Source organism: Amblyomma maculatum, chromosome 5 (genome assembly GCF_055883805.1).
Source record: "Amblyomma maculatum isolate TAMU_Amacu chromosome 5, ASM5588380v1, whole genome shotgun sequence".
NCBI lineage: Eukaryota > Metazoa > Arthropoda > Arachnida > Ixodida > Ixodidae > Amblyomma > Amblyomma maculatum.
The window spans coordinates 114378213-114441283 of NC_139348.1; the positions used below are offsets into that span (position 1 = coordinate 114378213).

The window sequence follows — 63071 nt, forward strand, 5'->3', positions numbered from 1 at the left end:
CACCACGGTGCAGTACATATACGCGGAACCCTTTATACAGTCATAACATTATAAAGAGCACATACATTTGCAGACTGACGTCTCTGTTGACTTCTACGGCAAGGAAACTCCTAATCCGATTTTACAATATTACAATGAATGCAATTTATAAGTCAAAAAAGTATTTTTGAATCGAGTTTTACTTGTTTGCTGATTGGCTTCCATGCCGCTGCTTTTGGTGCGCAATACTGATGATCACGATGTAGCAGCCTGTGACACTACTTCAAGAAGACGAAAGAGATCATAAATATGACGTGTTAGCAAATATATTTAAATTCCCGATAAATCGACTCTCCAAATGCGAGTGCGTTAAATACACATACACAATACAACATTTCCATCATGTAATTTCAATTCACGTAATACATTGTTTTGCTTCTCTACAGGCTGATCGACAACGAACGGAAGGACATGCGCTTCACGACTTATTCCACAGAGAAGTCACTCTTCGACAGATACCTGAAGTATGAGGAGGTGTGTACGAGGCCCGCGTGCGTCGATTTTTTTCTCGACTTTATTCGGCATTTGTTAGGCTTCTCAAAATAGTGAACAAATTTTATTATTAGGAAAGACTTTCATTCTTACAGCATAGGTGGGACCAATGAACAATCTTCAATATTTACGTTACTACCTTGAAGGCGATCTTCTTTATCTTGCTTATTAACAATAACTGCGGTTCATACAAACAAACAAGAAATTAAAATTTCGCATCAAGTTAAACCTTTTACGCTTATTCATTTATTCATGCACCTGGCTTTTTGTATTAATACAATGTATAAAGCCAAGTGCCATGACAACTCTGAAAGCTTCTACCAATGCTCCCAGCACAGAAGAGATCTATGACTACAAAGCTCACCAATATATCAAGCTATGCTCTCCATCCACTTACAGCTGATGGGTGCCCTCAAGGACTATGCAAAAATTTACGACCACGTGAACTACACGTCCATTGGAAGATCGTTCGAAGGACGGGATCTCTTCGGTGTTCACGTGAGTGATTATACTACAGACACATGAAAGCATTGCTGGAGATGTATTCTAGAATTGAGGGTATTACAAAGAATACTAGGTTCGTCAACTAGTCAGTTATAGACGGCCGAAGTTTTATCATTTGTACTTTCTGGAATGGTGTATATTATCTTGTTGACAAAAGCACGCAGGAATTTGTGGGATTCCACACATCGTCGATACTGCAAGATTTGTTGAAAACACTGGAAATTTTCTAGTGTTGGCTTAGAATTGGCTTGCAGCCTCTGAAATATAAAACGAAATAACGGAAGTTTAGCTTTGGTTAGAACCAGTAAGAAGTGGTAGTTTAAGAATGGTTTAGCCGGGAACAGTCCTGTTATGCTGTTCGTTAAGTGTTCCTTTCATATTTGCCAGGCGAAAAGCTCGTAAAGTTCTCATTTTGATTACCAAAGCTAAATTACTTATATCATAGGTAAATATTGAAAGAACGGCTGTGAAACCCACTACTTTGTCAATGACTTTCATCTAATCATTTGATGTTTCAACCTGACAACGAGGGTTAATTGTTTAGAGAATATACATGCCATCCTCACAATTACTAGTGCCTCGGCATGAATTTTCTTATCTGAATCATATATTACCGCCGAATACCCTCACAGTTCAGCCCGCTTCTCACTACAATGCATTCGTTTTAAACTTTGTATCAAAAAGTAACTTGAAAATCATTGCCTCGTCCTTCCCCGCTGCATTAAAAATCGGAAGTTCTCTTCACCATTTCTCATTCTCGGCGATTGTCCAGCGGGGAAGTCGGCTGGCGCTAATAAAAAAAAACACGCATATTCTCAGATGCCAAAGCAGCAAGAAGAAGAATTTTTTTCTTGGTCTGAATTGCTCGTGCTCTTTATCGTGGTAGTAGTATATGAATATTTACTGTAATTAATTCAAATACAAAGAATTTTCTACCGTGAAGCATTTAACAGGAGCATCTTTACGACATCATGTAGCGAAGAAAGCCATAAGCATGTTTATCCGCCGCTCCGCAGATGTAGACAACAATTCGGAGGACGAAGCGATATCACGAAAAGACCTGTAAGCGCTCAATAAGCCGTGGCGTTTATCTCACTAGAAATAAATGTTTCAGGCGAAAGCCCTAAAAACGGGAGGGCAGTGGAGAAGTCATTGATGGCCACAGGTCTCAGAGTGCCGAAGGGTCCCGGTGAGATGCGTGGGGAGGTATACTGGTTACATAGAGTCGATTCACTCTCTATGGTAGGCACATGAAGATGGAAGAGAGCGCAGCTTAAGCGTGATTTATAATGCACGTCTCAAATGCGATGACAGGGGAAGAGGAGAAAGAAGGGGGGGGGGGGGCAAGCACAGCTTTTTGGAAGGATATGCACCTCATGGCGTTGCTGGTGTAGGTAAGTAGATTGTTCGGGTGTCACGAAGTCAGCCTGCAGGCAGTTAAGTTTGCATGATCGAGATCGAGCCCTCTACGAGCAAGAGCTCAAAGGATATGCCTCGCAAATGCTTCTAATCCGAAAAGGTACAGCGACGGCATAAATAAGTACAATACTGCAAAAATGCTGTCAGATGTGCGAGAGAGAGGGCTCCCTGCTAACAAAGCATTTGGAGAAAGAATGCACGGTTATCACTGGTCTAATAAGTAGGAGATATGCAAACACATTTCATTGCCGTCAAAAAATGAATGCATTTAAAATGCACTTGCAGATATATGGCGACAAAAAACGGTAATAGTTTTCCGTTCTCACACGTGGGCCGTCCTAAGAGTCTCTACCGATGTTGTTTTTAAATCTCTCTTTGTATTGACTTACACAACTACACGTAAGAAGGGCCCACTGAAGAAAATGAAATCCGTAGAAATTAAAACGCATTGGCATCGAGAAGAACGGAGTAAATGTGTGCCTCCAAAAGCTAGCCACACTCCCCCATTGGTTCACACTAAAGTCTCAACGCTTCATTGTATTTGCATGATTGCTCGTATAAACATGAACACTACTCAATATGTCTCTTACATGTTGCTTTCCAGATCAAGGCGAAGGAAAACTTACCCATTGTGTTCATGGAGTGTGGCATACACGCAAGGGAATGGATCGCTCCCTCTGCTTGCCTCTATTTCATAGATCAGGCAAGTACAGTGGTGCTGTTACATATGACTTGCATGAACTAGGGTGATGCCAGTGAACTGTAGAGAAAGAGAATTATATGGTAATCAAATGAACTTGGTGCGAATAGGCCTTTAACGCTTTGCGGTACTGAACCTACACTAGTTTATTTATTTTAGAAAACCTTTCCCACATTTTCTAATGCAGTTCTCAGCAAGCGGCTGCTTTAAATATTCGTGTTGCACGAGAAGAAGCAGATTATTTGTGCTTTACAGAAATATTCGCTTTGCAGAAGCAAAGACGTTAGTCGAACATTGTTAAATTTTACTTATGCAGCGATGTGGGCGGCTGTAAGATTTTTTTGTAATACTTTTTACTTCCTAAAATACAATACTGTAGTGAGCATTTACGTCGAAATAGCGTTCAGTGACCAAAAATATTTACATGGGTTTGTTTGTGCCTTTTTTGTATTACGGCTGAATATCCGCGAGTGTCAAAGTCCACGACCAGCGTGCCGCTCTGAAAGTAGTAGGCCAAGTTGGTTAGATTTTTAAAGACACAGTCGGAGCATCATATGCACTCCCACCTTTTCGAATTGCTTCCTGTAGAGCAAAATGAGGTGTTTATCAAGCAGCTGGACACAAAACGATTGATCTAATCACGAAAACAATCTCCTGTGTCTTGATATCTCAATTAAATGCAGTGTTTTATCTGCCTCCCAGTTGCAAGAACAGAGAATAAGTTTTAATCACTACCATGATGCTCATTTGCATGTGAAAGGTCTCACATTGTCAAGGAACTATGATCACATTACATATCACACATCATAACTAAAGAGGATTCTACAAAAAGGTGTTGATTTAATCGTTCACAGGTGTAGGATGTTGAAAATGGACATTAGCTTGAACAAAACCATGCATATGACTTTTTCAAGACGTGCTCCACTGCCTGCCTTTTCTTTAAACCATTAGCAGTGTTGTAATCAACATGTTGATTAAACCTTTGCTTGAATTTAAATACCTGGGTGTAATGCCTAGATCAGAATTATCTTGGGAACAAACATGTTTACTAGATGGTATCCAGAAGTGCAAAAATGCCTAGGTTTCTGTATCGCAATTTAAAAACCGTTCTCCATTCTCTGAAACAAAGACTTTGTTTCTAGAATTTTCGCTCTATTTTGGAGTACACATGCACTGCGTGAGATCCTGGAACCGCATCATTAAAAGCGAAAGTTTAAATTTTCCGGCACCGAGCTGCTCATTTTGTTTTAGGGGAATATAATAGGAATCTGAGAATTACAAGTGCGAAGAAAATTTTAGAATGGCAAGCGTGGAGTAATAGAAGAAAATGTCTCCGCCTTAAGTTATTACATAATAAACGTCACGATTTCACTGGTATCCGAAAATTAAGTTACTTTCAGCCCCCAAGCTCTGTATAGTACAGAAGAGACCACCCAAAAAAAGATCAAACCATTTCAATGCAAGACGCATTCTTTTAAACATTCTTTCTGTAAACGGTGGTTGATTGGAATACTTTGCTTCCTTTAGTGGCTTCTATATAATGACGTATTCGTTATAGCGCTGAACGCTTAAGGTTTTATTTCACTTGGAATCCCCTTTCATGTTACCTATTTTAAAGCAGTGTTTTAAGCATAGCTGTCCTTTGCGCAGCAATTTTTGAGGTGAAAACTTCGCACTATTGTAATGTATTGCAATGAAGAATTATCAGATTTCTTTGATGCACGATTGTATTTTGCTTAGTTATATATCCCCCCTTACGGCAATGCCTAACGGTATATGTGTAAATAAATAAAATGTAAATAGAACTAATAGAGTACCGCGGCAATAAGAAACCAAACTCGCAGGGCTGGTGCCAAATGTAGCATGGAAGGATTTGCATTTCTCTTCATGCATGCAAAGACGAATTAAGCAGTCCGACTCTCTCCTATTGAACTTCGCCAAGATATTGACTACTCAATCATTTAATTGACATTAGAAAATATAGTCATATTCACTGTCCCGAGCCACTGATGTTATGTTCTGGATCCTTTTTCAAGAATGCAGCAGGTAGCGCAAGAAAACATGCCATATCTACGCAATATCATTTATGTAAAGCTAAATCTCTGTCATCAAGGTAGCCTTCCGGTTGCGATGAAAGCTATGGTTTAGTGACAAGGAATATGGTCATATTTGCAAGTCCGTGAACCAATTACTCGCCTAATTTGCTACGCGCATCTGTTTTAATTACGGTGAAGAACTCCGTCATTACAATATTTGGAAAGGCAGAGGGTCTAATCATGTTTGTACTTTCACATTGTATTCAAGCTCTCTTCGTATATACAGAGGGTATGAATTTTCTAATGCATTTTGCTTTTTCCCTGGAACAGTTGGCAACAAAGTACGAGAATGGCACGATGGTCCGTCGCCTGGTGGAGAAGTACGAATGGCGTATTCTTCCTCTTGTCAACCCCGACGGCTACGTCTATTCTCATACTACGGTTAGTCAGCAGCAGAGCGATTTTTGTGGATAAAGGCTCACAGCTCGGTGCACTCGCGAGTGACCTTGAAATGAAAGAGGAGAGAGTTTTTGGCGCTCAGTTTCTTCCCGTGTACAAGATATCGAGTTCGCTGTCTTTTATCTTTAGCGCTATTATGTGCTAAAACAGTTACAGACTGAAAGTGCGCTTACTGCAACATTATGCGTATTATCTACTGAAAAAGGTAGTGATTCAGTATGCGTTGGTTCCGGAGTACAGTTGTACCTTTTATGCACCACTTTTCCTGCTTCAGAAGTGCATTTCGACTCAAGCTCGACTTGAAGGGAAAGAAAAGCAAAATCTTCGCATAGTATAGCCTAACAATTGGGCAATTCAAGTGACAGTTTTTTGGATGTACTCTTGCCTCGATGTCTTTTGCCTCGGCGTCGCAGTGGCTGTGACATCTTACGCTGTAGTGGCTCCAGCGAGAGCTCCGTTGATCTTTCTTCATCTCTGCGGCCGGGCACCGGTAACATGTGGGCAGGCATAAAGAAAAGGTTACAAAAAAAAACCTGTTTTCACCTCGTGGTGACGACACCCAGCTCTTTTCCTCCTTTATGAGACCATTCAAGCCTCTCTTATGTGTTTTGTGTTCCTCAAATGTAATTAGGTCTCTCAGAACAAGGATACCTTTTTGCAATTTGGAGTGGTGCGTTCTATGCCACATAGGCTTGCCAATGCTGCGTTACAGTGGGAACCCGCATCAGGGTGACAATTGAGGGCGCAGTATCGCGCGCTACACTTCCTTAAGGACATTTTTATCGGCTACGACATTGAAGGACGAGCTCCAATTCTTCATATACAGCATACAAAACGATAAAGACATATAAAGGTCATTAGCATATTTGTTTAGTGAACAAATAAATTCAGTCAGGCTCTCACATGGTGTTCACTATAGACCTAATATAGCCCAAGAGGTAAAACAAATGATAATAAATAAAATAAATGATAAGAGTGGTATCTTTTCTTCTGGAAATTTACAACTTTTAAAAAGACACCCGGTATAGTGGCTTATAGAAAGAGGAAACATTAGTTATTCTGCAAAAGAAGTGTGTCTCAGGAAAGAAGTTCCCTGACCTCAGGGGGCCGATATGTATGCCACTATACGTTGGTAACCAACCTTTTCATGTCTCTTCACCACAATGGTGTGTAAACGAGCTGAAAGGAAAATTTTCGTAGGTGCCTGAGAACTGCACAAAACAATATTTTTGAAAACTGTAGTGAAAAGATAGCAGACCCAGTTCACAGTTGGCCTAGGTATAAATCATCTGCTTTCTGTCATCTCAACCATCTCGTTTTGTTCGCGTGTGAGAAAATATTGCATATATAACCTTAGTCCCTCTATTTAATGCACAGTTAATCTATTATACCACAATAGTACAACAATGTAGTGCCGATCTCATGAAAAACATCAATAGAGTAATTATGAGGCCGCTTTATAGAAAACCTTTGTGAATACTGTTTCAAAAATATGTTTTGTGAGTAAAAAAAAACCTAGAAGAAAGTTTAACAATACTGCATTTCCTATCCATCTCAAAATGTAGAAGAAGAGTGCAAGCTAGGAGAGCAAAACATAACATTTTAAATTTTCAGGATCGCCTTTGGAGGAAGACACGTTCAAAGAACCAGTTCAGTACCGAATGCGTAGGGGCCGACGGCAACCGCAACTTCTACACTAAGGGCTTCTGCAGTAAGTACTTATTTATTTTATTTTATTTGTCGTTTGCATGATGCGCTTGTCGCAAATTACCACGCCGTCAGCTCCTAACTATTCAATATCTGTATGATTTGTTAAAAAAGGTGTACGAAAATAATCTCTACTTCTTACAGAAGCGTTCTGTATAATAAATTGTTTCATTGCATCGTCCTATTTTTGCTCAGGTCAGGTTCTCACGCAGCCCTCGAAAAGCTCCATAAAATGCCTTTTATTGACGTCAGAGCTTTTATAAGTAAACATCACAATATCTGCATTAGTCGAATAAATTCAAGGAAGTACGGTAGCGAAGAGTTCATTCACCATTAGTGTCTGCAAGCTGTACTAAACAAACGTGACTCCAACGCAAAATGCTATGTTACTGTATTCCATTTTTTTTTTATCGTCGTTTCAGTCCCTTACTGATTACTCGCTCCATGCTGTAGTGCTTCTTGTAGAAACAACCCATTGGAAGGCTAAACAATACTTCTATACATCCGCCGTAAGTAGCAGACCAGATGAAAGACTGCGCCTAAGGCGAGGCTGTCTGGGCTTGTTCAAGAGCGCCCATATGCGTTCACAAGCGGCGCTCCTTGCTTGTTGCTCCTCCCCTCGGAATTGATCTCTTCTAGCTTCAACGGGCCGCTGCACGGGCGGACGTCTGATGCTGGCAGGCACCACTATTCATAGTCCAGAACTATACTACTTTAACGTGAAGAAATCTTTGATCTATTGAACGATTAACTGTCTTAGAGGAATATTCATTAACTGATCGAAATTTCACGATTGCTGATGAATATTTTGGTTCACCGATTAAACTACCCCTCATTAACATAGAGGGTAACAAGGAAAACGTGATGCAATCAGTTAACCGTGCAGCTAGATTCCAGAATGAGACCTTAAGCAGAGTGTCATTTGGCACCCTCCGTTTAGCGCTACGCGACCGTGTTGCTATAGCCTACTGTGGACTGAGAATGCAGCAAGAAACAAGCCTGTAATTGCTAAAGGAAGGAATGACAACCTTGGTCGTTGGTATCAGTCAGCCATCTTATAGCTCCATTATTTCGGTCTCCTGCCGCCGTTGATGTATGCGTTCCGACACTTGCTCTAGCAAACCGCGGTATTTGATCGACTTCAAGCCAGCTGGTTCTTAACTCGTGTACCCAGACATGGTGGCTTTATACTTGTAGATAGTATAAGCCGGAACTTTTACTGAACAGCTCACTCCAAGAACTTGTAAAAAACAAAACAAAAACGCGTGTTCTGTTTCTGTTTGGTATATCTTTGAAGTGAAATTAAGCCAAAAAACGTCAAAATGGAATGGTTTATTATGCCTTGATTCGAGGTTTTGGACGAGTGGTGGCCTGTGCATTCTGTGGCACATAGCTTTTTTATTTCGTAATGTGAAAGCATGCTGCTTGTTACACGCAAATTAATAGTGTAGAAATAAAACTGACATATCATTGAGCACTTGGCAGTTGGCAGTTAGAGAAGGCAATTGATATATTGAACATTATGGGGGAATATACGCAGCGTACAACGTACGTTTACATTAGGTAGCGAAATACTGGAAGTAGTAGGCGAATATGTCTACTTAGGACAGGTAGTAACCATGAAAAGGAAATAACAAGAAGAATAAAATTGGGATGGAGCGAATTTGGCAAGCACTCGCAGATTTAGACTAGCAGCTTACCGGTATCGCTGAAGAGGAAAGTATACAACAGTTGCATCTTGTCTGTACTCATTTATGGGGCTGAAACGTGGAGGCCAACCAAAAGAGTTCTACTGAAGCTGAGGACATCCCAGAGGGCTATGGAACGAAACATGGTAGGGGTAACATTAAGAGATAGAAAGCGTGCAGAGTGAGTCAGAGAAATAACTCAAGTTGCCGACATTCTAGTTGACATTAAGAAGAATAAATCGACATGGGCAGGACATGTAATGCGAAGAGAGGATAACGGACGGTCGCTGAGTGTAACAAACTGGATTCCAAGGGAAGGAAAGCGTAGCAGGGGCCGGCAGAAAGTTATGTGGGCGGAGAACCGGGCTAAGTGAAGAAATATTTGAGAGGCCTTCGCCCTGCAGTGGGTATAATCAGGCTGATGATGATGATGATGACAACGCTACCACACTGCCGCATGTTAAGCACAGCAAGTATTCAGTAGTTTGTTGCGAAAACAAATGATGATTGCGTGAAGTGGTGTTATAGCTTTTGAGTCCCATATAATATCCATGGCTGCTCGTTTGTATGATTGCTGATTGCTTTTTGAAAATTTTTTGTTGACTTGGCCCACTTATGTAATTCTAAATAAACCTGTCTATTCGCATTGGTATTTTTCTGAGGTACACTGAAGACAAAAAACGTGAAAATGGAAGTTGCTTATTCTGCACTTGATTCGAAGTTTTGGCCCAGTGGTGGCCAGTGCAGTCGGCAGCACAAGGCGAAGCGTAGGCTATTGTACTTCGTAATGCGAAAGCATGCTGCTTGTTACTCGCAAATGAAAACTGAAGAAATAAAACTAACATATCCCATAATAAATACTACTTGTAATAAAGCAAAGTGTCAGATTCCTGCGCTCTCGTGTTTGTAGTGGAAGCAAAGTATACCTTTCCCCGGTATTTGGCATTGCCGTTTCACTGCATGCGCACGTGTCTTGCAGGTAAAACAAGCAGCACCGACCCGTGCAAGGATACGTTCTGCGGGGCCAGACCTTTCTCGGAGCCTGAAGTCCGTGCTATTAGAGATGCTGTTCTGAACGTTAGGGATCGCATTGAGTTCTTCTTTTCGGTGCACAGCTTCGGCCAGCTCTGGATGTTCCCTCATGGCTACGACTTAATTCGCGTTCCCAATTACGACGAGCTGGTGAGTTCACATTAACAGTAACGACGGGAAATTACAAAATCAACCTCACAATCGCCAAATCCGGCGCGAGAAAGAAAGGAATGCCAATTTAATTTACGCTCAAATAAAATATTTGATATTCTACCTAAAGGGAATGCTCTCATTCGCAGTAAAAATGTTTTTACAGGGTACAACAGAGGATAGTTGTGTCAATGATGACGTGAGGTAATCAGGTAACTTACGTGTTCCCCTCCTGCGTGGGCCTCTAATGGGTGGAATGGTTGTGGAGAGCTGAGTTCGTCATTTTGGCGTAGGTGGCATTCGTCAAGGTGTAGTGGGTGGTGTGTGGTATTCATCGACAATGAAGGCGTCCAGGGAGGGTGCGGATGTGGATTTAGGTTTGCTAATTGCGGATGCGCGTCCTCCCAGCAAATGATGTGTTATGGGCAGGGTACTGGTGCTTCATCGGCGTTGCGGCTTCGTCAACAGGGGCGAATTTAAGGGCGACGCCTTCAGTTTTGTGAATCGTCAATTTGGTCAGAGTGAAGAAAAAATCTCGAGCTAGTTGGTTCATCACAGAGCAAAACAGCGCAAACTTCACAACGGACAGAGAAGGGCAGACGAGACACAGCGCCTGTGTCTCGTCTGCCCTTCTCTGTCCGTTGTGAAGTTTGCGCTGTTTTGCTCTGTTGGTCAGAGTCACACTATCGCAGAAAAACTACAATATGGTTCGGTGCACTTTATATCGGCGCTTAAAAAACTGTATGAATCTCTGCGCAAGGTGATACCTTCAAGACGTTTTAGAGAAGGGTATATATTAACAACGTCTTAACTAACAGCAGATAGGTGAACCATGCCTGCGTTGAATATTTCTGACAGCTCTGCCCTGAGACGTGAAGTAATAAGCTATTTGACTATTTCTATTTTCTACTTACGGGCATCTCTGCCGTGCTTTTTTTTTCTCCGCTCGCAAAAGGCTGCTAAGTGACACTCAATACCGAAATACTTTTCTCGCGTAAAGTGGAAAATAAAACTCCTCCGGTCTTTTACAAGGGACAGAAAATTCTTACATTATCTAGTAATCATCGTTTCTCTCACATTCCCTTCGAGAACAACTACTACGCTTCGCTTCAGTCGTAATTTCTTGAAACGGATATTAATATTGCTGAGCTTCTGAGTGCAAAATAAGAAAAAAATAAAATGTAGGATAGTTGTTGTGTTATGGAGAACAATTTTGTGGTGTATTTTTTTTTAGTTCTGAGCGTACGATTGTTTTATTTGTTTCAGATGAACATATCCCTGAAGGCTACTGAAGCTATTAGAAAGGTTCGAAACACCCAGTTTGATTTTGGACCAACTGGATATACATTATGTAAGTGCGGTACAGTGTGACGTATGAAAACATTTATGTTCCGGCGATACACAAAATTCTTTCTATGATTTTCATTTTTTGTCACTAATATAGTAGTCGCATGCTTCATGCTAATCTGTAAAATAACATTTGTGCACGCAGGAATAATTGAAAGCACTTCTGAAATATACAGGCCCGCAGCTGACGCTGTAGACGAGCAAGAAATATTTTTTTCTGAATCGTCCTGACAGTTAGCAAGGTGTTGTTGTAGAAAACTCTTAAAAATTCGGAGACTAAAATTTGAAAACATCAGTAGTGGTACTTATTTTAAGTAGCCACCATTTACTACAAATATGGTAGCATCCAGATTTGCCTGCCTGCCCTATAATATTGCTATAATTGCCAGAACGTTCTTTAAGAAACAAAAATGAATCTTGACAGGCGCTCTCTCTTCATTGATTTGGACTCTCGGCCTATATCACCCATGACAATTACTTGTGCCTGCTTAAGTCATGAAATGCGCATTTACGGGCCCTGATGTACTTTAGAATTAGAATCAGCAGTTTAGAATTTGTAGCGAAGCGTTGTAAGTGGTTGGCAAATATGTCTACTTAGCACAGGTAGGAACCGAATATCAGGACCATAAAGGACATATCTAGGAAAATGAGACTTGGATGGAGCTCATTTGGCAAGTACTCAGAGAATATGACTAGATTACCGATGTCGCTAAAAGAAAGGTAAATAACAGTTTCATATTACCGGTACTCATGTGTGCGGCTGAAACACAGAGGCTAACAAAAATGTTGAAGAAAATTCAAAATGCTATTGGACGAGAAATGGTGAGTGTAACATTCAGGGATAGGAAGCCTGTAGTGTGGGTCAGAGAAAAAAATAGAGTTATTGACAGTTTATTGCAAATAGAAAATACATGTGCATGAAAAGGACGTGCAGTGCGAAGAAAGGACAACCGATGGTCGCTAATAGTAATGAACTGTCTTCAAGGGAAGACAGCGTCGAAGAAGGTGGCCACAAAATGAGATAAATGAAGGAAGATGGGAGTGGCTTTCGCCTTGCACTGGAAATAGTCCGACTGATAATGATGAGAAAGATATGTGTTTGTTTACTTGATTCCGTCGAAAGGTGTACAACGATCCATCTGGGAAGCAGGCTCGTTAGCGGCGCTAAGCATTCTTTTGGATAGGATGCAATACTTTTGTTGGCCTCTTTGCTGGAAACTTGGGCGAACTCAGAAAACCGTCGCTATCTACTGTGAGGACGTCATTCCTTTAACAAATAACATGATCTCAAAACGTTCACCGCTGTCTAGCATCATATTGAGTTCATTATTCGCAGTTCTTTCTGAACAATGTTTGCCTTAATGCAAGGAGGTGTAATTATTTCATGCATAAATGAAATATTCAGAGAAGAGATGTACGCTGACAAATCTTGGTGCAAATTTATGAACTAATGATGATATGTTACACAAGGTACAGCCAAACTGCAGATGCCCAATCAAATATAAACAATAACTCCTCCCTGAAAATAAAGGAAATATTTGTCATATTCGTGTGGCGCGTGACATGCATGCATAAAAAATGAGATATCACTCTTGGATTCACAACCTTTCAGATGAAGTAACCGGAAGGAGCACGGATTGGGCCTATGACCATGCGGGCATCAGGAAGGTGTTTACCGTTGAGCTTGAACCATCATGGCGGGTGCCTGATTGGAGGAAGGGTTTCATGCTACCAGCAAGAGAGATACCCATGGCTGTCAAGGAAGCATGGGAAGGTCTCAAGGCCGCCATCGAATAAAACAGACCTGTATTCATTTCTCTTTTGACAGTTTTCCAAATGATTAACGTTATTTCTGCAGCCTGCAGAAAACATATGCAATCCGAACATCATGTTCCAGCGGTTTTGAAATTCTAGATAATCTGAAATCCATTATGATTACTACCATAAATGCAATGAGAACATTAAAACAGCCACATTATAAAGGAGGTCGAGATTGGAGTCAAGATATTTAACAAAGTAAAATTATTGGCTCTCTATCCCTGTCTTAGAATACTGAATAAAAACAATTTCAAACTAGTTTCCTTGTTGCTGGCTATTTTTGCTACAAAGCTGCGACAAAAAAAGAGCAGATGCATCGTCCACATAGGTAATATCTTTGGAGTGGGCAACTTGTAAGTAGACTGTCTTGGCGTCATTTGAGCACTGGCGTGGCCACGGCTCGTGGAGATCGCTGCTGGATCATAGAATAGTTAATATTTTCGCCGCCTGTCAGTACGCAGTTATATGCCAGTTCAGAGGAACGGTTGATCGAAGATGCATGTTTCCATCGCCGCGCTGGTCGCTTTGCTGCAGCTGCGCGTTCACTAGTACCTTTAATTGTTTTGCGGCACCAGAAACAGTCCACTCTCAACGCGAGAGACATGGCTTACATTTGAACGAAGCTCTTTAAACTACCACTTTGGCTTATTGAACATCAATCTTCCCAAAAACTAGAGTGAGAGAAATCTCTAATTCATTCGAAGACAGCTTTTTCCTCTGCTTGGACATTTCTCAAAAACAAAAAGAAAACATCTATCCTTCGAAGGTATGCATGCACCAAATACTGGAGTCGTCTAGTTGTCATCTCCAGCTCATATTTGTCACTGGTACTCGATGAAATGCGAGGGTTGCACTGAATTCTTAGTCAAAAGGATGTGGGTCGAAATATTTAACGGTAAATATCCACAACACCTATTACACCCCGGGGACCAACCCGCAAATGCACTCGCCAGGTTGCCTGCTCCGCAAATGTATGGAGCGAGATGTTTCAAGATATTTGTTGAAGAACACCTTCTCTACTTAAGGGAAACCCTCCGACAGGAACTACACAAAGTACAACCAGGCTGACACCACCAGGCTGACAATTTTCATGCAGGGCAAATGTCATTCCGGTCCTTTTCATCCGGTCCTGTTCCACCGCCATACATTTAATCCTCGCAAACGTCTTTATATCATCGACCCTCCCAACCTATCTCTTAATTGTCTGGTATTTTTTCGTTGTCCTTAGTTTCCATACGCGCGCATCCGTTAACTTGCCTTCTTATTATATCATGTGCCAGTTTCTTCTACCCGATTCTGACTACGATGTAACTAACTAGCATTTGTTCCCTGCCCCTGCTGCTTTCTATTACGTGTAGCATACTGTTCTCGCTGAGCCTGAAAGTCGTCGGCTAATTAGGTTGGAGAGGAAGCGCAAAAGGAGGAGTCAAATTCCTATTGACATAAAATTTTTAGTAGTGCTTTATGAGTGCGGCAGCCAATGGAACTAAAGACCTTATGGTTGATTGAAAAGGTAGATGTCGCCTACGCATTCTAGTGCATCATCATCAAATTGCGTGTCATCAAAGGGCGTGTCGAAACTTACGCCGAGAAAATAAAACATGCCTTGTACAGAGCACACTGATAGAGTATTTGTTGATCAATTGGGGAGGGGGGGGGGATTAATAGTTTGAATGTCGTTTTGTTGTTTAGTGAGTAGTGAGTGGTGATTAGTGAAGGAAGCCACCATGGTAGGGAAAATAATCTCGAGTGTGTGTTGCTGAATTTGAATACCAGACATGGCCTGTGGTTGGTTGTAGTGCTATGTTTTCTGACATTTTACTGGATCCGTATAACATTGTGGGGGCTTTGTTTAGTGTAAGGTTATCGATTGGAGAGGGCAAGTGATGCGATCTGTTAACTGATTAGAAAGTAGTAATTGGTGATTTGGGAATGAAACCATCGTTATCTAGAAAAATAATATCGTACGTGTGCCACTGAATTTTAACAATAAGTGTGGTGACCTGTGGGTGGTACTAGTGCGACAAGTGTCTGACATCGTACTACATGCGTGTAATAGCGCGAAGGCTTCGTTTGGGGATGCGTCCTATTGTGATAGGTCTGCTTGAAGACTAGGAAGAAATTGTAAGATGGATGCTGAGAAATGTAATTAGCCAGAATAGCAGCTTGGGCGAGTTTGTTATGCATCTTGAGGTAACATCTTCTAATCTTGTCCTCCCGTCCACGTGCTGCGCCGTTACTGCAAGGATGCTGAGAGGGCGAATAAGAACGCTCGGTATGAGGCAACGAGACTGTTGAAGTGAATCCAAAGTAAGAACTTCACAAACAGAAGCGAAGCACCGTAAGTATGTGGAGAGACCAAAGCTGGAACGTCAGCAAGCAGCCGATGATGGTAGATGGTCTTTAAAAAGCGAAATATACCAAACTTACATATAATAATCGTTTAATATTAATAGGCAAAGAAGGCGGTACCAGCTAAGTTGCATCGGATTAGGAACAAATGATACACTGAGTGCTTATACTATCGGGTCTCTTCTTATGGCAAAGCTTACGCATCCTCCGAATTTTTAACGTGAAGCTTATTTTTTTTTTTTTATAGCTTGCCGCAATGTCTTGAAACCTTTTGAACCTCATTCTTTAGTCTCCATATTTATGCCCGTTTATGAGTACGGCTGATTCACCTTTAATGAATTTGTCTAGAGGAGCCATGGTTAACTTTCACGCTAAGAGGGAGCTTGGTTAATATGTCCCATCTGATTCCTGTTGTTTTAGTTACCTCAGTCTAGAGGCTGAAATCGGCTGCACAACGTGTACTAAATGGAAGCATTTAATTACAACTTCCGGCACCATGCTACCCATTTCTAACAGCTCTATGCTTCCAGAAAAGCACCACATTATTTATCTTCATGCTAATAAGTTTACATTCAATTTTTTGTCACCAAGCTACCCATTTCTAACAGCTCTGGGCTTCCAGAAAAGCAGCACATTATTTATCTTCATGCTAATAAATTTACATTCAATTTTTTGCCACCATGCTACCCATTTCTAACAGCTCTGTGCTTCCAGAAAAGCAGCACATTATATATATTCGTGCTAATAAATTTATATTCAATTTTCTGCCACGTAAGGTGAAATAATGGAGCTTGCAGCCTGTAAAAGGTGCTTTGACCTGGCATTTTCTGCTTGCTTATAAGTCTTTAAAACAGTCGGAAGAACTGCAGGCGTTCCTAGTTTATATATATATATATATATATATATATATATATATATATATATATATATATATATATATATATACGACGAACTACTGAATATTGTTTCGGTGAGGAAGCGTTAAAGCCGCTGAAAGAAAAAAAAAAAGGTCTGCACAAATTCAATTGCGCACCCTAACGGTGATGTGAAATATGAACGAGATGGTTTAGGTGGCAGGCACTGAATTTCGTTTCATTGCCTAAAAGTTTGAAGCCGAAGATACTGAATGAGTTGCACTTTGCAATGTATCGCGCTGAAGGGCTGTCAATAGAAATCTTCGCGGGACACATAAGACGTAGAGAATTTTTGTCGAGGAATGGAAAGGAATGTGCCCTACAATCAGGAATTTGGAAGGCTTTGATTAAATTTTCTCACACTTGCATTCTTTGCGAAAAAATGTTTAATCTTGCCTGCCTTTTTTTTTTTCTCTGATTTAAGGAAAACATCCATGCATTGAAAACATCTGCGTGGTAAACGTTTTCCAAGCTATTGGCATATGAAAGTTTAGTGAGCAAAGATGAAGGCTGCAATTGCCACTCAAGGACGAAAATCATAATCTTAAGATACTGTGCCCAGTGACTAAAATGAGGAGAAAAGGCTGTGCACGACTTATTCTAGAAGTGCCCTTAATATTAAAAGGAAACGAAGTTATGTTATTCGTTGTTTTTGAATTACTTTCAAATTACACCTCTGCATTGACAGCTGAAGAGGGCTGTAAATACCTAGAATTTAAATGTTGAAAAATTGTAATAGGTTGTTGCTTTTTGTTGTTTTTCAAAGGAATCCTGAATTCTGGAAACTCAATGATAATAATATGTTTATGTGGTTACTACCGCGATGACGTTGAAGGATACGCCGAGGTGGCCGCACCACTCACGTCTTTGACGAGGCGAGGTGTACCTAACACGATTCCGTGGAGCCAGGAAGCGCAAAACGCGCTCGACAGGCTCAAGTCAGCTCTGTGCGAAGCTGCATTGCTGAACACCCCCGACATTAAAAGGCCATATTGGCTGTTCACCGACGTGTCCGACGTTGCAGCGGGGGCTTGTTTGGCACAGATGGGAGACGAGGGACGGGAAAGGCCGATAGCGTTTGCCAGCCACCGATTCACGACAACGCAGACCGCTGGTCTACGATCGAGCGGGAAGCATTCGCCATTATCTGGGCACTAAAGAAATTTGATCATTGGGTGTACGGGGCAGAAATTAACGTGGTGTCTGACCACAACCACCTCTCCTATCTCACTACTAGTATGCCTCATGGGGCAAAACTCGCGCGATGGGCGCTGGCCCTACAGCGCTACAATGTGACGGTGACCCACAGGAAAGGGTCAAGCAATGGTAACGCCGACGCGTTAACCCGTGTCCCCAATGTGACTTGGGGCGTAGAGCAAGCACACGCTTGAGCCATGGCCTTTCGGTGACACGTGAATGTTCCCGCGTACCCGGTGCAATGTGTGATGTGAACGGTGGAGTGCGCGTGAACTTGGCGTGAGGACATCCAATTGCTCGCGCGCGGGACTTAAACGAACACTGTCCGGTCCGCCGATGCGAATGTGTGATTTGCTTTGTGTTATACCCATCTTGTGTCGCGAGATTCATTTGGTGTTCCATTCACGTGCGAAGTGTCTTACATGTTATGTTTTCTTCGCGGGTTGTTGCGGCCTTTGTTGTATTAGGCTGAAATGATCGGATTCCAAACTCATTTACCCTCTTAGGAGGGACGTGTAAGGCCGCAGTGAAAAGCGACTCGCACGTGGAGTCGAGCTGGCGGTCGAACCCCCCACGCGCCGAGCGCCTAGGAGCGAGCGCTGTTGTTTTTTTGTTTTTTTTTTCCCGTTTTCTTGGGCGCGGGCGCGCGGGAGGCTTGGTTTGTTTCGCCCCTTCGCCCCGAGGAGTCGCCAAGAAGCGAACGGCAGACGCATCCTTATCAGCCGGGAACAACAGCAGCACGCTTCTGCGAACCACTTTACGGCCAGCTCGTCCAGCGATGTCCCGCCGTGGCGCCAAGCATGAGTGCAGGGAGACGCCGTTAATGAAGCTTTTTGCACTGCCACAAGCGCTCACTAAATGACCTGCAGAAGGCGACAATAGGCGCTACCCTTGGCCCTCCCAAGTAGGCAATCAGCCCAGCGGCCTCCCGCTGTGTCGCGAGGCATTGGGTCCGAGCAACGGCGACTGTACACTGCTCTGGGACAGTGCCCCCCCCCCCCCCCTTTTCCTCGAACGGGACGGCTGGGTGGCCTAGTCTCCAGATCCCCGCGGCGTTTCTTTCACAAAGGCGCCAGCTGCAAGGTCGCGTCGCAAACACGCTGAGGAGGGGATGGCAAAGACAGGCGCCATGTGAGAGGGTTTGGGGACCAGCGAGTGGAGAGAGTGTGTGTTTTGAATGTTGTATTTTTATTTGGCGTAATTAAAGAACTGGTACCAAGGTTATTCCCAACCCACGGGGGTTGTGGCATGTTTTTAAATAATTTGATTGGCTGCTTGATTTTCGGGGCGGATCACCTAAGGTGACCGCCCTTGGGTCTTTGTTGATGTCTGGTATCAAAAAGCGGTCCTCGGACCATGTTCGACAGTCAAGATTGAGCCTCCGTTCTTAACACGTATTTGCACCCCCCAGGCTTTAACCGAATTGCTCGGTAGGAAAGTAAGGGCCTGTAAAGTGACTTCTCTGCGTGAAAGTCTTCCTTTTCTTTTAAGTTACAGTTGTCTGTGTGACTTGTTGCTGTAATTTTGCCTATGTATACTTTTTTGCTTCTGTAAATATATATCTCCTCCTGACCATCATCAGATCATCGTCTTCTGCTTCTTCACTGCCGAATGACCCCGTTTGGAGAGGCTTCAGCCCCTCCGAAGATTGGCGACGAACACTCTAAACATCACTGGTAGCATGGTGCCGAAAGCTGCAATTAAATGCTTGCATTTAGTACACGTTTTTTAGCCGATTTGAGCCACTAGGCTGAGGTAACTAAGCAACAAGAATCAGGTGGGACATATTAGCCAAGCTCTCTCTTAGCGTGACAGTTAACCATGGTTCCTCTAGATCAATTCATTAAAGGTGAATCCTAACCTTACTCATGTATGTGCAAAAATATGGAGATTAAAGGATGAGGTTCAAATGTTTCAAAAGGCATTGTGGCAAGCTATAAAAAAACATAAGCTTCATGTTAAAAATTCGGAGGACGCATAAGCTTTGCCATAACAAAAGACCCGATAGTATAAGCACTCAGTGTAGGAAGTGTTCCTAATATGATACAACTTTGCTGGTACCCCATTCTTTGCCTACTGATATTAAAGGATGCTTACATCTCAGTTAGGTATATTTGATTTTTAAAGACCGTCTACCATCGTCGGCAGCTTGCTGACGTTCCAGCTTGGCTTCCACCACATACTTACGGTGCTTCGCTTCTGTTTGTGAAGTTCTTCCATTGGATTCACTTCAACAGTCTCGTTGCCTCATACCGAGCGCTCTTCTTCGCCTTCTCAGCATCCTTGAAGTAACAGCGCAGCACGTGGACGGGAGCACAATATTAGAAGATGTCACCTTAAGATGCATAACCTGCAAACCCAAGCTGCTATTCTGGCTATCTACAGTTCTCAGCATCCGTCTTACAATTTCTTCCTGGTCTTCAAACAGTACTATGATGATAGGACGCATTCCCAAACGAAGCCTTCGCACTATTACACGCATCTAGTATGATGTCAGAGAATGTGTCGCCCTAGTACCAGCCACAGGTCATCGCACCTGTTAAAATTCAGTGACACACATACGATATTATTTTTCTACATAACGATGGTTTCATTCCGAAATACCAGTTACTACTTACTAATCAGTTAACAGATCGCACCATTAGCCATCTCCAATCGACAACCTTACACTAAACTTAGCCCCCCCAATGTTATACGGATCCAGTAAAATGTGATGTATGGATGCGAGAGTTGGACTGTGAAGAAAGATGACCGCCGACGAATTGACGCGTTGTGGTGCTGGCGGAGACTCTGAGAGTTCCTTGGACAGCCAGAAGATCAAATAAGTCGATATTGTCGACCATAAACCCTGTCTTGGTGAGTCAAATTCTAAAGTTAAAGCTCAGCCATTTTGGTCATCTGATGAGAAGAGAGGAGTCGCTGGAGAATCATTTGATGTTGGGAATGGTTGAGGGTCACCGGAGAAGGGGTAGGCAGCGAACGCGGTGGTTAGATGGCATCCCCGAGGTGCTGCAGATGAAGTTATGTGATCTTAGGAAGATAGTGAGAGACCGGAAAGCGTGGCGTGATATACTCCATAGGATCACGAAGAGTCGGATACGACTGAACGACTGAACTGAACTTAAAATGTCAGAAAACATCGCACTAGAACCAACCACAGGTCATGACATGTAGGTATAAAAATTCAGCAACACACACACGAGATTATTTTTCTTACCATGCTGGTTTCCTTCACCAATCACCATTCACTACTCACTAAACAACACAACGACCAATCACACTATTAATCCCCCCAATTGATCAACAAGCACTCTATCAGTGTGCTCTATACAAAGCACCTATTTATTTCTCGGCATAAGATGCGACACGCCCTTTGATGACACGCAATTTGATGATGATGGACTAGAATGCGTGGGCGACATCTACCTTTTCAATCAATCATAAGGTCTTTAGTTCCATTGGATGCCGCACTCATAAAGCACCACTAAAAATTTCATGTCACTAGGAATTTGACTCCTTCTTTTGCGCTTCCTCTCCAACCTAATTAGCCGACGGCTTTCAGGGCCAGCGAGAACAGTATGCTACACGTAATAGAAAGCAGCAGGGGCAGGAAACAAATGCTAGTTTGTTACATCGTAGTCAGAATCGAGTAGAATAAACTGGCACATGATATAATAAGAAGGCAAGTTAACGGATGGGCGCGTATGGGAACTAAGGACAACGAAAACGAAACGTAGCATTTACGAGATAGGTTGGGATGGTCACTGATATAAAGAAGTTTGCTAGGATTAAATGGTGACGGTGGAACAGGATGAACAGGACCGGAATGACATTTGCCCTGGATGAGAGTTGTCAGCCTGGTGGTGTCAGCCTGGCTGTGCTCTGTGTAGTTCCAGTCGGGGGGTTTCCCTCAAGTAGAGAAGGTGTTCGTCAAAATTACTTTGAAATATCTCGCTCTATACAATTCCGTAGCAGGCAACCTGGTGAGTGTGCTTGCGGGTTGATTCCCGAGACATAATAGATGTTGTGCATATTTACCGTGAATATTTCGACCCACACCATTTTGTCTAAGACTTCAGTGCAACCCTCGCATTTCATCGAGTACCAGTAACAAAAATGAGCTGGAGATGACAACTAGACGACTCCAGTATTTGGGGCATGCATACCTTCGACCGATAGATGTTTTCTTTTTGTTTTTGAGAAATGTTCAAGCAGAGAAAAAGGCTGCCTTGGAATGAATTGCAGATTTCTCTCACACTAGTTTTTGGGATGATTGAAGTTCAATAAGCCAAAGTGGTAGTTTAAAGCGCTTGGTTCAAATGTAAGCCATGTCTTTCGCGTTGGGAGTGGACTGTTCCTGGTACCGCAAAACGATTAAAGGTACTTGTAAACGCGCAGCTGCAGCAAAGCGACCAGCGCGGCGACGGAAACATGCATCTTCGATCAACCGTTCCTCTAAACTGGCATATAACTGCGTGCTGACAGGCGGTGAAAATATTAACTATTCTATGATCCAGCAGCGATCACCACAAGCCGCGGCCACGCCAGTGCTCAAATGACGCCAAGACAGTCTACTTACAAGTTGCCCACTCCAAAGATATTACCTATGTGGGCGATGCATCTGCTCTTTTATCGTCGCACCTTTGTCGCAAAAATAGCCAGCAACAAGGAAACTAGTTTTTAAATCGTTTTTATTCACTGCTCTTAGACAGAGATAGAGAGCCAATAATTTTACTTTATTAAATATCCTGACTCCAATCTCGACCTCCTTTATAATGTGGCTATTTTAATGTTCTCATTGCATTCATGGAAGTAATCATATTGGATTTCAGATTATCTAGAATTTGAAAACCGCTGGAACAGGATCTTCGGCCTCCAGATGTTTTGTGCAGGCTGCAGAAAGAACGTCAATGCTTTGAAAGTCAAATGAGAAATGAATACAGGTCGGTTTTATTCGACGGCGGCCTTGAAACCTTCCCATGCCTCCTTGACAGCCATGAGTATCTCTCTCTCTGGTAGCATGAAACCCTTCTTCCAATCATGCACCCGCCATGATGGTTCGAGCTCAACGGTAAACACCTTTCTGATGCCTGCATGTTCATAGGCCCAATCCGTGCTCCTTCCGGCTACTTCGTCTGAAAGGTTGTGAATACAAGAATGATATTTCACTTTTCATGCATATACGTCACGCGCCACACGAGTATGACAATTATTTGCTTTATTTTCAGACAGGCATTATTGTTCATATTTGATTGGGCATCTACAGTTTGGTTGCACCGTATGTAACATATCATCATTAATTCAATAATTCGCACCAGGATTTGTCAGCGTACCTTTAATCTCTGAATATTTCATTTGTGCATCAAATAATTTCGCCTCCTTGCACGCCGAATAAGGCAAACATTGCTCAGAAAAAACTGCGAATAATATACTCAATATGATGCTAGCAGCTGGGAACGTTTTGAGATTATGTTTTTTCTTAAATGAATGACGTCATCACAGTGGATAGCGACGGTTTTTGGAGTTCGCCCAAGTTTCCGGCAAAGAGGCCAACAAAAGTATTGCATCCTATCCAATGCTTAGCGCCGCTAACGAGTCTACTTCCCAGTTGAATTATTGTACACGCTTCGACGTAATCAAGTAAACAAACACATATCTTCCTCATCACTATCAGCCGGACTATATAGACTGCAATGCGAAAGCCTCTGCCGTCCTCATTAATTTATTTCATCTTGTGCTATAGCTGCATACACTTGTCCCTAGCAAACATCTTAACCTCATCCACCCACCGACCTTTCTGCCACCTTCTTCGACGCTATCTTTCCCTTGAAGACAGTTTATTACCATTAGCGACCATCGGTTGTCCTTTATTGGCACTACATGTCCTTTTTATGCCCATTTAGTCTTCGATTTCCCATAATCTGTCATTAGTGGAATTTTTTTTTTACCCAATCTACAGGCCTCCCTTTCCTGAATGCTACACCGCCATGTTCCGTCCAATAGCATTCTGCAATTTCTTCAACATTTTTGTTAGCTTCTATGTTTCAGCCGCACAGCTCAGTACTGGTAAGATGAAACTGTTGTTTACCTTTTTCTTAGCGGCATCGGTAATCTAGTCATATTCTGTGAGTACTTGCCAAATGAGCTCCATCCCAACTCATTTTCCTAGATATGTCCTTTATGGTCCGGATCTGTGGTTTCTACCTGTGCTAAGTAGACATATTCGCTAACCACTTACAGCGCTTCGCTACACATTCTAAACTGCTGATTCTAATTCTAAATTACATCAGGACCAGTAAACTCGCATTTCATGACTTAATCAGGCACAAATAATTATCAAGTGTGATAGGCCGACAATCTAAATCATTGTAGGAGGAGCGCCTGTCAAGATTCATTTTTTACTTTGTAAAGAGTTCTGCCAAATATAACAATAATATAGGGTAGGCAGACAAACGTGAAAGTTACCATATGTGTAGTAAATGGTTGCCACTTAAAAAAAGTGCCGCTATACTGACGTTTTCAAATTTTAGTCTCAGAATATTTAGGAGTTTTCTACAACAACGCCTTGCTAACCGTAAGGACTATTCAGAAAAGATATTTCTTGCTCGTCTACAGAGTCAGCTGCAGGTCTGTATATTTCAGAAGTGCTTTCAATTTTTTCTGCGTGCGCAAATGTTATTTCACAGATTAGCATGAAGCATGCGACTGCTATATTAGTCAGACAAAAGTCAAAACCGTAAAAAGAATTTTGGATATCGCCAGATAAATGTTTTCATGAGTCGTACAGTGCCGCACTTACATAATGTATATGCAGTTGGTCCAAAATCAAACTGGGTGCGTCGCACCTTTTTAATAGCTTCAGTAGCCTTCAGGGATATGTTCATCTGAAACAAATAAAACACTCCTATGCTCAGCACTACGAAAATACACCAAGAAAATGGTCTCCATAACACGACACCTATTCTACATTTTATTTTTATTTTTATTTTGAATTCAGAAACTGAGCAATAATAATATTCGTTTCAAGTAATTACGACTGAAGCAAACGCGTAGTAGCTTTTCCCGAAGGGACTGTAAAAGAAACAATGATTAGTAGATAATGTAAGGATTTTTTGTCCCTCGCAAAAGACAGGAAGCGTTTTATTTTCCACTTTACGCGAGAAAACTATTTTGTTGTTCAGTGTCACTTAGCAGCCTCTTACGAGCGGAGAAAAAAAGCATGGCAGAAGTGCCCATCAGTAGAAAAAAAGGAATAGTCAAATAGCTCATTACTGTACGTCTCAGGGCAGAGCTGTCTGAAATATTCATCGCAGGCATGGTTCACCTATCTGCTGTGATTTAAGACGTTGTTAATATATACCATTTCCCTAAAACGTCTTGAAGGTATCTCCTTGCACAGAGCTTCATACCGTTTCTTTAAGCGCGGAATTAAAGTGCCTATTGACTGTGACCAAATCGACGGTTCACAAAACTGGCGGCGTTGCCCTTAAATTCGCCCCTGTTGACGAAGCCGCAACGCCGATTAAGAACTAGTATCATGCCCATAACACATAATTTGCTGGGAGGATGCACATCCGCAATTAGCAACCCTAAATTCATATCCGCACACTCCCTGGACGCCTTCATTGTCGATTAATACCACACACCATCTACCACACCTTGACGAACGTCACCTACCCCAAAATGATGAACTCAGCTCTCCTCACTCATTCCACCCATTAGAGGCCCACGCAGGAGGGGAACACGTAAGTTACCTGATTACCTCACGTCATCATGGACACAACTATCTTCTGTTGTAGCCTGTAGAAACATTTTGCTACGAATGAGAGAACTCTATTTAGGTAGAATAATAAATATTTCATTTGAGCGTTAATTCAACTGGCATCCTTTCTTTCTCGCGCCGGACTTGGCGATTGTGAGGTTGATTTTGTAATTTCCCGTCGTTATTGTTAAGCTGAACTCACCAGCTCGTCGTAATTGGGAACGCGAATGAAGTCGTAGCCATGAGGGAACATCCAGAGCTGGCCGAAGCTGTGCACCGAAAAGAAGAACTCAATGCGATCCCTAACGTTCAGAACAGCATCTCTAATAGCACGGACTTCAGGCTCCGAGAAAGGGCTAGCCCCGCAGAACGTATCCTTGCAGGGGTCGGGGCTGCTTGTTTTATCTGCAAGACACGTCAGCATGCAGTGAAACGTCAATGCCAAATACCGGTTAAATGTATACTTTGCTTCCACTACAAACACGAGAGCGCAGGAATCTGACACTCTGCTTTATTATAAGTAGTATTTATTATGGGATATGTCAGTTTTATTTCTTCAGTTTTCATTTGCGAGTAACAAGCAGCATGCTTTCGCATTACGAAGTACAATAGCCTACACTTCGCCTTGTGCCACAGAATGCACTGGCAACCACTCGGCTAAAACCTCGAATGAAGTGCAGTCTAAACCACTCCATTTTCACGTTTTTTGGCTTAATTTTACTTCAGAAAAATACCAATCAGAAACAGAACACTTGCATTATGTCTTGATAAGTTCTTGCAGTGAGCTGTTCTGTAAATGTTCCAGCTTATACTACCTACAAGTATAAAGTCACCGTGTCTGGGTACACGAGTTAAGAATCAGCTGGCTTGAAGTCCATCAAATTCTGCGGTTTGCTAGAGCAAGTGTCGGAACGCATACATCAACGGCGGCAGGAGACGGAAATAATGGATCTATAAGATGGCCGACTGATACCAACGACCAAGGTTGTCATTCCTTCTATTAGCAATTACTGGCTTGTCTCTTGCTGCCTTCACAGTCCACAGTAGACTATCACAACAGGGTCGCGTAGAGCTAAACGGAGGGTGCCAAAGGAGACTCTGCTTAAGGTCTCATTCTGGAATCTGGCTGCACAGTTGCCTGATTGCATCACGTTCTCCTTTTTATCCTCTATGTTATGGAGGAGTAGTCTAATCGGTGAACCACAATATTGATCAGCAATCGTGAAATTTCGATCAGTTAATGAATATTCCTCTAAGACAGTTAATCATTCAATAGATCAACGATTTCTCCACGTTAAAGTAGTCTAGTTATGGCCTATGCGTAGTGGTGGCTGCCAGCATCAGGGGTCCGCACTAATAGAGCGACCCGTTAAAGCTATAAGTGATAAAGTCCGAGTTGAACAGCAGGAGGAAGGCGCGCCACTTGTGAACGCATGTGGGCGTTCCTGATCAAGTTGAGACAGCCCCGCCGTAGGCGCAGTCTTTCATCCGGTCTCCTACTTACGGCGGATGTATAGAAGTATTGTTTAGCCTTCCAATGGGTTATTTCTACAAGAAGCACTACAGCATGGAGCGAGTAATCAGCAAGGGAGAGAAACGACGATAAAAATAATGGAATTAGTAACATACTATCTTTCGTCAGGGTCACATTTGTTTACAATAGCCTGCAGACACTAATGATGAATGTACTCTTCGCAACCATTCTTTCTTGAGTTTATTCGACTCATGCAGCAACTGTGATTCTTACTAATAAACTCTCTGACGTCGATAAAAGGCATTTTAATCACCTTTTCGCGGGCTGCGTGAGAACCTGAGTTGAGCGAAAATAGGACGACGCAAGTAAAGAATTCATTATACAGAATGCTTCAGTAAAGACGTAAAGAATGTTTTCGTACACTTTCTTCAATAAATCACACATATATTATGTGGTTAGGAGCTGCCGGCGTGGTTATTTGCGATACGCGCATCATGAAAACGACAAATAAAATAAAATAAATAAGTACTTACTGCAGAAGCCCTCAGTGTAGAAGTTGCGGTTGCCGTCGGTCCCTACGCATTCGGTACTGAACTGGTTCTTTGAACGTGTCTTCCTCCAAAGGCGATCCTGAAAATTTAAAATGCTATGTTTTGCTCTCCTAGCATGCACTCTTCTTCTGCATTTTGTGATGGATAGGAAATGCAGTATTTGTAAACTTTCTTCTAGCTTTTTTTTACTCATAAAACAGCGATATTTTTGAAACAGTATTCACAAAGGTTTTCTATAAAGCGGCCTCATAAATACTTTATTGATGTTTTTCATGAGATCGGTACTAGATTGTTGTACTATTGTGGTATAATAGACTACCTGTGCATTAAATTAGAGGGACTAAGGTTATATATGCAATATTTTCTGACGCGCGAACAAAACGAGATTGTCGAGATGACAGAAAGCAGATGATTTATACCTAGGCCAACTGTGAACTGGGTCTGCTATCATTTCACTACGCTTTTCAAGAATATGCTTTTGTGCAGTTCTCAGGCACCTACGAAAATTTTCCTTTCAGCTCATTTACGCATCATTGTTGTGAAGAGACATAAAACGTTTGGTTACCAACGTATAGTGGCATACATATCAGCCCCCTGAGGCCAGGAAACCTCTTTCCTGAGACACACTTCTTTTGCAGAAGCACTAATGTTTCCTCTTCCTATAAGCCACTATACCGGGTGTCTTTTTAAAAGTTGTAAATTTTCAGAAGAAAAGATGACACTCTTATTATTTATTTTATTTATTATTATTTGTTTTATCTCTTGGGCTATATTGGGTCTATCGTGAACACCAAGTGAGAGCATGACTGCATTTATTTGTTCACTAAACGAATATGCTAATGACCTTTATATTTATTTATCTTTTTGTATGTTGTATATGAAGAATTGGAGCTCGTCCTTCAATGTTGTAGCCGATAAAATGTCCTTAAAGAAATGTAGCGCGCGCTAATGCGCCCTCAAATGTCACCCTGATGCGGGTTCCCACCGTAACACAGCATTGGCAAGCCTATGTGGCGTAGAACGCACTACCCCAAACTGCAAAATAGTATGCTTGTTGTGAGAGACCTAACTACATTTGCGGAGTACAAAACACATAGGAGAGGCTTGAATGGTCTCATAAAGTAGGAAAAGAGCTTGGTGTCGTCACCACGAGGTGAGAACAGGTTTTTTTTTTTATAACCTTTTCTTTATGCCTGCCCACATGTTACCGGTTTCCGGCCGCAGAGATGAAGAAAGATCAACGGAGCTCTCGCTGGAGCCGCTACAGCCTAAGATGTCACAGCCATTGCGACGCCGAGACAAAAAACATAGAGGCAAGAGTACATCCAAAAAACTGTCACTTGAATTGCCCAATTGTTAGGCTATACTATGCGAAGATTTTTCTTTTCTTTCCCTTCAAGTCGAGCTTGAGTCGAAATGCACTTCTGAAGCAGGAAACGTGGTGCATAAAAGGTACAACTGTACTCCGGAACCAACACATACTGAATCACTACCTTTTTCAGTAGATAACACGCACAATGTTGCAGTCAGCGCCCTTTTAGTCAGTAACTGTTTTTAGCACGTAATAGCGCTAAAGATAGAAGACAGCAAACTCGATATCTTGTACACGGGAAGGAACTGAGCGCCAGAAACTCTCTCCTCTTTCACTTCAACGTCACTTGCGAGTGCACCGAGCTGTTAGCCATTATCCCCAATAATCGCTCTGCTGTTGACTAACCGTAGTATGAGTATAGACGTAGCCGTCGGGGTTGACAACAGGATGAATACGCCATTCGTACTTCTCCACCAGGCGACGGACCGTCGTGTCATTCTCGTACTTTGTTGCCAACTGTTCGAGGGAAAAAGAAAAATGCATTAGGAAATTCATACACTCTGTATATACGAACAGAGTTTGAATACAATATTAAAGCACAAACGTTAGTAGACCCTCTGCCTTTCCAAAAATTTTAATGACGGAGTTCTTCACCGTAATTAAAACAGATGCGCGTAGCAAATTAGGCGAGTAATTGGTTCATGGACTTGCAACTATGACCATATTCCTTGCCACTAAACCATAGCTTTCATCGCAACCGGAAGGCTACCTTGAGGACAGAGATTTAGCTTTACGTAAATGATATTGCATATATATAGCACGTTTTCTTGCGCTACCAGCTGCACTCTTCAAAAAAGATCCACAACATAGCCTCAGCGGCGTAGGACAGTGAATATGACTATATTTTCTAATGTCAATAAAACGATTGAGCAGTCAATATCTTGGCGATGTTCAATAACCTAGGAGAGAGTCGGACTACTTAATTCGTCTTTGCATGCATGAAGAGAAATGCAAAAACTTCCATGCTACATTTGGCACCAGCCTTGCGAGTTTGGTTTCTTATTACCGCGGCACTCTATTATTTCTATTTACATTTTATTTATTTATACATAATCCCGTTAGGCGTTGCAGTAAGGGGGGATATGTAACTAAGCAAAATGCAATCGTGCATGAAAGAAAGCTCATAATTCTTCACTACAATAGATGACCGCAGTGCAAACTTTTCACCTCAAAAATTGCTGCGCAAAGGACAGCTATGCTTAAAACACTGATTTAAAATAGGTAACAAGAAAGGGGACTCCAAGTGAAATAAAACCTTAAGCGTTCAGCGCTAAAACGAAGACATCATTATATAGAAGCCACAGAAGCAAACTAATTATTCCAATCCACCACCGTTTACAGAAAGAATGTTTAAAAGAATTCATCTTGCATTGAAATGGTTTGATCTTTTTTGGGTGGTCTCGTCTGTACGATATAGAGCTTGGGGGCTGAAAGTAATTTAATTTTCGGATACCAATGAAATCGTGACGTTTATTATGTAATAACTTATGGCGGAAAAATTTTCTCCTATGACTCAACTCTTGCCATTCTAAGATTTGCTTAGCACTTGTAATTCTCAGATTCCTATTGTATTCCCCTAAAAAAAATGAGAAGCTCGGTGCTGGAAAATTTAAACTTTCGTCTTTAATGATGCGGTGCCAGGATCTCACACAGTGCATGTGTACTCCAAAATAAATCGAAAATTCGAGAAACAAAGCCTTTCTTTCAAAGAACGGAGAACGGTTATTAAGTTGCGATACAGAAACCTACGCATTTTTGCACTTCTGGATACCATCTAGTAAACGTGTTTGTCCCAAGATAAATCTGATCTAGGCATTACACCCAGGTATTTAAATTTAAGCAAAGTTTTAATCAACAAGTTGATTAAAACGCTGCTAATGGTGTACGAAAGTCCAGGCAGTGGAACACGTCTTGAAAAAGGCATATGTACGGTTTTGTTCAAGCTAATGTCCATTTTCATCATCCTACACCTGTGGACGATTAAATCAACACCTTTTGGAAAATCCTCTTTAGTTATGATGTGTGATATGTAATGTGGTCATAGTTCCTTGACAATGTGCGACCTTTCACATGCAAATGAGATCATGGTAGTGATTAAAACTTATTCTCCGTTCTTGCAACTGGGAGGCAGATAAAACACTGCATTTAATTGAGATATCAAGACACAGGAGATTGTTTTTGTGATTAGATCAATCATTTTGTGTCCAGCTGCTTGATAAACGCCTCATTTTGTTCTACAGAAAGCAATACGAAAATGTGGGAATGCATATGATTATCTGGCTATGTCTTTAAAAATCTAACCAACTTGGCCTACTACTTTCAGAGCGGCACGCTGGGCATGGACTTTGACACTCGCGGATATTCATCCGTAATACAAAAAAGGCACTAACATACCCACGTAATTATTTTTGGTCACTGAACGCTATTTCGACGTAAATGCTCACTATAGTATTGTATTTTAGAAAGTAAACAGTATTACAAAAAAAAATCTTACAGCACCCCACATCGCTCCATAAGTAGAATTTGACAATGTTCGACTAATGCCCTTGCTTCTGCAAAGCGAAGATTTCTGTAAAGCACCAAAAAATCTGTTTCTTCTCGTTCAACACGAATATTTAAAGCAGCCGGTTGCTTGGAACTGCATTAGAAAATTTACGAAAGGCTTTCTAAAATAAATAAACTAGTGTAGGTTCAGTACCGCAAAGCGTTAGGGCCTATACGTACCAAGCTCAATTGATTACCATAGAATTCTCTTGCTCTAATAATGATCGAGGTTCTCTTTACGATGTCAGGAACGATAATTGTCGGAACTGTTCACTGGAATCACCCTAGTGCATGCAAGTCATATGTAACAGCACCACTGTACTTGCCTGATCTATGAAATAGAGGCAAGCAGAAGGAGCGATCCATTCCCTTGCGTGTATGCCACACTCCATGAACACAATGGGTAAGTTTTCCTTCGCCTTGATCTGGAAAGCAACATGTAAGAGACATAATGAGTAGTGTTCATGTTTATACGAGCAATCACGCAAATACAATGAAGCGTTGAGACTTTAGTGTGAACCAATGGGGGAGTGTGGCTAGCTTTTGGAGGCACACATTTATTCCGTTCTTCTCGATGCCAATGCGTTTTAATTTCTACGGATTTCATTTTCTTCAGTGGGCCCTTGTTACGTGTAGTTGTTTAAGTCAATACAAATAAAGATTTAAAAACAACATCGGTAGAGACTCTTAGGACGGCCCACGTGTGAGAACGGAAAACAATTACCGATTTTCGTCGCGATATATCTGCAAGTGCATTTTAAATCCATTTATTTTTTCACGGAAATGAAATGTGTTTGCAGATCTCCTACTTATTAGACCAGTGATAACCGTGCAATATTTCTCCAAATGCTTTGTTAGCAGGGAGCCCTCTCTCTCGCACGTCTGACCACATTTTAGCAGTATTGTACTTCTTTATGCCGTCGCTGTACCTTTTCGGATTAGAAGCATTTGCGAGGCATATCCTTTGAGCTCTTGCTCGGAGAGGATTCGATCTCGATCATGCAAACTTAACTGCCTGCAGGCTGACTTCGTGACACCCGAACAATCTACTTACCTACACCAGCAACGCCATGAGGTGCATATCCTTCCAAAAACCTGTGCTTGTCCCCCCCCCCCCCCCTCTTTCTCCTCTTCCCCTGCCATCGCATTTGAGACGTGCATTATTATTCACGCTTAAGCTGCGCTCTCTTACATCTTCATGTGCCTACCATAGAGAGTGAATCGACTCTATGTAACCAGTATACCTCCCCACGCATCTCATCGGGACCCTTCGGCACGCTGAGACCTGTGGCCATCAATGACTTCTCCACAGCCCTCCCGTTTTTAAGGCTTTCGCCTGAAACATTTATTTCTAGTGAGATAAACGCCACAGCTTATTGAGCGCTCACAGGTCTTTTAGTGATATCGCTTCGTCCTCCGAATTGTTGTCTACATCTGCGGAGCGGCGGATAAACATGCTTAGGGCTTTCTGCGGTACATGATATCGTAAAGATGCTCCTGTTAAATACTTCACGGTAGAAAATTCTTTGTATTTGAATTAATTACAGTAAATTTTCATATACTACTACCACGATAAAGAATACGAGCAATTCAGAGCAAGAAAAAAAATTATTCTTCTTGCGGCTTTGGCATCTGAGAATATGCGTTTTTTTTTTTTTTTTAGCGCCATCCGATTTTCCCGCTGGAGAATCGCCGAAAATGAGGAATGGTGAAGAGAACTTACGATTTTTAATGCAGCGGGGAAGGACGAGGCACTGATTTTTCAAGTTACTTTTTAATACAAAGGTTAAAACGAATGCATTGTAGTGAGAAGCGGGCTGAACTGTGAGGGTATTCGGCAGTAACATATGATTCAGATAAGAAAATTCATGCCGAGGCACTAGTAATTGTGAGGATGGCATGTATATTCTCTAAAATATTAACCCTCGTTGACAGCAAATGATTAGATAAAACTCACTGACAAAGCAGTGGGTTTCACAGCCTTCCTTTCAATATTTACCTATGATATAAGTAATTTAGCATTGGTAAACAAAATGAGAACTTTACGAGCTTTTCGCCTGGCAAATATGAAAGAAACACTCAACGAACACCATAACAAGACTGGTCCCGGCTAAACCATTCTTAAACTACCACTTCTTAATTGTTCTCACCAAAGCTAAACTTCTGTTATTTCGTTTTATTTTTTTAGGGGCTACAAGCCAATTCTAAGCCAACACTAAAAAATTTCTAGTGTTTTCAACAAACCTTGCAGTATCGACGATGCGTGGAATCCCACGAATGTCTTCGTGCTTTTGTCAACAAGATAATATACACATTCCAGAAAGTACAAATAATAAAACGTCGGCCGTCTATAACTGACTCGTTGACAAACCTAGTATTCTTTGTAATACCCTCAATTCTAGAATACATCTTCAGCAATGCTTTCATGTGTTTGTAGTATAATCACTCACGTGAACACCAAAGAGTTCCCGTCCTTCGAACGATCTTCCAATGGACGTGTAGGTCACGTGGTCGTAAATTTTTGCATAGTCCTTGAGGGTACCCATCAGCTGTAAGTGGATGGAGAACATAGCTTGATATATTGGTGAGCTTTGTAGTCATAGATCTCTTCTGTGATGAGAGCATTCGTAGAAGATTTCAGAGTTGTCATGGCACTTGGCTTCATACATTATGTTCATCAAAAAAGCCAGGTGCATGAATAATATAATAAATAAGCGTAAAAGGTTTAACTTGATGCGAAATTTTAATTTCTTGTTTGTCAGTATGAACAGCAGTTATTGTTATTAAGCGAGATAAAGAAGATCGCCTTCAAGGTAGTAACGTAAATATTGAAAATTGTTCATTGGCCCACTTATGCTGTAAGAATGAAAGTCTTTCCTAATAATAAAATTCGTTCACTATATTGAGAAGCCTAACAAAAGCCGAATAAAGTCAAGAAAAAAATCGACGCACGCGGGCCTCGTACACACCTCCTCATACTTCAGGTATCTGTCGAAGAGTGACTTCTCTGTGGAATAAGTCGTGAAGCGCATGTCCTTCCGTTCGTTGTCGATCAGCCTGTAGAGAAGCAAAACAATGTATTACACAAAATGAAATGACTTGATGGATATGTTGTATTGTGCATGCGTATTTAACGCACTCGCATTTGGAGAGTCGAGTTATCGGGAATTTTAATATATTTGCTAACACGCCATATTTATGATCTCTTTAGTCTTCTTGAAATAGTGTCACAGGCTGCTACATCGTGATCATCAGTATTAGAGCAGCAAAAGCAGCGGCATGGAAGCCAATCAGCAAACAAGTAAAACTCGATTCAAAAATACCTTTTTGGCTTATAAATTGCATTCACTGTAATTTCGTAAAATCAGATTAGGAGTTTCCTTGCCGTAGAAGTCAACAGAGCCGTCAATCTGCAAATGTACGTACTCTTTAAAATGTTATGACTGTATAAAGCGTTCAGCGTATATGTACTTCACCATGGGGCCACCAGTCCCTGTCGTTTTGTGCGCTATTCAAACTTTAGAGCTTATGTGACATATCTGTAATTCTGGCTCTTGCATTCTCCTGAGCCTGCTGTTGACTACCGAGCTGGTGTAGTAAAAAGTAACGTAGTCTAATGTATGGGGATAAATTCACCTGCACGAGTGTGAAGATATTATTTTCTCGTTGGCTTCTTGAAAGCGTTTTTATACATGAAAAGGCGAGAAATCTGCTTTTTCTGTCTTCGCAGAATTCGGACCACCATACTTATCTATATTAGCGTTTTCCTAAAGTTGAGGAGGCATATGCTACAACGACTGTGACAAAAACGTCCTTTTCGGAGTCCTTGACGAGACTTATAGCGCTGTGATAAACTTTCAACTAAATACGAGATGCTTGCCACAGAAGCTGAACACTTAATGTCCGTCCTAACATGCATCCAGAGTTACAGCCTCAAAATAAGGAAGATACTGCTTGCGCCTGATGAAACGCGCATCTTTCTCATATTCTAGAAAAAAAAATTAAAAGGACTCTTTTGACTCGCCTTAAGATTAAACGCGATACCGTGCGCGCTCATTGCCACATTTGTTCGTACCCAAATACCATTTTGATCATAGCCACATCTTTGCCTCTTATTTAACGACGTTCACGTTTCTGCTCAGCCTGCCGGGCTTTAAGGGCCAATTACAATAACCGGCAGCTGCCTTATGTTGCAGCTTTTCTTCGTCCGTAGAGTTACGGCGCTTCTATTCCGTTTCTCATGTTTGCACCTCACCATCCTGCTTTCGCTTCAAGCGCCTAGTTGCCTCCTACAGAGCGCTTTTTGCTGCCCTCTAGGAATCCGTCTTCAGACTTGTCCTTGGTGATCGAGTAGCACCATCACGACAAGACACATCCTCAAACAAAGCCCCCCACAATTACACAAATCTAGTACAATGTCTGACACTGTCAGCACTACATTGTCTGACAATATCAGTGCACAAATACCAGCCTCCAGTCATCGCTCGTGTTGATCGGCACACATACAAGGTTATGTGTCTACAACACACTGGTTTCATTCACTAAATCTCAATATTTACACATTAAGCAATCAATTACCCAATCACATTTTTCATCATCCCCAACCAACTGGCGCTTAATATGTCCTATATACTTTTTACAAGGCACCTACAATCTTATCGATGTCAGTTTCGACTCGCTCTTAACCTGCAGTTTAATTATGATGCATTAAAACATGGAGGCGCCATCTACCTTGTCAAATGCGCATCAGGTATGTAGTTCAGGTGGTTGCCGCATCGCATCACGGTGCCACTCAAATATTTGCGCATCACGGCTCAGGTCGCTCAGGTACATATTTTATACCTCTTGAAAAGCAAAAATGCATGGGCAACAGCTTTTTGGCGCAATAAGAACAGTGCGGTACGCAGACAAAAATTGAGGGTTTCAACGCTGCTGAACGGAATGTCAAACAAAAACTTTGGCTGTGGATGACCGGGCGTTATATCGAACGCAATGAGCGTACCGTTGTAAGCATCGAAGTGCACCGGTGTTTTATGCAGAACCCACTTTCATGCATTCCGCATGTGGTACCGTGAAACGATTTCGCGCCATCCCAAGGGATACCCGCCGACCTCATCTAACCCAGCCCAACCGTACTAAACTGCTCCCCTGTTTTTTTGGGCGAAATAAAGAGTTGACCACGAGCAAGGCTTCACTCTGTCAGCTCTCCACTCGAATGGCGTTGTTGACCGACCGTTCGTTCACTTCCTCGTCTACGGCCGTTCGTATTGTCGCAGATGTCGCCAAAGCCTACCTTTTTCTACGGTTGTGCATCCACTTCCAGCGTTTTGTGAGCCGAATGGATCGCTTTTTCTATGTCTCCAATGCTAGCTTCGCGCGCTTGGCATTCCGGACCCTCTACAGTGAAGCAGCTCTCTGAGAAAAATCCCCGCTTGTGTTCAGACGCCGCTTGCAGACGACGGCTGAAACACTCCCACTCCCGCACAACAACCAGAGGACACAGCCCGAGATTTGTCTCGTGTATGTTCAACCTCGTACTAGCCAGGCGAGCGCGGCGCTCCTCTAAAGACCCCACTCCGCGGGCCGCACGAGAGGCGCACGAGCGAGGCGCCTACACACCCACTGCCACGGCCTGAAAACGCTGAAAAATGTACGTATCTCTATGGAGTTTCTCTGGCGCGCACGCTACTGTGTGGTTGCAAGACTTCGTAGGCTGAAACCAGCCGAAAGAGTTCGACTGCTACTTGCAGGTTTTCCCGGAGCGACTTGAATCGCGTTTGCACACGCTCGATGCTGTCAGTGCAATTGCAACACGAGGATTTTTAAGCCCATTTCGCATATCCAATGCTTGCCGTAAACATAGCGGTTAGCTGTGCGCGGTGCTCCCGGCAGCACCTCAGACGCTACTTTCTCCATATAGCTTCTTTAACATATTGATTTTTAAGCTGTTGTTGTCTGCCGAGCCAAAGCGAGTGCCGCCGTGGAGCGGCGGCACTCGCCGTTGTCAATTTACTTTGCGCAAATTTCTACGTACCGCAGCACCAATGTCAACAAGCGCAAACAGAAATCGCAGATACAGTGCGAAAGGTAGTCCTGGAAATCGTGTGAATACAAGAACTGCAATGGTGCAAGCCAGCAAAAACCGGCGAACGTCTTCCGGCGCCAGCGCGAGCGCGCAGTGAGCGCCGCTGAAATATCTGACATGGACTGATATCCACTCCGCGCGTGCCTCAGTTCGCACCTGACGCCTCACGCATGCACAGACCGACTGCAGCATAAGATCTTGCGCGTAGGCGCGCCGCTCGTGTGCCCCATAGAGCGGGGCCTATTCCGAGGCGCGCGGAGAATACCCGTGGCAAGTGTCCACACAGCTGCAGAGATCGCATGCGCGAAACCGGAGGCTGCGGCGGAGCTAGGCGCTGCGAATCACGTGACGTGCTGCCAAGGCTCTAGCGCAGCTGCGGTCAAATGAAGGTCAAATTTCTAGCGACGGCGAAATTCGGCTCCACTAGGTTAGTAAAGCTTTCGGTTTGAGAACAGTTCCGAGCACGCAGATTCGAGCAACCACATAACTCATAGGACAGAAAACTATAGGGGTTTACCGTATCTAAACCGAATAGTACGCGCATGTTCGCATCAAGATGGAAATTGGTGCAAACGAAGATGTTCAGCTGACCGCCCGAGATACCACTGCATTTTAACGCACAGGGTTATCGGCTGCGGCAATAGTGGCGAAGTTCCGTACTCGCTTCCTGTGTGTCTGGGTTCACAAGCACTCCGCTTCGACACACTTTCTTTTCGTTGCGCTCGACGGAGACTTCATATACGATGCATGGTCGAGATTGAGCGCAATAAGCAGTGCTTTCGCATCAAAAATAGGACGAAAAGAACCTAAGGTTGCTTCGCCGTATTATGGTAATGCCTTTTTTATCTCATTTGTGACGTGTATGGTACCTTTTTCAAGGAGGTTTATATGGAACGTCTAACCAGAGAGTGCCCTCATGAACTCATTAATATGGGAAAAATTGTGGCTGCGCAAGACTCGGACCAGCATTTTTCCATGTTGCAGCGCAGCGACGCTCGAGGGCTTTGAGGGAAATATTACTTTTAAAAGTAATATAAAGAAAAGACATAAAAGAGATGTAACCTATAATAAAAGCAAAAATTATTGTAAGAGCCCAAGCAACGCTAAAGCTTTCGCATTACTTCAGTACAGGATTTGATGTTCTCTAAAATATCTACAATAACTTTTGGTGCTAGAGTATTTGAGCCAAAAGTGCACAGTTTTAGAAGTCATCGAAGTTTTCAGGCTTCTGTGAAATTCAAGTGGCGCCCAGTTGGCTTTTTGAAAAATTTCTTTCATGAGAGCATTTTATATTTCAAATTAAAGAAGCGCCACAGCTAAAATACTAACATTTCACTATATTTATATATTTGTCGAAGATTAGCAGTGTTTATACAGTTAACAATTTCGCTTCATGCATTCTGATATAAGCTTCTGGAAAATAGGCAAGATAGCAAAAACTAATAAAATCAGTGCATACATTACTACACATTCCTTTATCTACCATAATGACAGCAGTGATTGGCTTACTCTTGAACATTTGATGAAGTGGTAGTGACGGTCATTCCCGACCGTGATGCGATGTTCACGAATTCGTCGGCGACTTCGGGTCTGAGTCGTAGGAGCGCAGGCGCTCCGAACCCGTTCGGCTCCTGCCAGACATCGACCTGCGTTTAAGATAAGCATGCATTGAGAAGAAGCAGCACAGGGAAGTTACGGACACCTCTTATCTTTGCTAAGACAGACGTTAGTGCAGGTCTCAGCAATAATAAACGTTACAGCCTGGCCAGGCTTTGGATATTTGCTCCAAGAGCGACTCTTGTTACTGTTATATGTTATGTCTACTCTGGTTTATGAAGTTCACATACTGCATATCAGAGAGATTCATATATATATATGCAATCTCTGGTAGTGGAGTTTTTGTACTGGTTGTAGTATTTCTAGTGAACACAGTAGTATTAATGGTGATAATTGATAATATTTAAACGAAGCTCATGTTTGATATATTCTTGAGGGTCATTTTTCGACATAATTATGTTGTCCACAACATGCGAGATGACAGGTACAATAATGTTCGCGGCTACGGGGGCGGGGGGGGGGGGGGGGACGTTTTTGAAATATTCGAAGATGTAGCAAGCAGCTCGAATTTCCGCTTTCACATAACATTTAAATTAGCGTCACGGAATTCATTAACCCACACTGTTCATCACGTAAATAAGTAACGCCGATCTGGAAACAACAGGTGTCTAAGCCAGAAATGATCAGTGACTTTCGGAGCCAAAGAGAACAGAGCACCTGCGTTTCGACGTGCCTCCAACAACGACGTGCCTCTGACTCCAACATGCCAGAGGCACCCTCGCAATTGTTTGACATTGCGGACTTTTAACTTGACGCTGCAAGTACCAAGGAGTCTCTTATTTGTACCTCTTCCAAAACATAGGGCTTCCCTAGTTGGAAGCTCCTTCCTTCGTCACTATGCTACGATAGTCTCGTGACGGCACAGAACAGACCGTATAGTGCCGTCAGTTTCGCTTTTTGTGGAAATTATAATGCAGCCACAACTTGTTCCAAACATTGGTATTATTCATGAATGACTCTCTCCGCAGGCTTTGTAAAAAAAAAAAAAAAAAGTCTGTGAGAGTTGATAAAGGCATTTCGCGCATTTTGCTTGTACTTGTAACCTACTCTATTCCCGTCCATGGTAACATATTTATTCTGGTGCCATGGTGAAGGCGCACACTTAACTATTTCGGCCTTATAGACCCTATAATCGATAGGCGCTCGTAAGAAAGAAAGGTACGTTAGCACTTATAAATACATTTAAGAAAAAATGCACCATGTTTTTAAACACATGGTAACAATGTACACTGCCATGATGTCGCCTTATCTGAAGTGTGAATAACAGTTTACTGCTTAAACCGGTAATAGAATGTACATACACTGCCATGGTGTTGCCTTATTTAAAAAATGAATAACGACTTTTCTGTTATGTCCGGGTTCGATCGCGACCACGGCGGCTGCGTTTCGATGGAGGAGAAACGAAGAGGTGTCCGTCTGTTTTGCGATGTCCGCGCACGGTAAAGATCCCCAGGCGGTCGACATTACTCCTTTGCTCTCCACTACGGTTCCTCTTTCTCTCTTTCTACTTTGACTTCCACCTTCATTTCTTCCCTTACACCGCGGTTCAGGAATCCACAGAAAAAGTGTGACTGACACTGCCCCTTTCCCTTCCTGTGAACTAATTATTATTATCATGGCCGAATTGTGTTTTCCTGCGTCTGAAGAAGCGAGCAAGATATTCTTGTGAGAGAAGGGTGTATTTCAAGCACAGCGTCCATGGTGCGTGCTATACGTGCTTAATAGCTTCTCGACAGCTCTAGACATTTTACACATTTCGTTGTATAAAATCCCCGATCCTTGTTCGCTTCATTGACAATGCCACTTATAATAGTTAAGCCGGAAAGGATGCCCTCCCCCCCCCTCCCCCAGATTTAAGATTTTTTTGCGACTTCCGCGGGCGAAAAAAATTAACGGAACTATATTGTTAGGTTAAACAGCATATCGGCCTATTTTCTACCGCGAATGAAAAATCTTAGAAAAAACTTGAAAAAAGTAAAGTAGCCCGGGCGCAGTGAGCCATGAATCCTGCTCTAATGACATCATCATGCCTTTGTGAACCGTTCATGGTATTTTTATTAATAATATTACTACTAATATTATTATTATTATCTTAGATCACACACTCACCTTTAAGCGCTCCTCCAAGGCCAGTAGCAACCTAAAATGGGCCTCTGTTGTGGGAGCCACAGATACCAATCGGTGTCTGCAATAAATCAGGGCATATTTCATGTTGAGTTACCTATGAAAGAGGCACTGTTCATCTGAAAATGAGAGTGACAGAGCGGTCTAATATAATGCGACGGCCGGTTCTCCTACGCTTTCTTTCCGTTGTCCAATGAAGTGCAGAAAAGCACCTCTCAATAAACAAAAGTCCCGATCCCTTAAGTTTTGAGTACCAATATAAATTCTGATTCAATGTAGGTGTTATTTAAAAAGAACGGTATCAAGATATATAGCCGATTAAAGAAGTGTTTAATAAGCAAAATGATATTTGGAATGACTAATTAACACTAAAGCTCACGTTCAGCGTATATTATAACTATACTAATATGCTTCATACAATTTTTGCCGCCTTCACATTCCTAGCTGTTCGCAATGTCAGTATCACAAGCACTAAACAGTGCAGTATTCAAATACTTTTTTTTTTCTAAGCAACCTTCGTCTCCGTTCGCTCTCAAAGGAGTTTAAACCTTTGGAGGTCATTTTTTGAGGACGTTTCTCTCTATAGTGTTGACAACACAACTCAACGTTACCTTCAGTAGGGCGCCTTGACAAGGAAGAACAGAGGCTGATAAATACATGCTGTCATGTATGATGCAGTCTCTCAATGAAAATAACTGCGTGATTGAATTTCTATGTTTTCTGAAGAGAGCACACGCTCTTTTGCTCTTTTATTGAAGCTCGAGAACCCTTCTTAAGTTGCTTTCACGCTGATGCATACCCGTTAAGCAAGCAGGCATAACAGTTATGAACTCGCTCTACAGTGTACTGAACAGCGCCCTAATAACCACACTAACCACTGCACGAGGTCCAGGCCAGGGCAAAACATTCCTTTCATCTGCTTCGATGCCATCGAGACATTACAGAATCTCAAAGAAACACAACCAAATCGCCGTAATTATCACTTGTAGAAAATTACGGCTCAATTGCACAGCTTTCATTACCTATATGCAAATACCAATGTATTCATACCTTGAACGTATCTCCTCAAACCTTTCACATCTTGCAGCCAGTCAAGTCTAGAAAAGCAATGCCGCACTGGCGACATTTTAGAGCTACGGGTTTTGAGTGGACTGGTTATATAAAAGTGTTTCTTTTCGCAAACATTCGTCTATCTGAACTATTGGTACAAAACGATCAAATAAGAGGATGCTATAGGTAAAAGTAAAGGTCAGCTTTTTTCGAGTCCCATTGACTACATACTGTATTCACCCTGGAACAGTCTTGAGTGAAACGATCGTTTGACTCGACTTCCAGAAAACTGGACTAAACTCAATATTCCTGATTGAAAGCGTTTCTGACAATTTCAGTTTGCTATAGTGCTGAAAGCTGAAAGCGCCTAAGGGAAGCTAGTTTACGCTTCCGAAACCTATTTCTTCATACAACTATTCACATTAGGCCTCTTTTGGCGTTTGGTGTTTCCCGCGTTGCTTGTGCGATCAAATTTGCTTTCTTTTGACGAGCCCAGAACATCAATTGGGTAAGTGTCTTTTAAGGATCATTCTATCCAACGCTACCTATCCATACAACAGCATTATTTTAGCATGTTTGAGGATTGCGGGGTTCCTGTGATGCTGAATGTATTCGCAGTGCTCTGAATGAGATTTGTACGAGTAGCATAGAGACGCAGTTTGCAAACAAACATTGCATCGCAAACAAAATAAACGAATTCCACTGGAAAAACATAAATCTCATTCAATGATGTCATTCGTGGTAGAAGCTGCCCGCCTTATATAATTTAAAATATATCGCATAAAATTCGGCATTTTATATCCTGGACAGTTTATTGCACTGGGAGACTTTCCATTTATTGAAAAAAGGTACTAGAGAAACTTTAATCGGTATATATTTAGAGCATTACCATTATTTCAAGATAGATTTCAAATAAAGTGACAAAGTACTTACTACGGTGTTTGTTGCTAAAGTATCTTATTCGAAGGGCATTTTCTCTTATTGTAGAGACCACAAAGAGACGCATTTAGCCTTCTAAAACTTAAAGCGTTTTCCAAATTGAGAGTAAATTCAAACTAAAGCATTTTGAAACCCCAGGAGCATAGACTAATGCTCCGCACAATACCAGATAAAACAACGTTTACTACTCATAGATTCTGAAAAAATATATATAATATTTCAAGACTTACCCTGTGTAGTCGACACGCAAGGTTGTCTTTGATTGCGGCAGAGCACTCGACAGTGCTAGTGAGAATAAAAGGGCAGCTGAAATTCTGAACTTTGCGTACGCCATGTCAAAGTACGATGCTATCCTTTCCTGAGAGCTTAGGCTTCTGTGAAAGAGCTTGCAGCTGCATCTTGACTCAGGCTGAAAGGCTTTATAAAGGGCTTCTAGCGTTTTATCTCTACAACGTTTATTGCCAGTAGCTGCCCACTATTACTTTGAGTTTATTTTCAGGTGGTTGCTATCTGATCGAGAAATGCAAGCAATCACTCAAAGTATCTAAACGGCACTGATAACCCCTCACGACACTTCAATTGTCTTTTCTAACACGCCTCCCACTCACGTTTCTTTGTCGTGCATTGTCCTCATTACGTGATCAGGTTGTTATGATTAAATACCAGCAATCGTGTCAGTGAGGAATCTCAGAATTATGAAACCTTGGCCATTCTTGACCCTAGTTCGGGGAATTTCAGGGGACAATTGTGCCGAAACTAGACAGCACGCGAAGGCAAGACTAGAGCAGTTAAGAACCCGACAATGTTCGCCCGGATAAAATTCAGGCGAAAAACAAGTGTTTTCTTGAAATCACAGAATTGGACGTTAATATGAAAACCGCTGTAATATATATTCAGGAAAACGAAGACGCACTACACGGCCTCTTGTAATAGTTTTAGAAATAAGGGTTGCTTATTTGTCGATTACTTTCTTTGGGATCAAAGTCTTGTGGGACCGAGGAAAGAAGGCCAACTTTAACACATTCGAAAAATGTATTAGATAACTTATTAAATAACTGCCTTGCTGCATTTTGTATTTATAGTAAAATGCACGTCAACAAATGCTTTCCAAGGAAAAAAATGAAACACCTGCACACAATACACAAAACAAAAAAAATGTTAAATTTAAAATCTCTACAACACACAAAGGAAATGTTGCAAACGTTACATTGATGCAGATAAAAGCACAATATAAATTAGCAAGCATAGAAATTGTGCTACATGGGTTGGTTCTGAGTTTTGATTTTGGAAGACTTATCTTGATATCTTGAAAACGTTACGGCAAACCTATCGACATCTATCTGCATCATTTCTTTGCTATCTCGCCTTCCGGTAAATTTAGTACCACTTGTTATGCTATCCTTGAAAACAGTTACGGGAAGCGTCGCAACATAAATTTTCTTTGCATGTTTTGGAAGCAGCAATATTTCAGGGCTAAAATTTCTTCCGTTCATAGCACAGCTTGCAGCGATTTAGTTTCTGAATGTTTTTTTTTTCGATTCGTGAAACGGATGTTCCTCAGGTGGTGTTAGAGTGCGAGCTTTTTTGCCTTTACGAAGACTGCGCTGCCTAAATGCTTTAAATGCATTTTTATTCGTGTTTTAAGATCTTTTTTGTCCTATGTAGCACATAATGTGTTGTCCCAGTAAGCATGATGTAGGCACGTAGGCCTGGATCAACAATGACGCTACTCGCATCGATCCCTGATAGGGCAAACGTTGGAAAGCACCATTTTGGTTAGTCCCTTTTCATGCTACATGGGTCGCTGCACAGGAGCGTTGCTTCGACTAATACAGGGCACATTCCTGCATCAGACCACAAGGGGCCCTTGTCGGATATTTGAGAGCAAATTTAAACTAAATGTGTGCTCTTTATGAGAAAGTCCTCATAGATCCCAAATGAGGCCACCACATTAAATATGTGTGGGACCTACATCGGCCGTTGTGGGACAAATAAAACGGGCATGCCCACATGCTGCCCTAATCGGCCCCTTGTAGTTTACTTGAGGGCAGGTGGAATATGAGAGGGTTCAATTTGTGGCGAACCCTCCTGAAGCCCAAATGTGGCCTTCCTAGCTAAATCGCGTTATGTCGAACATCACATCGGTCGTAAGGGGGCTGGAAGGCGGGCGGACCCGCATGATACCGCAATCGATCTTGGTGAATTTGAAAGCATGTGCAGCAACAAGTGGGCTCTAGGTCGCAAAAGAACACCCAGCCCAATGGGGGCTGCCCACACAAAACCTCTTTAGGTCATAAATTAGCCGTAAAAGGGCTGGAAGGCGGGTGGGCCCGCATGATACCACAATCGGTCTTTTGTGGAAACTTTGAAAGCAGGTACAAGAGCAAGTGGATCCTAGGTCCAAAAACAACACCCAGCCCAATTGCGGCTGCCCACAAAAAACTGCTCTGGGTCCCACATTTGTCTTGGCGGGAATACAAACTCGCGCGTTAATACGTTGGTCAGATTTGTTAAAACGAATTGCGGACGCAACGTAAATGCGGGCTCTTATCGTGAGAAATAGCGCTAGCCGAAATGGGGCAGCCGAATAAATACCGCTGTGGGCCCTATTTTGCCGTAGCGGGGTTAAATACACCGGAGGTTCCTCATACTATTGTGAACGCAATATTTTCATAGTTTATTTGCATTAGACGGTGCCCTAAATTACTATTATAGATGGTTTGTAGAATGAATGTAAAAATTTCAGTCGGTTGGAAACATTAAATGGTTTATTTCTCGAGCTCATGCAAGTAGCGCTAAAAAGACTGAAACGGACTCATTGCTGACTGTTGATTCTTAAGTGATCACCATGTACAACCTATTATTTTGGAGAGGTGGTGATGAATGGCAACTTTTGTCCCTACGGAGCTGGAACGGAAGGTTAACGCCGCTTGCGGTGGCGGCTAGCCAGCCACCGACTTTTTTATCTGTTGTAGGCTGTCATTGCACCCGCCACTGCTTCGGTGGTAGACGACGGCTGTTGTTGCGGCACGCGTCTTTCTCTTCCCTATTCTTTTTCCTTTCTTCTCTATTTTCTCTTCTGTCCGCACGAGGCAGTGGAGGTGGCTCAGCTACAGAGCCAGTAGCAGGCCCGTGCATTTTCTTTTCCTTCTTCCTACAGCTACAACAACATTACTATTTTCCTTTCTCTCCCCGCTACGCAGCGCAAGTGGCTCAGCTAAGACCTCTGTCCTTTTACCGCGAGACAGAGAGAAACAACTTTTAATTCCAAAGCGTAATAATCAAGGCATGTCGGCCTGGCGTGGCCCCCAGGTGGGGGTGACGCTCTGGGCCCACGAGACAAGCGCCAGCTGAGTCTTCTTGTCTGAGCGCGTAAGAAGTTGGTCCCCACTCTCCTCGGAGGGAGCTGGCAGTAAAGTACGAAGGGGTGGTCTTCCCCTACATCCCCAAAGGGTGTGTGCCAATGTGTCCATTACTGCCCAGTGGAGTAATATGGAGTCGTAGTCCCCGTCCGTAATCAGTGCCAATCTAGAACAGCTGAGAAAAGAATAGCGTGGTTGCCGAGACAAAGTCGACTCTCGATGCAGACCTGTCAGAATGTAGGCGATCTACCAGCTAAATCCATCAGCGAACTAGTTGCCGTTGACAGGCTTTCAGCTGATGTACAACGAGAGACCGGTGTCCCCAAATGGCGAGTGTGAGCAGCTTGCCGGCTGCGAAATGAAGTGCGTGATTTTGACTGGCTTAGACGCCGGGCCGTTCTCCCCCGGAGACAGCGCCTTGCGAGATTGGGTATTGTACCCAATGATCAGTGTGCCAACAGCGGTGCTCCCGAGAGTCTCTCGCGTGTTTTTTTTTTTAATGTGTATTTGCGACAACAATATGGCGGTTCGCATATATGATGCTCGCATATATGAACCCCGGCGTCAGGGGCCTGCGCAACCCTTTCGAACACCTTGTGTTCACTGTTATTCGGTTTGTGTTGTGGCGTCACAGGTGCCTCGCTGAGGCGCGCCGCACTCTCGCCCGCGCAATGTATTCAGGCTTGCAGAGGCTGCGCCTTGTCATCTGGAAATATATGTCTGGGCAGTTAGAAACGGACAGCGAGGCGCGGTTTCTGTGGCGCTGACACACGCGTTTCTATGTTGTACTGTGGAGCAGACTTGGCATGCCTGTCGTCCTTTATTAGAACCCCCCGCCCCCCATTTCTATTGTTTTCCCCTTTCTAGGGAATCATGTTTTTGAGTTTATTATGTATAAGTACCCTATAGTGTTTTCTATAGAGCTTTGGTCTATGAGTAATGTGCGTTTTTGTATGCATGTATGTATGTATGTATGTATGTATGTATGTATGTATGTATGTATGTATGTATGTATGTATGTATGTATGTATGTATGTATGTATGTATGTATGTATGTATGTATGTATGTATGTATGTATGTATGTATGTATGTATGTATGTATGTATGTATGTATGTATGTATGTATGTATGTATGTATGTATGTATATATGTATGTATGTATGTATGTATCATCATCATCCTCAGCCTGACTATATCCTTTGCAGGGCGAAGGCCTCTCTCATATTCCTCCAATTAACCCTGTCCTGTATGAGCTGCATCCACTTTAACCCGGCGAACTTCTTTACCTCATCCGCCCACCTACCTTTCTGCCGCCCCTGCTACTCTTTCCTTCCCTTGGAATCCAGTTTGTTGCCTTAAGCGACCATCGGTTGTCCTTTCCTCGCGCTACATGTCCTGCCCATGCCAATTTCTTCCTATCTCTACTAGAATGTCAGTGTCTTGAGTTATTTCTCTGACCCACATTGCATGTTTCTACCTCTTAACGTTATTCCTACCATTTTCCTTTCATAGCCCTCTGCGTTATCCTCAACTTATGTAGAACCCTCTTTGTTAGCTTCCACGTTTCAGCCCCATAGGTAAGTACAGGTAGGATGCAACTGTTCTATACTTCCCTCTTGAGCAATACCGGTAAGCAGCTAGTCCTAATCTAGGAGTGCTTACGTAATGCGCTCCAAAAGTGTCTTACTCTCCTTGTTATTTCCCTTTCATGTTCCGGATCTGCGGCTACTACCTATCCTAAATAGACATATTTGCATACTACTTGTAGTGCTTCGCTACCCAACGTGAACTGCTGTTCCTTCACTAGGCTATTGAACATTCCCTTAGTCGTCTGTACGTTTATTGCATGTATGTATACAATAAAGTATCTTTGTACTGAGCCGGTAGCAGGCCCGTGTATTTTCGCTTCCGTCTTCCTACAGTCGCAACAACAACATTATTTTTACTGTTCAGAGTACACATCTCCGCCGCCTCAACAAATAGAAATTGAAGGTATTTGGGCTAGTATATTGATACGGATTATTGTGAAATTTCATCATGCAGCTGCTTAGATAAAGCAGACATGTATAAAATAATTGCTAATTTAGTCCGTAAATATGCAGTGCAAGAACAAAAACTAGGGCTTCTCATTAGCTATCTGCGTCGGACCCCTATGAAAATGATGTGGGCAAACTAAAGTCCGGGTTGCCGCTGTTGACACCGCATCGACCGAAATAAAATGTCAACATTCATACAGGGAGGCCGTCCGAATTGGTTGAAGTTGGCACGATTTGCACATTTGGCAATGGGGGAGATATGTGCGCGGCTCCACAAGGGCTGTCTGTATCGATCCCAAGTGGAACTCATCGAGGCGTTTGTCGCCGGCCCAATTGAATCTTACGTCGGCCGCCGTTCTGGCAACCACATCGAGCCCACCGGGTCTAGCGTGCATCGCCTTCATAAGACGCACCAGGGCCCTCACTCCATAGCCCACTCTGTGCTGCCTAGGATTCCAACAAAAAGGGTGAAGATAACACACGGCACTTTAAGGACTTTGGTCTTTTACAGAGATGCCCCCCTCCCCCCCCAACAATTTTGTTAAGGTGCACATCGCATCATAACGATAGACGACATGCTCGTGTCGTCTCTTGCTCCTCCGTTTTGTCTTGTCTTTCGGACTGCTTAATTATGAATCGCCGCTCACTCACCCAGTTTTCTGTTCTCATTAACCACATTTCTTTTAAAGCGGGCGCTTTCTCTTTTCCAACATAAAATCCTCCCAAAGTCGCGCCATTGACTGCTCTTATCAGCGTTTTCCTTCAGTTCGTTGAAATAAAAAAAGATCGTCTTTCCTCAAAATAAATGGCACCGCCTTGTACATTTTAGTGCCCTGAGTATAACTCTTTCCGCAAACATAGCAAAATTAGAACAGTGATTATTGGCCTAATTGTTTTTTCGGCAACATTTTTATGTCACCCTCTATCTATTTACACCACTCATTAACTTCTACCACTTCTCAATTACTCACAACTGCGGCGGACACGATTTTGAGGACACGTTCTGCGGACACGGTCTGCGGACAGAAATGTGTGAACATAGCGAAGTAATGCTTCCGCATTATTAAAAGGATATCATTTCCACACTGGAAGAAAGTACATTGACATAATCGTAACAAAATGTTGTTGCATACACTTTTTCACAGAGTAAAAAAAAAGGACAAAATTGCCGACCATTACGTTACTCCCTAATGCTAAATTTGAGCGCAGCTCTTCAGCTGCTTCAGCGTTTCGATAGACTGAGGCAAAGAACTCGAGCAAGACATGTCGATGCAGACTTTTTATTTTTCACACATATTCCATACCAACAGTTCCTCTTCCGCGAGTGACAGATACTGAGCCTTTCCTTTCCTATAAACCACTGAACTAACTGAAAGTTTCGATAGAGGCGAAACGAAGAGGCGCCCCTGTTCTGTGCGATATGAGTGTTGCTGTTTTTGTGAATGTAGGAAGAAGGAAAAAGAAAAGGCATAGGCCTCCTACTGGCTGAGCCTCTGATTTATTTATAGGAAGGGAAAGGCGCGGTAACTGTCTCACTTGTTTTCTGTGGACACCGCAACCGCGCTGTAAGGGAAGGGAGGAAGGTGGGAGTGAAAGTGGAAAGAAAGAAAGAGGAGCCCTAGTGGAGGGCTACGGAGTAATTTCGACCACCTGGGGATTTTTAACGTGCGCTGACATCGCACAGCACACGGACGCCTCTTCGTTTCGCCTCCATTGAAACGCAGCCGCCGAGGTCGGGCTACTGGCTGAGCCAGCTCCGCTGCCTCGTGCGGACAGAAGAGAGAAAGTAGAGAAGAAAAAAAAAGGAAGAGGAAGAGAGACGCGCGCCCCAACAGCCGTCATTCACCACCTCAGCGGTGACGGGCGCAATGACGGTCTACAACAGATAAAAATTCGGTGGCTGCCAAGCCCCCGCCGCAAGCGGCGTTGATCTACCGTCCCAGCCCCGTAGGGCCAGGAAGAGCTACAGACAATGACAAAAATCCCCAGGTGGTCGAAATTACTACGCAGCCCTCCATTGCGGCACCCATTCGATCTTTCCGCTTTCACTGTCATTATTTACTATTTCCTTACGACGCGGTTAAGGTGTTCAAAGAGAAGGTGTGACAAACATTGCGCCTTTGCTTTTCTGTGCACCAAATAATAATATTATTAGCTTTAATTAAAACTTAATAAACCTCATCAACCATTTGACCACTAGCACACCCTTGACGCTTTATCCTATGATATCTTTCTTTTTCCATTTATACCAACTAGTTTCTCTGTTACAGCGCCGACAAAGTCATGCGCACCTTTCCTTGATGCTCTATCCTATGGTATCATGACTACTGTTCCCAAGGACGCGGGATCGAATCCCGGCCTCGGCGGCCGCTTTTCGATGGAGGCGAAAAGCAAGGCGCCCGTGTGCTGTGCGATGTCAGTGCACGTTAAAGAACCCTAGGTGGTCGAAATTTCCGGAGTCCTCCACTACGGCGTCTCTCATAGCCTGAGTTGCTTTGGGACGTTAAACCCCACAAACCAACCAACCTATTTATTCGCTTCGGCTCAAGCTGCGAGGGACAACAGCGACGCCCACGATTACGTTACTGGTTACTAGTTAGTTAGATAGTTACTAGTTCTTCTTTTACAGTGCCGACAAAATCCTGCACACCTTTCCTTGCTGCTCTATGCTATGGCGTCATTCATTTTTGCTGCGGAGCTGGTTACGAAGGGCAACGGCGACGCCGACGGTGCTGCCGCGAAAAGCAGGAACGGGCGCCTAACGCACCCCCTTCCCCTCCAGACCTCAAGTCGTCCTTATTAATAAAGATTTAAAGATAAAGATGAAATAATGAATGAAGAGCTGCACTCTAAAATTCCAGGAGCACTGTGTATTCTACGCTGCAGAAATGCGAAAGCCTAAGCGTTGCTGGTGCACACAGCGCATCACATTTGCTCTCATTATCACTGTCAACTAAATGCGGCACCGTCATATCATGAAAGCAGCACCGTCATTATGATAAAGATAAAGATAAAATAATGAATGAAGAGCGGCACTCTAAAATTCCGGGAACACTGTGTATTCTACGCTGCAGAAATGCGAAAGCCTAAGCGTTGCTGGTGCACACAGTGCATCATGTTTGCTCCCATTATCACTATCAACTAAATGCGCACCGTCATATCATAAAACAGTACCGTCATTATGATAAAGATAAAGATAAAATAATCAATGAAGAGCTGCGCTTTAAAATTCCGGGAGCACTGTCGAAGCTACAGTGCTGAAATGCGAAAGCCTAAGCATTGCTGGTGCACACAGCGCATCACGTTCGCTCTCAATATCACTATCAACTAAATGCGGCACAGTCATTATCATTGCTAATGTCATCGCTGTCATCATCACTAGTTGCAGTGTCATTGTCATCGCTACTATCATCTTAACGGTATAGTCAAGGAGAATAAATGATGTGCGTTTCGCGATCTCTGGGATCACGGGCTCTTGCTGGAAGCCATAGTGTTTGTGAAGGGCTTCTGCGCGTGCCTTGCGGCGAGCTACATGGTGCTCTGGGTGCATATTATTTGGCAGGGGATGTACATTCAGAACGCGGTGTATCGCAGGGGGAAGTGTATGTTGTGTAGAGCAGTGACCGGGAGGTGAGAGATGGATGCGAGCAAGGATGTTGCAGCCGGTGAGGGTAGATGATAGTCGCTCCAACTGGGTTGAGCGGTGGGCTTCCGTGAGCTCAGCCAGGGAGTTATGGATGCCCATGTGAAGAAGGCGTTCATTGGAGGTGTAGCGGGTAAGTTGAGGGCGGCCTTGTACGCGTGTCGGATAAGGGCGTTAACCTTGTCTTCCTCCGCCCGCGTGAGGAAGAGGTAGGGGAGCGAGTACACAACACGGCTCAGGACAAATGCTATATACCAGGCGTCTGAGGTCATGCTCGCGCATGCCATAATGGCGGTTGGCTATGCGGCGAATGAGGTGGATTATTTGATGAACCATCACCGTCAACTTAGAGATGGTTGCGGTATTCTTGCCATTATTTTGTATCAGGATACCAAGAATCCGGATTTTGTCCACTTCCGGCATCCGGGTGTTGTCAACTGTCAAGAAGATGGAAGGAGGAAGGCCTTTGTCTGTACGACACCTAGGAGGTCGGAATATGAGAAGTTCCGATCTGGTTGGGGAATAAGCCAGGCTGTCATTTGCGGCCAAAGGTACTACAATGTCTGCTCCGGCCTGTAATGTATCTTCCATTACGCCAATGTTACCTGTGGTGGCCCACAGTGTAATATCTTCGGCGTATAAGGAGTGGGACAGAGAAGAGATTTGGTTGAGGGCGTGTGCCATGGGGAGAGGGGTAAGCTCGGTAGCATTGGCACCCCACAGGATTCTGTCCTTTCTCCGAAATTATGCATATTGAAAGAAAGGCGAAACCTTTCGCAATCCATTCAAAACTTGGAGGCAATTTTATATCCGTTAGAGTGTTTCAGATGTTGGTGCTAGATATTTACGGATTTTCAGATTAATATAATTGCCGATTGCATGCTTACATAAGTGTTTGCTTTGTATACACTTTCGTGGTGCTGTAAAACCAAATTCATTAAATGCTGTGAATATAGTCATGTGTACATAAAGCTTGTATTGGAGCAAAGCACGATTATACAATTATAAAAAAGACAAGTGAAAGAACTGGGCTTTTTCAGTAAAAATGTCTTTCGATATAGTAATATCGCGAAGAGCCAACAACAGCCTTAGGTTGGTTGAGTATACAGCCGACGCTTTGTACGAGGCTGGTTGCGGATAGTGCCTCGCTTTATCGAATCAAGCTTCTTGGAAACTGGGTTTGATCTGAACCTCTCATGGCTGCGGCGAGTGCTTGAAAGATGACGTTTAAAAAGTGGTCTGGTTAGGTTTGGTTTGTTTGGTTTAAAGTGCTAACCGACTCATTCTATGAGAGACGCCGTAGTGGAAGACGTCAAACATTTTGACCCCCTGGGATTTTTTAACATGCACTGACATCGCAGAGCACACGATCGCCTTGCTTTTGGACTCCAGCGAACAGCCACCGCCGAAGCCTGGAACGATCCCCCATCCTTGGGCACAGTAAGGGAGTGCTTTAACCGCTGTGCTCCTGCGGGGGGTTTATAAAATTGGCGTTGACTTGTGGCATTTTCTTTTTCAAGAAGACGAATGATTATGTTTGCTCACTGAATTAAAACTACAATTAACTGTGCTCTATTATCACAAAAAAGAAAATAGGTACACTTCAAGCCAGTGGTAGCATTTATAAGTATTTTGACCTGCTTTTGTTTATTCACGAAAGCCGTAGAATCAATAAGTAAGTGAAGCGAAGGCGGATCCATGTAGGGAAAAGAGTTTTCTGCTTTATTTTATTTACTGTTTCTTTGCAAGCTTCAACCGATAACATAAGAACCATTGACCTTGCGCTTGCTCTGTAGTGCAAGAGTTGGTGCAAGAGTTCACGAAGCTGAGTCATCGTGCTTCATACAAGTACACCTGATATCGTATCGAGGGTTTCGATCTCCTGACAATCGAAGTGTCAACGGCGCATCGCCACTTTATTTGTGCGATAGCCTGATTGCAGAGCAATCCAACATGATTCCAACGTGACACGATAACCCAGAATGGCGTGAAATGCGCAAAATGCGTGAGTGAAATATGCTTCAGCATGCAAGATTAAAATGGTACTTACGCTCCGTGACTGTCGAAGTTTCGACATCAGGTAGGCCTAAATTATATCTCCTTACATAGATGAATACTATCTTTTCTTTTCTGCTGATGTAAGTTGGTTGAACTGTTTCCAGTTCATTGTAGCCTCTAGCGGCGTCACCAAGACAGAGAGAGGTACGCACTGTTCTTCGAAAAACGATTTTTCAGCCAGCTGCATTAGATGGTATATCCTGATAGTAATGACACTAGTCGTTGCGTTGCACGCGCACCAGCGCGAATGGGAAACTGGTTTCGGGAGATGGTAGAGGACCCTTAAGAATCATAATGCTACAAGCTCAGTTGAACTGACGTAGCGAGTGCCCGTGCTTGAGCATGTCCTTTTTCAAGCAGCTTCGTCGATGAATCTGCAGAAGACGTCGGCGGTGAAGTTTTGAACAACAGAGAGGAAGTCGCCAGCCGAGGCATTCTTAATAATTAAGGTATTGATGTGATGGGCTGAAAGTGAGTGCTCTGATGCCGCAAAACGTTTTCAGACAGCAATGCAGACGTTCAGCCAAGGAACAATCTGGTAGTTCGGTAGTGACCACTACGGACGTTGTAGTGACAGCGTGCGTGTTTCACTGAAACGCGGTCTGCGAATTATTGTCGTCATGACTGTAGAATCTCTAACTATTCTGTAATTATACGGACACTTACATACACATAGGGTTTTAGTAAACCATGCGCGCTATCATTATCGGCGTCTGTAGCCGTCGTCATTGGGCGCTTGGACCATTGCTGGGCAGGATGGCTTTACGGCGAACTGTAAATGCTTTGTGCCTTTTCGACAGTCGCAGTCAATCCATCTCATCATTGCCTTGATCAGAACAGGTGCCCCAGTAGACGACTTTCCACGCTTTTTGTAAACCTACACTGCGTATCTGTGTTCTGACGTTCGCTTCAGTTTGCCTGACGCAGCTACAAAACAGATGAACACACTCATGTCCGTCCACTCTCTTCGCTTGTGCGAAGCCAACTAAACTTGCTCCATCGTATTCCCCACCATTCCGTGATACCGGTTTCCCAGTTGCGATGAAATGCGTGCAACTCAACTACTAGTCTCATTACTTTCAGTATAGACCCTGTAGGCTTAAATCAAAAATGAAAACATGTCGTTCTAACAGTAATACGTAAATACGTATTGAGAAATTACCTAAATGTCTTGTTATACCGAATAATATAGCACAGCTAAATACCTGAGATTTCACACACAAAAACGTCTCATATAATGCACAATACAGAAAGTTTCAAATATAAAATGTATCACGACAAAATTTATAAACTAGGAAAACCTCAAAGATTAATGAGCAAGCCGGAGTGAACACACCATAAATGATCAAAAAGTGCTAAATTGCCTTTTGCACTGGCTAAAACATTAGTCTTCATTTTTGGCGTAAATCTCTTGCGGGAAAGCGCAAATACAGGCAAATCCAAAGGGTAATAATAAACATTTTTTCACAAAAGCAATTTTATTGCCCTTGTTACAGCACATAATGAAATGATGTAAATAAATGGCCTTTCACAGAAAACACCAAATGTCTATACATCAGGAATGAAATGACAATGTTTGAAAATTAATTTTTTTTTAAAACAAACAAAAAATTTAGAAATTTGTCAATATGGCAGGAGGGCCGACAAAAAGCTTTCAGTATTAAAAACTGCTTGTCTCTCTCCGTTTGAATTCCGAACGCAATTACGATTACTCTGAGTTCTCGCACCATTTTTCCCTACTAATGTTTGATGTAGCTTCTTATATCACTGATTAATGTGGTTGCAGTTGAACGTGTTTAAACGAATATTTACTTTGCAGTTAGTGCAAAAGACTAGACGTCGGACAAGTATCTTTTTTTTCCTTTCGTTGCGCTGCTTGCATTGTTGTTATTTATGAATTTTTCCTGCTCGATGATCGGGAGCTCGGCAAAGGGCGGTGGAGCAGTGGGAGCTTGCTTCCATTGTCAAGATTCAGACACTTATAATAAGGCAGCCATAATTATTTGGTTTGTAACAAATGTCTTCCACTTCTGGGGTCACGAAAAAGGATCCAAGGCTGTAGGCCAGTACTAAGTACATCGTTCTTTTCAGGGTGCCATGTCCAAAACTTTTGTCCAGGTCCACACCAGGTCTCCGTCTTGGATAAACATGGACAAGCTTCTACTCTTCCGGCAGATTATTTTTATCGTAGTTGCGGATGGCCTATGGAATATAGATACAAGAGTATAAACATTTAGGGATTAGGCTGCGGAGAGAGCAAAAATTTAACTCTTCATCCCCTTTGGAAAATACTTCAGAGTGCAGGCCGTTGTGCAGCTGAGTCGCTACCCCAACGAAAACCACAGCTTCCAATGTCGCCTCGGAATCTCCGCAACCCTTAGGAAAAAAAAAAAATCTGCAGTGAAAAATGCTGAATGGAGGGGCTCTCTGCAATTGTACATTGTGAGATGGCGCCAGATAAGTCTTAATATTTCGCTAGTGACGCCTACCAGTGCGCATAGCACTGCGGAGCACCTGTAACGCGCTTTCTTGCCGTTACAGGTCCTCCGCTCCCACCTATGCGCCATGATTAGAGAGCATTGGTTTGCAGCGCTGCCGTGTAAAGCACGATAGTTTCCGTGGCATGCGCCCGCTCGGTCACGTTTTTTCCTTGCGAGGCTCTGCACATTTACGCGGTTATGTGCTGATCAGAATAGTATTTTCGAAATCCTTTAAAGTGGTATGTAGATTAATTAGCTCCGGCTCGCCAAATATTAAGTCTAACATTATTTGCTGAAAGTTGGGCAGTTCAACTATTATCAGCCAGTTTGCTACATAGTCCATAATGGCTGTAATGTCATGCGCAATACCATTGAAATGCTATAACGAAGAACGTAGCATCCTTAAAAAAAACTTGAATTTTTAAGAATGCGAAAAGACTTAGGCGAAGCATCCGCTATAGAGCGTGAGTTATTCTGCCTGAATCTATGTTCACAGACTGAAGAAAGTTTTGTAATTGAAAATATCATGCGTATGTGCAAGCATGCGCACGCTCGTCAAGGTGCGAACATGATAGTAAGCTTGACTGAACAATGATATTCCTTTTCTGCTCCACTCCACTGTTTAAAAGAGCCCTAATCACTGTCATTTCCTTTGCACTCATCGTTTTGAGACAGATTAATTTCTAATACAACTTTAGTTTCAAATTATAAACAATTCATAATATCTTAGGCTTTGCTTTTCTGTGCTGTCGACTGTTTTTGAGGAGGCTATAGAAATACATTAAATTGTATGCACAATAACAATGTTTACCGACAAATAAGAAAACGGCTAAAAACGGTCTTAAAAATTATTAAAAACGAGCCGCAAATGACCTAAGGTTTCGCTAAGATAATGTTTTTTTTTCAGCCTTGTGATTACTTCTTGGGGGCGTGAAGCGATGAAACCATTCTTGAGAACGACCACCTACTTTCGCATGACTGGTTGCGAGTGGCACAGCATTTCAATAATCAGTTGCTTGGAAACGGGTAGGATATGTATGTACTTCTCACGTCTCCTGCCAGTTCTTCGAAGGAGATGTTCAAAAAATTTAACGGTGATTCGCAGGGTTGTTTTCTTCAGTGAAAGAGGAAAGTTTATTATTGCTGTCAAGTGTAAACAAAACACGAGGCAAAAATCTTCCTCTTCTATCCCGCGGCATGCTCCTTTAACAACGCTCTATTACCCCGAAGAAGACAACTATTATTCAGGCTAGTATCAGTCCTTATAAGAAATATTTTGACCTATTATTGTAGTTTCTACTAAGATTTACACCAAAGCAGCAAGTGTAGCAAAGGAGACTTTATGTAGGTTGAACTTGACCTTGTGGTTATACATTGCTCCTCTTTTTTTTTTTTTGCAAGCTCCTCGACAATAAAGCACCATCTAGTGACCATGTACACGTGTGATCGCAATAAAGCAAGCACAGATCGTACTAAGCTGACGGAGCAGCTTTACGTTGCCTCAGTCGAAGGCATCTGATATCATATCGCGGTTTCCGCTCTCCTGACAGTGACCGTACAGAACGCTGATTGCCAGTTTATGTGTGCAATAGCGCGCTGCCGAAAGATAAGCCAACATATTCACAATGTTGCATGATAAGCTAAAAAGTAGCCTTAAACTCTCATGGAGCACTAGCAAGATATGCCTGAAATATTGCAATACAAGATTAAAGTGAGCACATCCTCAAGCACTTTGGCTGCTGCAATATTGGCATCCCGTCATCTTTTACCATTTCTGCTTTATAGTTTTTTAGCGTCTTATCTTTATTGCTGACGCAAGTGGGCTGAATGCCTCTAAATCTTTCAGCTCCCTCGGCTAAAGAAGAGAGAAAAAAATGCTTTAAATGCATGATAAATTTTATCCAGTTCATTAAATCTTAAAAATAAATAAAACAGGCAATTGTATTTGGGTAAATAGATACTTTGATAAATGAATAATATTAAATTATTTTATGCAGATAGATGATTTCCTGAAAAACAATAAATGGCTTAACATAATTGGCACATTCAAAATACCGAAAATATCTATTAATAATAAAGTTAACATTATCAAAAGCTTGGATAGTGAAGTAACAATCGCGGTAAAAATTTCCAGGATAAGCAAACCGCTACTTGTTCGACTAGTAATGAAATATAGCGAGCGCCATTTCCCAGGATTTTTTATTCCTGTTAAACTTTTGCAAGAGTGCTGATAAACAGACTATTTCAATAGGACTAGGATACTTTTTTGAAAAAATTGAATTTAAAATTGGAGCTATATAAATGGGCTTTCACTGAGAAAGCTGAAATGTCTTTGAGTAACACATCGAATTGAAAAGTTATCAAATTATCGATTGTCATAAACAATCAAATTAAAAGTAACAGTTGCAAATGCATAAGTATACCAGGTAGAAAGCAAAATTTCAAACTATCTGAACTGTTCTAATTAGCTCTTTTTCTACCTTTGATGCTGAAAACGTCGGTGCATTTACCTAGAAATATTATAATTGCAGGCATGAAATATGCAATGCAGTCATCGCAAGGTAAGCTCCGTTGCATGTCATGGCGTGTTCTATCGCTTTTACAGGTGCTCTTTCAGTCACATCGGCCCGGTTCCGATTATTTAGCTTTGATTGCAGAGCCACTGGAGCTTATTTTCACTTTGGATGGTAAACCAGATCTCACTATACGGCACCCTCGGCTAACAGCGTCGACGATAAACCACAAAAAAAAAAAAAAAACAAAGACGGAAAACCATGTGGGATGTGCCATGAGTACAAGGCCTAGAATGAAAACGAATCTTTTAAGTAGGTTTGAAATTGCAGAGAGAACAGCAGGCCGTCACTGTTGGCCTCACTCCAAAAAGTTATTGCCTTCTACATTATCTGGTGCACCTGCTTTTACTCAACAGTGATATGAGAAAATTTTGAATAGAGGAGGTTGCGCTGCGGCGAATCCGAGTCGGGTTGCCCTTACACCTGCTGTAACATGAACATGGCCGCAATATCCATATTTATATTTACGCCAGAATGTCCTGCCTGGAAGTCACAAAATCGTGATGAAGATATTCACCACTTGTGGGTTTGCCCGGCACTGAAGCCGACGAGAGATGTGTACCTGACGGCAGTGGGCATTTCGCTGAACAAACCATCTTCTTACATATCTTGGATGCATTGGCCTTATCATCGTTCCCTATTGAACTTGATTACAGCAGCCAACAGTTATTCTTTCATTTAACACCCCTTTTAGTTTTCTTTCTACGTATTTCTTTATTCCCTGTGGTAATAAACAACGTTATAAGAAAAACATACCCCCTTTTATCTCATTCACAGATACTGATTCAAGAGTGACTGTGGCGATCGCGCGGTTGATATATCTGTGTGGCCTGAGGACTAGATTGCCTAGTTCGGTTGAAGCGAACATTTTTTTCCTTTTCTTATTTTAACTGTGAAACAGCTAGAAAATACTGATCTAAAGCATTTGTTCATATCGAAATATGGCGCCAGACAATACTGCTCCGATTCGCCGTTTCTCAAGACCATACTGCTGAAGCGGACGCAGAAATCTGGCCGGTAATAATGATAATAATAATTGGTTCACGGGAAAGGAAAGGCGTAGTATATGTCACACTTCTTTCTCTTGGCACCTGAACCGCGTGTAGGAGAAGGGACGAAAGTGGGAGTGAAAGCGGAAATAGAGAAAGGGGTGCCGAATTGGAGGGCTACGGAGTAATTTCGACCACCTGGGGATCTTTATGTGCACCGACATCGCACAGCACACGGACGCCTCTTCGTTTCCCCTCCATCGAAATGCAGCCGTCGGTGGTCGGGATCGAACCCGAGTACTCTGGCTAAGTAGTCGGGCATCTTACCACTGCACCACCAAGACGGGGTTGACCGGTAGGGCTAAACTTAAAACCATTTAGGCTTGCAACAATACATTCCAAATTTTCTCATGCTGCTTATTTAATGCCGTTCCCCTGAAATATCCTTGTCTCCAATGAATAGACTTTCACCGAGGTTACAGGTTGAAGCATTTAGCCCCCCCCCCCCCCCCAACTTTTTTTCTCTAAAGAAAAACAAACATCGCTGCGCTAAAAGAGAAAATAAGAAGCATACCAATACAGTGGTTTACTGGCGTTTAACGGGTAAAAGCGACTCAGGCTATGAGAGACGCCGTAGTGGAGCACTCCGGAAATTTCGACCTCCCGGGGTTCTTTAACATACACTGACATCACAGAGCACACGGGTGCCTAGCTTGTCACCTCCATGGCAAAGAGGCCGTGCCGCGCCCGGAATTCGATCCCTTTTCCTCCGGCAAAGAAGTCAAGTGCCCTAATCACTGTATCACCGTGGTGGGGTCGGAGCAGAAGGTACATACATACATTCGATATTCCAGTCTCGGACCACTTTCAGACAGGTCTCGGCTTCCGTTCTGACAGGAAACAGCGTGATAGTCATATGACCTTGCAAGCTCCTTCCATCTTTCGCTTTCAGCAGACGATACAACCATCATGTCACCACGACTCAGTTCTTTCGAAGTGACGCCGCACGCACAGTTGTCGTTTGGCGTTCGTGTAACATTAAAATTAGATAAGAGAGGCGCCGTCAATTGCTACTTTTTTGCGACAGGAGCCTGTAATGCCTAAATGCGAATTGTTTTATAGAACTCGGTGCAGGGTTGGCTTGCGTTGCTGCTAGCGACGTTCCTCCAAGGACCAAGCTCACTGCATTGGAAAGCTAACGAAAGCGTTTGAAAAGACAATTACAATAAGCGTTAGCTGCTCCAGCACACAGCGGTTCGCTTTCACACCTGAGGTCTGAAATGGCGGCGAAAATCCGTGTTCGGGGCTCTGGACGTTTCCGTCGGTAGAGAATTTAAGGCAAGAAAGCGAAGTCGCAAAGCTGGAGCTTGTGTCATTATTTAGCGCACGATATCTTTTGCAGGCCGAAAAGTAGTCAGAATGCGCAGGGAGTCTAACACAAAATGGCCGCCGGTCCAGGAGCTTTACTGGTGGGCGGGGCATCTGGGCTGCCCGAGAAAAATCGAACGCAGGACCGCTGCCAGCAGGTAGTCCCGGACAGTCCGGAACTGATAATCGAATGTAACCAGAAATTACAGTAAAGTTATTCTCCGCTAGATGGTATCCACCATGATTTGGAATTTATATTAGCCGCTTTCAGCCAAAATTCTGCGTCACATTGAAAGAAGAAATGTTTACTAAAGTCTTCAGCCAAAATTCTGCGCCACATTGAAAGAAGAAATGTTTACTAAAGCCAAGCCTTTGACCAAGCCCCGCCTGAGTGGTGCAGTGGTAAGACGCCCGACAACTGTGCCGGAGTACCCGGGTGCGAAGCCGACCTCGGCGGCTGCGTTTCGATGGAGGCGAAACGAAGAGGCGTCCGTGTGCAGTGCGATGTCAGCGCACGTTAAAGATTCCCAGGTGGTCGAAATTAGTCCGTAGCCACTACTGCCCTCTTTCTCTCTTTTCACTTTCACTCCTACCTTCCTCCCTTCCCTCACGGCGCGGTACAGGTGTCCACAGAAACGAGTGTGACAGATACTGCGCCTTTTCTTTCCTGTGAATCAATCATTATTATTATTATTATTATTATTATTATTATTATTATTATTATTATTATTATTATTATTATTATTATTATTATTATTATTATTATTATTATTATTATTATTATTCCTTTGACCAAGATGTTTTAAAAAATGTAACAGTACGGCAAGAGATAAGTGCGTTTCTTGCGCCTCGTTTTATGATCGATGTCAACACGTGTGTCTCCATAGCCTAGAATCGGGTTATTCTGACCGTGAAGTTCAAAAATAAGTGCTTTACACATCTCCAGAAAACAGCTTCGAGGCACTTGGAGTTGAAAGCTCCTATTACGGAGCTGAAGAAATTGATGAATGCAACACGTGATGTCACGAATATTGGCTGCAAAAAAATTTGACATCTATATCGCACTTCCCTAGAGGTCTTTGAGATGAGCAACGCAATAAGTTCTGACCGCATGGTGTAGATCGCACTTTTGCAAGCTTGTTGCAGCAGGTCATTTAGTATAAAAAAGATATGAGTTCATTATGGCATG

General features: G+C 42.7%; 2 protein-coding genes across 2 annotated transcripts in view; one reads left to right on the top strand and one right to left on the bottom strand.

Moving 5' to 3' along the window:
* LOC146189260 (zinc carboxypeptidase-like) overlaps positions 1–13641 on the top strand; it is a 22636-nt gene extending 8995 nt beyond the window's left edge. The window contains exons 4-11 of the mRNA XM_084603234.1: positions 426–513; positions 931–1029; positions 3059–3157; positions 5521–5631; positions 7264–7360; positions 10024–10226; positions 11493–11577; positions 13186–13641. Coding sequence (XP_084459360.1) covers positions 426–513; positions 931–1029; positions 3059–3157; positions 5521–5631; positions 7264–7360; positions 10024–10226; positions 11493–11577; positions 13186–13370 — 967 coding nt within the window. The 3' untranslated portion in view covers positions 13371–13641. The remainder of the gene's footprint in view (positions 1–425; positions 514–930; positions 1030–3058; positions 3158–5520; positions 5632–7263; positions 7361–10023; positions 10227–11492; positions 11578–13185) is intronic.
* Positions 13642–22527: 8886 nt separating this feature from the next.
* LOC146189261 (zinc carboxypeptidase-like) lies at positions 22528–43775 on the bottom strand. The gene is made up of 11 exons (XM_084604141.1): positions 43603–43775; positions 41369–41444; positions 39152–39288; positions 34527–34614; positions 34008–34106; positions 31884–31982; positions 29359–29469; positions 27624–27720; positions 25819–26021; positions 24654–24738; positions 22528–22989 (listed from the first exon to the last, which is right to left on the bottom strand). The coding sequence occupies exons 1-11, from the start codon at positions 43704–43706 to the stop codon at positions 22805–22807; spliced, it is 1284 nt and encodes a 427-aa protein (XP_084460267.1). The 5' UTR covers positions 43707–43775; the 3' UTR covers positions 22528–22804.
* Between the last annotated feature and the right edge of the window lie 19296 nt (positions 43776–63071).

Excerpts from the sequence above, each read along its gene's own strand:
- LOC146189261 (XM_084604141.1), bottom strand. The coding sequence starts at position 43,706 with ATGGCGTACGCAAAGTTCAGAATTTCAGCTGCCCTTTTATTCTCACTA. Across the intron at positions 27,721-29,358 it reads ACGTCTATACTCATACTACG|GATCGCCTTTGGAGGAAGAC; the intron begins GTTAGTCAACAG and ends TTAAATTTTCAG. Across the intron at positions 22,990-24,653 it reads ACCAACTGCATATACATTAT|ACGAAGTAGCCGGAAGGAGC; the intron begins GTAAGTGCGGCA and ends ACAACCTTTCAG.